A 60,948-nucleotide genomic window follows, 5' to 3' on the forward strand; every position below is an offset into this window, starting at 1 on the left:
ACAACTAAATGGTGAGTAGACTTTGAAAGCGATCCACCACCCACTGAATGAGATACTAGCTCGTGTTACTTTCCCCTACTTTTATCTGTACATTTTGAGCCCCCAGATAGATGTTGATGTTCTTTGATCAGTTGATGAGAATGGGGGCTGTATCTTTACCATCTTGACCCCCCAGTTCCTTAAAGGATGGAAGCGTCAAACACAGACTTTTGCCCCTTAAGATCCAGAGAAGATTGTCCCAAATGCCCCATTCCACACACTTTGGAAAGCCCAGAGCCTTCTCTAAGATTTCTGCAAGTTCCTGGGGGACCTAAGTTCTGAGTTACCTCTTATTCTGACCTTCTCCTTCTGTTAATTAGTTCAGTTTAGGGCTCATCTCACAGTTTCGTATAACCCAAACTCGAGACTCAGCCATTTCCCTATTTCCTACAGATTCACACTGACACATCTTTGTGTGTATGGCAGACTTTATTTTTACTAAAAATTCAGGAAGATGGAGGGATTTGTATCACAGAAAATCAGAAAAGTTAAAAGTAAACATTAGCCATCCTTTATGGCCTCCTTGGTCATATTCTTAAAAACACTCATCAGCCATTTCTGTTGCTTTGTGCCAGGTTATGTAACCTCCTCTCCATCTTCTTTCCTTCTTCTTTTCCGTCTCCCTCAGGAGAAACAATAAAACAGCAACACAAAAACCACCACCTCTCCACCCCCTGCCCCCGCCTCTCTCCCTCTCTCTGTCTCTCTCTCCCCCCACTCCCATTTTCCAGGCCTCCCTTATGTATTCAAGGACCACACCAAAGTTTTGCAATTACCACTCCTAAGGAAGGGCTCTTCTTAAATTCTAAGACAAATCAACCCCATCCCTAGTTTCTGTCTGGATATTAGTAGGGGAATGTGGTGATGGGTTCATTTTCTAGTTACCCTGATTCCCAGTTTCCCCATCTATAAAATGAGGATATGATAGCACTGGCTTCGTCCAGGTGACCTGAGAATGAGTAAGTTAATGCATAAAGTCCTCATTAGCACAGTGCTTGGCACATAATCCACAGATAAATGTTACCTGTTCTTACTTGTTCCCTCTCTTCCTGCCCATTGAGGTCCTGTTCATACATTTAGGCCCAAGTCAAGTGCCAGCACCTTGACTCTGAGCTCTCCCTTCCAATCACTCCCTCCTGGCATCCTTGTGGTGTTGGGTTTACACTTTCCTTCAGGCAAAGAGGAATATGACGAGCCCCTGAATGAGTTTACAATCTGGAGGGAAAGATAGACGTGGGAATATAGAAAGGGAATGATCCAAGGCAGCTAGGGATGAGGTTGAGGAAGGACGAGCAAAGAGGTCAATTAGCCAGCTTCAAGATCTTAAATTCAAAATCAGCAATGTAGTCACGTTGCCAGTGTTGTCAGCCCAGAATCCCATCATGCAGTTCTTCAGTCAATTTTTCATCAGTTGCAGATTTTTACCAAATGCAAATTTAGGGCTTGCCTCTGGTATGTTGTGTTGATTATTTCAACATGTGTGGCTCAGTCAGGGTTCTATCAGGGAAGCAAAATCACTATGAGCTATGGGATAAGGAATTTATTATAGGAAATGGACCTTACACAATTTTGGGAAGAGCTGGGGAAGTAAAGGTCTAGAAAGGGGAGTTGAAGAATCAGAGGAAATCACTAACCAGCCCTGGCTTACAGGGAAATCTGGAGCCCAGGCATGTCCAGCTGCTGGAGTAGGATGGGGTGGGGGGCGTGAGCTGGAGATGAAGTCTAGGGAGGATTGTTGGATCTTCATGACGACAGCTTTGTGTGTTCACAGCACAGCATCTGCCGGCAGGCCTGGGGGTGCTGCTATTGGCAGAACCTGCAGACAGGAAGGAGAGCTGGATGCAGAGCGGGGAAGAGTGAGGGCACACAGAAGCCTGTTGGCACGTCTAGGCTGGCTCTCACTACCTCTCAGCATTGATGACTTTTAGACCATAATGGTGCCTGCTTCATTCCTGCTTCCTAAATCTCTCACAACTTCACTTTTGGCTAACTCAACCCAGAATCATACAGAGAAAAGAATTCTAGGAAACACAATTCCCAGTAGAACAATCCAGCACAACATTTATTATAAATCTCAGTATTCATAGCAAATTGGAAAAATAACTGATTACTAATATCTACTTCTTGGAACAGAGAATGAAAAATATCAAGAGGGAAAAGTTATAACACCTGGGTTAATGGCAGGGTCAAAATTTTAGAACAGATAGCCCATAATTAGATTCACACATATACATATAATATATGATAGAGATGGTTCTGCAGAACAATGAGGAAAGGAAATCTTCTCAAGTAAATGATATTGGGCCAATTGGATGTCCAAATGGAATAAATATTAATCTTGACCCCCTATCTCAAAACATATGTAAATATCAACTCTAAGCATGTTATAGATCTAAATGTGAAAGACAAAACAATAAGTCTTCTAAAATATAAAATAGAAGACTATCTCCATGATTTTAAGTTAGGTGAGATTTCTTAAACAGAACATGAAAAACACTAATCCCTTTTGGAGAAAATAACAATTTTAAAGTACAGTTGTTGGATGGAGGGCAGTTGTCCCTCGTATCTGCAGGGGATTGGTTCCAGGAGCCCTGTGGATACCAAAATCTGTAGTTGTATACAGAGGGCTGACTGTATAAATTAATTCATCCACTTTGGAAAACATTTTGATGGTGTTTACTAAAACTGAATATATTCAGACCCTATATTCCAGCAATTTCACTGCTAGATATGTACCTAATATAAATGTATAGGTAGGTATTCCAAAAGATTTATATAAGAATGTTTACAGTTGCTTTATTAATAGTCAAAAGCAGGAAGCAAGCTAAATGTCCACCAGCAGTAAAACAGATAAACTGTTTGGTGCAGTCACACCGTGGAATACTATACAGCAACGAAAATGAACAAACTACTGCCACATGCAACAACACAGATGAATTTCACAAATATAATTTTGAGCAAAAGAAACCAGACACAACTGAATATATAGTGTATGCCTCTATATAAAGCTCAAAATGGGCAAAACTAATCTATGATGTTAGAAGCCAGGATAGTGGTTTCCCTTATAGTGAAGGTTAATGATGGAGAGGGGTTATGAAGGAGGCTTTGGATATGCTGGGAATATTCTGGTTTTTGATCTGGAAGGTGGTTACAATCTGTGGTAATTCATTAAGCTGCACATGTATGACCTGTGCTTTCTGCATGTATGTTTTCCTTCGATTTTTTAAAAAAGCTTATTTTTAGAAAAGCTTTTAAAATGTCCTGTTTTATCCATCCCCAACTGTCATATCTGGTGGTCTTTTTCTTACTTCTCAACATCTTTTATCCCTCCTACATTATTTCCTACCCTCTTACTCTAAAAATGTTTTCCTTTCATAGTTATTCTTGCGCCTTGGACCCCTAACTTCACTACTCAACAAATATTTCTTGAGTATCCACAATATTTCAAGCACTGAGCCAGGCCTAGAGTTCATGATAGTGAACAAGCTAGCAAAGATTCTGACCTCATAGAACTCCAGCTTCCAGTGGAAAGAGGCTTCTAAACAGGTAATTGCATCATAACTGACTCTTCTTCCCACTTCTCCAAATTTAGGTCTTCCCCAAAGTTCTAGGTTAAAGTCAGCTTCTCAAAATCTGATGTTTGTGGCCATTAATAACCCCATCACTGCCCACATCATCATTATGTAAGACCTGAGCATCAACTTTGACAATTTCCTCCATCCCAAACCCCAAGATCTACCCCATCCTGCCCATTTCTGCTTCTGAAATGTGTGCACCCACTCCCTCTTCTTTCCAGCCCTGTTGTTTCCACCCAAGCTATTGCCTTCTTATTTAGGATTTATTTGCAGACATAGAAGCCATTCAAGCTAGTCTGAGCAGAACTCAGGTTTAGGTGACTAACAACTTGTTGAAACCCTAAAGAAGACATTAGAAACAGAGCTTCCAGGAGCGACACCCAACTCTTGGAATCCTCCTATCTGTCAAGAATTAGAAAGTGAGTTCTTTCACTACAGAAGTCCTCCAATCAAGAAGCAAGTGACCCTGGCACCACGCTGACTCTGTGTCATCCATGTCAGCAAAATGGATCCTTGTCTAGAAGTCTAGCTACAAAGAAGTGCGTGAGTTGTATCTTCCAGCTTCCCAGCCTTAGTGGTGCTGGTTAGAATGGATGTGAGCATGTGAGTCCTCAACATCTCCCTCCCCTCTCAGCTCCTCTCCCAGTGTCCCTGCACTTCCCCACAATTCCATTCTCTTTATTGCTTCCGGCTCTGATCACATCACTCTGTAGCTCAAGCCTCCAGTGACTCATCCTGTCTACTGTGATCAAGTCCCAACTTGTTTTCCTGGTTTATGTCCTACTCCACTCCTCCAGTTGCCTCTATTCCAGCTGTTCCCCATTTCCCAAACGCTTTCTTCTCTTTCCCACCTCTTACGTTTGTGCATCCTCTATCCTTCCCACCATCCTTTCCCATTAACGTTTGAAACATCCTTCTAGCCCCGTTCCTATGACACTTCCTTTCTACCTTCTACTCTCTTCCCCTTCACCAAAGCGACCTCTCACTCCAGCTCCACAGAGAGCTCCTCCTACCACTTACCTTGGAGACAAAGAGTTGTGGACTGGAATCCTAGCTGTGCCTGGGCACGAGAGATCACCTTGAACTCAGAGCCTCAGTTTCCTGCCCTGTAAAAAGGAGATAATAGTAGTACCTTCTTCATAGGCCTGCTGGAAGGACTGGTTGAGATAAGAACCTAAGCTGCTAGGACATATGCCCTACGGATGACAATTACTGCTGTAGAGCGTTGTCTTGTTTATCTTTCATTGCACCAGTATTTATCAAGCACCCCTCACCCAGGTGCTTGATAAATACTGGTGCAATGAATGGACAATCCAAACCAAGCAGCAATATTGACCTTAGCTAACCTAAAGTCAAACTAATGTGATACTGGGTCCCTCTCTGGTCAGTGTCAGCCCCCTGGGTCATGTCAGTTTAGGGCACGGGTGTGAGCCGATGAAGAGTTTCCACTTGTCTTATCAAGTCAGGAGAAATAAAAGCTAAGCGTGGAAACAAACAGGGAGGGGCACAACCCCATGGTGTAGGCCACGGCAGGTTAGCAGAGCCTCATGGATAGAAACTGTTTAAGAAAGATTTCCCCCAAAAGCCTTTATTTGGAGGGCTCTCATCTCCATGCTTGGAGAAACCTGAACACAGAAAGGTGGAATGGGGCAGGAGGTCTCAGACCAGGTACATTCCCATCTGAGCCCAGTGGAAGATCATCCTGCAATCTCAGAGGCTGCTGGAGGAGTGAAATTGCTATACTGTACTTTGGAGACCCATTGGGCAGTATTTTATTAAATCAAAGATGCACATACCCTATGGTTCAGCAGTTCTGCTTCTAGGTCTCCACCCTAGAAAGACACTCTCACAAGGAGACTCGTTCAAGGAGATGCATTGCTGCCTTGTTTATGAGACCAAGAAATTAAAAACAACCTGAGTATCCATCAATGATGAATAAATAAAGTGTGGTGCATTTAAATGTTAAAGTACAAAATAGCAAATGCAAAGGCATGAACTAGATTTTCATATGTCAATATGGATAGATGTCAAAGTATAGTCTTAAGGGAATAAAATAAGTTGCAGACTGATGCATTCAGGATGGTACCATTTAAAATATAAAAGGAATGCTATGTATTGTTCAGGGCTATATTGATGTACAAATTTTGAAGAGTGGGCTAAAGGGATACATGCTAAATTCATCAATGCAGTTACTTTTAGAAAGAGGAATTTGACTGGGAACCAAATTCGACCTCTAATGTTTTTTCTCTTTTAATTAAAAAAAAACCTTTAAAGCCTTAAGGGAAAAATATTAATAACTGAATTTAGGATGGTGGTTGGGGTATAAGAATACTATTCCATATTACAAAAATTCTTTTTTTCTCAGAAAAGAAAAATATGGCTTATGAGTCTGATTTTGGCTATATGTGTATGTTGTATTGTTCTGGATGGGGAGACATTGGTGAATAACTTTGACCATCGTCCTTCAGCAATATTCACTTGCAGGCGACAGAAATTAATCATTGCCATGGCATCTAAATTTTAACAACTTGCTGAGGTTCTTAAACACCTTAAAACTCTTTGACCTTTTGATGAACGCTGTGTGCTCTCGACTCTGGTGGTGAAAATGCACAATTGGCAGGTAATTTCAGGGGTGTTACAGCCCTCGGGTTAAGAGTCTGCACAACTGCAGGATATCCAGAGGTTGACTTTTTTTTTAACCTCCACAACATCTAAATTTAAAATGCATGGCAGAGAGACCAGGGAGACTTGTTAAAATATATAAATACAATGTTCTCTTTGCAGAAAGGTTTGTGTATGTGTGGGTATGTGTGAGTGTGTGTAAAAGCTGCTGAAACCCTAAAAAAATAAGCACAGCTTCTCAAGAGCTCTCAGTTTGCCTCCTGAAATGTAATGTCAATAAGTCAGATCATGCCGGGAAACTTGAGACTTAGGAAGCCCAGCTCCTGCCATTGGAAATGCCAGCATCCCAATCCTCAGAATCAGCTTCCCTCAGCCTGGAGCAGGGAATTTAGAGAAACCGGTTTAGTGTTACAGGACTGTGAAGTCAGTTTTCCCCCCTCAGGGACCATGCGATGTCCGGCCTGCTGCGCATCCAGCCTCTGTTGCCTCTTGCGGGAAGACCTCAGGGTTTCACCCAACATCCCTGAAGGGACAGAACCTTCCCATTCAGGGCCCACACAGCCTCTTCTTGCCTCCTGACCTCAGGCTTGGACTAAAATGGCTTTTTAAACTAAACATTTCTTTTTCTTTTTTTTTTTGATGTGGACCATTTTTAAAGTCTTTATTGAATTTGTTACAATATTGCTTCTGTTTTTTATGCTTTGGTTTTTTGACCATGAGGCATGTGGGATCTTAGCTCCTTGACCAGGGATCGAACCCACACCCCCTGCATTGGAAGGCGAAGTCTTAACCACTGGACCGCCAGGAAAGTCCCCTAAACTAAACATGTCTTAAAACAATCATGTTGGTATTTAGAGTTTTTTCATTTTACTTCTAGCAAAGGAAAAAAAAATAGAGGGAATGTAATTGAAAAATAATTCTGAAAAATTTTCGCTCCACTGCACCTTTTCCAGTGGACGCAAAGGTCTGTTAAGTGGGGGGATAAGCTGCCAGCACCCCGGAGCCCAGAGCTTTCCATCAGCAGCATTCACATTAGCAACGCTGTGGCCAAAACCCTAGAGGATGCATCAGACATTTAGAGGAAACATAATCTCTTCAAAAGACCCAAAGTCAGATGGAGCCTTAAATATTTTATAGGAAAATATTTGCCAAAAAATGTGACTTGGCGATAAATTACAAGATGGTACTCATTAAGGTTACTTGCTGACAGAGACAGCTGAAATAATGATCCAGGATCCAAATTATTTTGGAGCCATGAAAAAAATCTATCAAAAGTATATATATTCTTGTTCTTTAATTTTGCCAAGACGAAGTGTTTTGGGATTGCGTAAATAAAGCCCTGTTAGCTCAACTCTGAAATTCAAAGTGAAGTGACATGGGAGTGACACGCAGAGCCCTCACCCTGCTTATATGCAGACAAGAAGAATAGCCTCCCTACCCCTACAGGAATGCAGTTCTCCTTAAAAACTCCACCTCTGCAGATAGGGGCAGATCTTTAAGAATTCCTTGCCTGTAGACAAGCCACAGTTCTGGTTCTCAGGGCTGGGAACCTCCTGCAGGAGGTTCTTGTTTAGAAACCCATCTGGGAAATGTACACGGCGCTCTGGTGCCAACTCTCTGGGGAAAACATTGATTCCCAACAAACACTCACCCGGAAGTTTTAGGGTCCAGATGGTGGTTGTAACTGTGTGTCTCTACTGCAGAGAGAATATCTGAGTGCCCCTACTGCCCTTGGTGCATTCTTTTTGCTGACAGGCTCCACTCTGCTATCTTGGATGCCATGGTAGATGGCAGTGGCTCCGACCAAGAGCAGTGGTTCTCAAACTTTAGCTTTAGAATCACCTGCAGGGCTTATTACAGTATGGACTGTTAGGCCCCATCCCCAGAGTTTCTGATTTAGTGGGTCTGGGGTGGGATCTCAGAATTTGCATTTCTAATGAGTTCCCAGGTTGTGCTGATGCTTCCGGTCCTAGGACGGTACTTTGAGAACCCTGGTCTGTACTTTCTTTTTTTTTTTTAATTTTATTTATTTATTTTATTTTATTTATTTATTAAATTTATTATTTATTATTTATTTATCAAATAAATTTTATTTATTTATTTATTTATTTTTGGCTGCGTCTTTGTTGCTGCACACGGGCTTTCTCTAGTTGCAGCGAGCGGAAGTTACTCTTCATTGTGGTGCGCGGGCTTCTCATTGTGGTGGCTTCTCTTGTTGCGGAGCACGGGCTCTAGGTGCGTGGGCTTCAGTAGTTGTGGCACGTGGGCTCCGTAATTGTGGCTCACAAGCTGTAGTGCGCAGGCTCAGTAGTTGTGGCGCACGGGCTTAGTTGCTCCGCGGCATGTGGGATCTTCCCGGACCAGGGCTCAAACCCGTGTCCCCTGCATTGGCAGGCAGATTCCACTGGTCTATACTTTAATCTAAGGTGCTCCTCATTCCTCAGCTTGGGTCAGCCCTCAACACAACCCTACACAAACATCTTGGATGGGAGGGTGTGGTGCAGATATAGTTAGCCAGACACAGGGTCCAAATTTATGTATAAAACAGCCCTTTTCATTTTACATTCAGCAGAACATTCCAATCCATTCTAGAGGCCACTAAGGGGCAGGGATTCTGGAGCTGCCCCTTCCCACCAGCTTGCCCTTCTTGGGGTTCTCTCACTAAAGAGGGGCTTCACAATGACCCTCAGGCATCCAGGTGGCAGCTCCCTCCCTGTGGAAGAAGAGCCTTTCCCCCTGGACATCCTGCCCCCCTGCCCCTTTCCCACACAGCCCTTCCTTTGGTTCCTTTCTTCTGCTGGGCTGTGCATTGTTCATTTCCACCTTGCTATTTAATGGCTTCAGGACCTGGGGAGTGGGAGATGGAAAAGGGGAGAAGCCTTCTGTCTTGTCTGCCCTCAGGATGTGTTGTGTATAAGGTAATCAGAACTTTCATACTTCTTGATTAACAATGCCGTGGCTGTGTCCAGTGATATTATGCTAGAAGAGTCTCCCACTGTCCCAGGATACAGGACAGGGTGGGGGGAGGGGCAGTCTTGCTGTTGCACAGTAATGGGTCAGTGTGCTGCTCATCTTCCTGGTAACGCTGCCTTATGCCCCAAAGGGTAGGTTTAATGCTGGGAGTCTCTGCTGTTAGTAGCTGAGATCATTTCAGACAGGGATTTTTGTTACCCTCAGACCGCACCAGGTAGGCAGCAGTTACCCTTACCTATGCCTGGAGGTGGCACACACATGGGACATATTAACCCTGATTAATAAATTCCCTAGCAGTGGTTTCCCAACCTGGCTGTCATCAGAATCACCTGGGAGACTTTTTAAAAAATGTACAGTATTCTAAAAAAATATGTACAACACAGAAAGCAAGAATGTACTTGTTTTCTTAATATATAAAGAGCTCTTACAAACCAATAAGAAAAATATTGATAACCCAATAGCAAAGAAAGGACAAAAGGTATGAATAGGCCATTTATACACATACAAAAGTTCTAAATACTTATCAACATATGAAAATACAATTGATATCACTCATAATTAAAGTCATGAACATTTAAACTTTGGATACCATTTTCACCTACCAGATTGGCAAATTTAATAGTACATTTTATTGTCAATAACGTGGAGAAAAGACATTCTCATACGTTGTTGGTGGGACTGTATGTTGCAATAACCTGTTTTGAATTGCAGTTTGTCAATATCTATCAAAATGTTACAGGCGTATACCTTTGACACATTGATTTCACTGCTATGAGTTTAGCATAGTGATGTCTTAAGACATGTATGAAAAAGTATGTACAGGAAGTTCACAGTAGCATTGCTTGTAATGGCAAAACTCAGAGACACCCTAAATGTTTATCAATAAACAGTGGGTAAATAAGTTATGTCATGGCTATCCACTGAAGCTCTCTGCCATTTCGAAAAGGATGATGTCAATCTGTGTTCATGTAACAATCTCCAAGATGTGTTATTAAGTGAAAACAGCAAGAGTCAAGAGTGTTGTAGTGTACTATCATTTCCGTAAAAATATGGGTGATATATACATATGGACATATATGCATATTAAGAAATATGTATAGATTAGTTTTGAAAGGATTTATAAGAAACTGGCAATAGGTTGCCTTTGGGCAGGAAGACTGATAGACTCACTTTTAATATATATATATATATCCCCTTTGCATTGTTTGAATTTGTTTTTACTATGAGTATGTTCTATTTCATTAAATTTTTTTTTTTTTTTTTTTTTTGGCCATGCTGCAAGGCTTGCAGGATCTCAGTTCCCCTACCAGGGATTAAACCCAGGCCACAGCAGTGAAAGTGCTGGATCCTAACCACTAGACCACTAGGGAACTCCCAGTTTCATCTAATTTAAAAAAAAACATATTCATGGGCTCCCTCTCTAGGCCAACTGGATTTACATCTCCAAGGTTGGGAGGGAGAAATTCATGTTTTAGAAAGAGAACTCTACTGGGAGAAATGCCTGGTTCTAGTCTGGGATGGGGAATACACAAGATGGGCTTGGAGCATCTTGTAGTGTCTGAAGTAAAAAAAGTGGGGCATGTCAAAGGGACCCAGGAGCCAATCTGAAAAAGCTTCCAATGGCCAAAGCTGGAAAACTCAAGCAATAAAATAAATAACATAGCATTGGATTATAACACAGAGTGTAAATATCCATGAGCCCATATTGGTATACATAAATGATTAAATAAATAAATGGGGAAAAAGAAACCCATCTCCCTTACAGAAGAATTCCAGGGATTCCAAATAATTTATGTAGATAGTCTCCACTCCAGGAAGGGAAGCTTAATTTCCACCTCTTCCTTGACTTTGGGCTGTGCTTTGGGGGACTCTCTTCCAAAGAGTATAGTGTTGGGGTAGGGGAGTAATTTACAGTGAAGGAGACTGGCAAACACTACCTCCAGGCCAACTAATCAAGATTAGCGTCAGTAGTGATAAATCTTGCCGAGGGTATGTACCTTTGATAAGGTGAGATAAGAATGGTACTTCACCTCTGTAGTATTCTCCCCTAAAACCCATAACCTTAGTCTAACCATGAGAAAACCATCAGACAAACTCAAATTGAGGAACATTCTACAGGATAACCAGGCCAGCGTTCTTCAAAGATATCAAGGTCATAAAAAAAAGGACACTCTAAGAAACTGACACAGACCAGAGAAGACTAAAGAGACACGATGATTAGATGTAATGTGGTATCCTGGATAGGATCCTGGAACAGGAAAAGGATATTAGTGGAAAAACTAGTGAAATCCAAATAAGTATAGAGTTAATAATTAAAAACAAAACCAGAATTCTACATGGTTCTTATATAGCCAGCTTGGCTCCAGGCTGCCATTATATACCCGAGAGTCACTTCAATCAGATGGAAGTTCTCAAACTTTAGAGTGCAGTAGAATTACCCAGGGAGTTTGTTAGCCCTGTAGATCCCACCAATTCTGATTCAGTAGGTCCATGGTGGGCTTGGGGATATGCATTTTTTAAAAACAAAAGCCAAGTTTTTTATTCATATTTTTGCATTTGAAGTACTCTCTGATGACGTCCTTGGGATTCTTTGCATAGTCCTTTACTAGAACTACCCATCTGCAACCAACCTTTCTACAGGGTTTCCCCCATCTGTCAGTATTCCAGAGGCCTACTCGTTCCCCTAGTTTCTTATTGTCATGAACCTCAATGACATTGAGTTTTGTCAGCACAAAGGGCCTCCACCTACTTGACATACATAGGCTCATCACAGTTGGATGTAAGCACTCAAAGATGGGCTTGGCACTAAGACATTGGCACCTTCACAAATTCCATGTGCTAGGTCATCGTGGAAGAAGGCAGCCTTCAGTACCTCTTGTAAAGCAGTGCTAACATCCATTACACCTCCAGCAGCAATACTATGGTGGTGGGTTATGGAGCCAAATCTTGAATGCCCCTGAGCCGCTGCCTCTGCCCAGGGGATGGCAGGGAAATGGAATATGCATTTTAATTATTTTTTATTTTTTTATTGAAGTATAGTTGATTTACAATATTGTGTTAGTTTCAGGTGTACAGCAAAGTGATTCAGTTTTATATATATATATATATTTTTTTCAGTTTCTTTTCCATTATAGGTTATTACAAGATATTGAATATAGTTCCCTGTGTTATACAGTAAATCCTTGTTGCTTTTCTATTTCATGTATAGTAGTTTGTTAATTTCTTACTCCTAATTTATTCCTTTTCCCCTCCCTTTCCCCTTTGGTAACCATAAGTTTGTTTTCTATGTCAGTGAGTCTATTTCTGTTTTGTATATAGATTCATTTGTATTATTTTTTAGATTCTACATATAAGTGATATCATATATCATTTGTCTTTCTCTGTCTGACTTATCTCACTTAGTATGATATTCTCTAGGTCCATCCATGCTGCTGCAAATGGCAATGTTTCATTCTTTTTTACTGCTGAGTAATATTCCATTGTATATATATACCACATCTTGTTAAACCAGTTATCTGTTGATGGGCACTTGGGTTGTTTCCATGTCTTGGTTATTGTAAATAGTGCTGCTCTGAACATTGGGGTGCATGAATCTTTTCAAATTAGAGTCTTCATCTTTTCCAGATAAATACCCCAGAGCAGGATTGCTGGATCATATGGTAGCTCTATTTTCAGTTTTTAAAGGAACCCCCATACTGTTCTCCATAGTGGCTGCACAAATTTACATTCCCACCAGCAGTGTAGGAGGGTTCCCTTTTCTCCATACCCTCTCCAGCATTTATTATTCATAGACTTTTTGATGATAGCCATTATGACCAGTATGAGGTAATACCTCATTGTGGTTTTGATGTGCATTTTTCTAATAATTAGTGATGTTGAGCATCTTTTCATGTGTTTCTTGGCCATCTGTATGTCTTCTTTGTAGAAATGTCTATTTAGGTTTTCTGCCCATTTTTTGATTGGATTGTTTGGTTTTTTGACATTGACTTGTATGAGCTGTTTGTATATTTTGGATATTAACCCCTTGTCAGTTGCATTGTTTGCAAATATTTTCTCCCAGTCTGTAGATTGCCTTTTCATTTTGTGGATGGTTTTCTTTGCTGTGCAAAAACTTTTAAGTTTGATTAGGTCCCATTTGTTTATTTTTGCTTTTATTTCTTTTGCCTTGGGAGACTGATCTAAGAAAATATTGCTAAGATTATGTCCGAGAATGTTTTGCCTTGTTTTCTTCTAGGATTTATGGTGTTATGTCTTATATTTAGGTCTTTAAACCATTTTGAGTTTATTTTTATATATGGTATGAGGAGTATGAGGGGGTGTTCTAATTTTATTGATTTACATGTAGCTGTCCAGCTTTCCCAACACCACCTGTTGAAGAGACTATCTTTTCTCCATTGTATATTCTTGCCTCCTTTGTTGTAGATTAATTGACCATAGATGTGTGGGTTTATTTCTGGGCTAAGGATATGCATTTTAATAAGTGCTGCAAGGGCTTCTCAAATGCCACATTTTGGACACACTGCACTGGAAACCAAAAATCTGATAGTCTATTCATGATTGCTATGTCTATCAAAAAGTTGTGAGTTCAGTTGGAACAAAAATCTGAAGATAGATCATGGACTTCCATTCATTATGTAACATCTCCAGTCTCTTTGGGGCACTCAATGAGTTTCCTAATAGAATTCTTACCACCATTTGACATGTGATAAGTGTTAAGTGAACAAATAATGAAAATAAGGAATTAATAGGAAACCTCCTGACACATCATCCCTTCTGGTCATCCTGACCTATTATAACCAGAAGAGTTTATTTCCTATGGCACTTAAGTCTCATTTAAGGCATATTCTTTTATTTTTTGATGCAGGCACAATGTCAACCATGAATTTGTTTGCAGAATTAGAGCCTGATGAATATCTTATACTTCTTCCAAAGGCATCCTGTGCACTCTTTCTTCAGGTTCTCCCTGCCCATAGTTTCCTCTCCTTGGGACTGTTCCTTGTTCCAAACCAATCCACAGCTCTCTCCAACCTCCCCGTCCCCGGCCAACACATTCCTAGTTAATTCCTACTCAAGTCTGAGCTTAAAGATCATTTCCTCATCCAGCCTCCCGCACTGGTAAGGACCCCTCCAACGTGCTCCCAGAACACATAGTCTTTCCAGCAGTACCACCATTACTTAAAAGGAAAATAAGCCTAGAATTCCTTTCTTAGTGCTTTGTTATTTTTTTTTAATCTGTTGCTTGTGTTTTCGCAAGTAAGTGCCAATGCTGTCCAATAGAACTTTCTACGATAGTGGAAATGTTCTTTACTTGTGCTCGTGTTTCAATCCAAGAAATCTGTGCCTCTTGACACAGAATAATTCATTGCTTCATTATAACTTACCTTTTCTGTTAGGTTGTGTATTTCCTCATATTTCCATCCATCTGGCTAAGGGAGCAGGAAAGGTTAGAGGAAACTCTCACACAGGAGGTGATATTGGAGAAGGTCGAGAGCAGTGAAGAAGGGTTTCCCTGCAGAACAACAGAGACAGGTCCTGCAGGCAGATGGAACACTATGGACAAAAGTTCAGAAGCATGAGACAGCAGGGCAAAGTATAGGAGGTCTCACAGTCAAAGACAGTTAATGTCTAAGGAGGACATAAAGGGAATGCAACACAAACATTTCATATAAGATATGGAAAAAATTGATTAGAATTTGATCTTGGAAAGTGAAAAGAAAAATTATAAAATTAATCTATATTGTTATTTATATGTAACAAAAGTTAGGTAGTAATTGTAAGTCTTCCCTAATTTTTGGAATAGAAAACAAAGTGAGTGTTGATTTAGGGTTTGGGAATCTACTTTTTAAAAAATGTGTCTGGTAGCACATTTGACAAAGAGGTTGAAGCCCTTCATTCTTCTCAGCTGCCCCCCTTAATCTATGATTTTCAAATATTCCTCTTTTGAAGATCCTATTAATGTCCATTTTTTCCTCTTTAATTGTTAACTTGTCTAATTTTGCAAGACTCTTTATCAGTGTTTGCCTGTGATTCTAACATTTCTTCAACATCATCTCCATCAGTTTCATGAAACCCTGCATTAATTAGGGTTATTCATATTATGATGATTTTTGTGTCCCAAACTAACCAGACACATTTGGATAATGATTACCAGGTTAAGAAGAACCTCCTATAGTTCAGTATGGCTGGAGTGTTGGGTATGGGCCAGGGAGGAGTGGGAAAACCCTGACATTTACCAGCTTCAACAAGTAAGTCTGACTTTCTGACCTTCAGATTTCTCATTTACCTTGAGGCAGCTGTTGCAAGAGTTCAGTAAGACTTCACAAATGGAAACACCAAACACTGTGCCAGGAACACGACTGTCCCTCAGCAAATACTCATGGTCTTCCTCTGCGATGCTTTGGATATCCCGTATTACATTTGATTGATTGATTGATTTGTGCACGGATCAGATTTCTGTCTTGTCACTGTGTCAGATAAGCACAAAACCTGATAGATGAACTTGTGTGCTGCAGAGGGACAAGGAAACATTTGTCAGTTTTTAAGACATGGCTTCCCTTAAAGCTAGTTTTCCACTGAATAGCGAGATAAAGCAGAACAGGAATGTGAGATATTACATATGCTGAGGATGATATCTCTGAGACTATACAGAGCTCACATTTGCAAGACATGCAAAGATTTTTTATTCTAGGGCCGAGGGATTCTGGAATCCAGCCCTTCCTACTTGTCATTCATTCTAGAGAAATAAATAAATTAGGCAGTGAAACAGGAGAATCAGCGTGCCTCAGTGCAATCTTAAAATTGAATTTATAAATAAAAATTAGAAGATGGAGCACATCCTGGGCTCTTCTGAGGAATTATTGACAAATGTGGGACTCTCCTGACAGCTGATCTGAAACGCAGTTTTTCTGTCTATTCTTAAAATAATTTTTGAATCCATATTTTAATGTATTTGTTTTAGAATGTTTTATTTCCCTCAAGAACAAAGGGATTCTTTGGAAAGAATGATATGCAAAAATTAGCTGAGTGATTTGCAACCATTTACAGTGGAAATTTATATGCAGTGGTGGTGGTCTAAACTGTAATCTTTACTTTATCATACAATTCCCATTACTTTGGAGATACCTCAGAGGCTAAGTCTCATGGGACAGTTAAAGAGCAAGGCTCTGGTTTTCTAATGAGAAACTGAAAACAATAATGAGGTTTGTTATCAGATTAGAATCGTAAACTCATGAACAAAGAAAGAAACAAATTTGAGATTTTAATCTTTGTGTTCCATGTTCCAACCACATTATAATAGTATCTCAAGGGAAATTTCTCCTAATTCCTTTGAGGTAATATTTGCAGCTATTTTTCTGGTGTGGGTTAATTCCATGGAAACAAATCTCAAGGATGAATGATCATGTCTAAAGGAGAAAAATGCTGATAGGCTGTGTCTTAATCATACACATCTTTCTTGGGAAATGTTTAACCAAGAATTGAACATGTAAGCATTAAAGGAAATTTAAGGGAATTATTGATTTAAGAAAATTTGTTTTGGAAGAGCGAGACTAGATACAGGGCACAGAGAAAATCTAAGCTTCCCAGCACAAATGTCAGAAAAGATCTACTTATCCTCGTTGCTAGCCATTTCTAATTTCCCACACGGAAGAGTGTTCTTTTAGGTTAATTTTTTTAATATATAAATAAACTTGAATAAATCAGTAGGAGAAAGCTCAACAACCCAACAGAGGACATGAATAGGCAGTTCATAAAGAAAGACACATAAATGGCTTTTAAACATGAAAAATGCTTTAGGCAATTATTAAGTCAAATTAAAAATAGAAAGTTATATAAAAAATGCAGTCTTAGTTCACAGCTTGGCTCAGCAACAAATAATATTTACATAGAAATAATAACCTAAATGTTGAACCTAATATACCTGTAAGTATAATTGAGCAAGAGGAACTTGGAAGGTTCCAGCTGCAAAATTCTGTTATCTCACTTTTTCAGCCCCATGGCTGAACTATCAGACAATTTCTATCATGTTTCTAAGTACTTTTAGGTTATTAATGAATAGTCTCCATTTTTTTTCAGGTTATCCAAAGCTCTTATATCAGAACACCAAGCTCTTATCCCACAGCTGTCCCACAGCTTGGGCCTGACACAGGCTTAAAGTTTGCAGTGGGCAAGAAGTATGGGCAGGGTTGCCAAATAAAATACAGAACGCCCAGCTAAATGTCAGTTCCAGAAAGCAACAAATGCTTTTCGTAGAATTACGTCTCAAATAGTGCATAGGAGATACTTATACTAAAGAAAAGCATTTTTATCTAAAATTCAAACTTAACTGGGCTTCCTGTACTTTTATCTGTTAAATCTGGCAACCCTAAGTAGAAGGTCAATGTCACTTTATTCCTTCTTGCTCAGTGTGCTGCCTCTGGCTCCTCTAGGGTCAGATGAAGACACAGAAAGGGGAGAATGAAGAGGAAGAAAAGCTCTTGGCCTGCAGAGTTGTCATCTGCCATGAGTGCCCTCTTCGTATGTATCAGTAATATGTCCAAGGTTGATTAATGAGAGACCCTTCATCACTGGGATGTTTTTGCTGTACTGTCCTTGACCTAGAAGATGCCTCATTTGGCTGGCCACTGACAGCTGTCCACTGAGCACCTGGCCCCTGCCTGTCCACTCTTTGCTGGGGTCATTTTTCATCCTTCCAGATGGTACTGTTGTGTTGGGAACTTTTGAAAGCAACCTATTGACACCTCTCTTCCACAGAATCCAGACTGGCCCATGGAAAACCAGATCTTTGCCCCACCAATCCCCGGAAATGCTGGCCAACCTTGACTCTTTGTCCTGCTACCAGGCAGGCTGCTCCAGCCAGCTTCTGGCTTCAGACTTTTTTTCCAGGTGTTAGTCAGTCACCAAGTATGTGACTGTCCCTGCAAACTATCAGTCTCTCTGAGGATCCTCTTGAAATCCCCCTCACTCAATTCAGGATGAGTGTAAGGTGTCTTCCTCCCCTCTAGCACTAGGGATGGGGTGGGAAACACAACACTCTGCTAACTCTCTCCAAAGCAATGCCCAACACAGGCTCCTTCAGCTCCCTGGCTAATTTTGGAGACCGGAGGTAGTTAGTAGCGAAGGCTGGAAGAATCACTTTGGGGCCACCTGATTCGCAAGCCCTGCATGGATTTCTAGAATCTCTATTTACAACGTGGGGTTGTTTTGTACCTATTGTTCTTAGCTTTGGAGTCTCAGTTGGATTTCAGAGACTTAAGACATCTATTTTAACAATCTATTACACAACTAAAAATGGTTATATAATTAAATTGTGAAGACGAGAGGGAAAGTCTGTGTGTGTATGTGTGTGTGTGTGTAGAGGGCAAGGGGTTGTCATAAACCAAAATCCTCATTGATTTTAACAGGAAGGCAGACGAGTGTGTCTAAAAGTGATAGACCAAGAAGTAACAGTATAAGCACACTGCTTAGAAATGTGGAGATAAATACCAGAAAGAAGATCCAAGTAATTGAAAATGCTTGCCTTTGGGGAGTGGGACTGGGGGTTTGAAAATAAGTGGAGACAAAATACTGCTATTTTTCATTATATGCCTTTTAGTACTATTTTTTTTTAATTTTTAAGAAATAATTATTTATTTATTTATTTTTTGTCTGCATTGGGTCTTCGTTGCTGTGCGTGGGCTTTCTCTAGTTGCAGCGAGCGGGGACTGCTCTTCGTTGCAGTGCGCGGTCTTCTCATTGTGGTGGCTTCTCTCGTTGTGGAGCACGGGCTCTAGGCACACGGGCTTCAGTAGTTGTGGCACATGGGCTCAGTAGTTGTGGCACATGGGTCTAGAGCGCAGGCTCAGTAGTTGTGGGTCTAGAGCGCAGGCTCAGTAGTCTAGAGCGCAGGCTCAGTAGTTGTGGCACATGGGCTTAGTTGTTCCGTGGCATGTGGGATCTTCCCGGACCAGGGTTCGAACCTGTGTCCCCTGCATTGGCAGGCGGATTCTTAACCACTGTGCCACAAGGGAAGTCCCAGTACTATTTTTTTAAACAAATGTATTACTTTGATAATAGTAAGAAATATTTAAACAATACATTTTGCATAAACCACAAAAATTATGCAGTCATTTAAAAGAATGAGGCAGATCTGCATGATAATGCTAGCTAACACTTATATAGTATTTGAGGAGTATTGGACATAGTCTAAATTCTGGGTGTATGTGTATTTGTTTGCTAGAGCTGCTGTAACAAAGTACCACAAACTAGGTAGCTTAGAACAACAGATATTTATTGTCTGCAGGCCAGAAGTCAGAAGTCAAGGAGTTGGCAGGTCCATGCTCCCACTGAAACCTGTAGAGGAGGATGCCTCCTTGCCTCTGCCAGCTTCTGGTAGTCCCAGATGTTCCTTGGCTTCTGGCAGGATAACTTCCTTCTTCACATATTCTCCCTATGTGCATGTCTGTGTCTGTGTCCAAATTTCCCCTTTTTATAAAAACACTAGTCAGATTAGGGTCCATCCTAATGACCTCAATTTAATTTGATTACCTCTGTAAATACCCTATTTCCAAGTAAGGTCACTGGATACTGAGGGGTAGGACTTCAACTATCTTTTTGGGGGAACACAATTCAACCCATAACACCATGTAAGGACCCAGTGAGGTGGGGACCATTATTAGTACCACTTTGCAGATGAGGAAACCAGAGCACAGAGAGATTAGGTAATTTGGTCAAGAATACATGGCTAATTAATGGTGGTACTGGAATTCAAACCCAGGAGATCTGGCTTCCAAATCCTGTGCCTTTAGCCCCTAGACCACACTCTCTCTCTTACACTAGGTGTACAAAGCAAGGCGAGAGTAAAGCATAGCGTATGCTGTCATTTGTGTGAAAAAAAATTGGGGATGACTATTACATACATGCTTACAAATACACAGTACATTTTTGGAACAACGCCCAAGAAACTGACAATAGTGTCACCTCTGGGGAGGAGAATTTGGGGACAGGGAAGTGAATCTTTTCTTTAATATGTGTTCTTTTAAAACTCTGAAGTTTGCTGGGACTTATTTGTTTGTTTACCATATGTAGGAATTAATTTAAAATATTTCAATTAATGCACCCAATATAGGAACACCCAAATACATAAAACAAATACTAACAGACATAAAGGGAGAAATTGATGGGAATACAGTAATAGTAGGAGACTTTAACACCCCACTCACAGTAATGGACAGATTTTCCAGACATAAAATCAATAAGGCAACAGAGATCCTATATGATACAATAGAGCAGTTAGACTTAATTGATATTTTTAGGATGTTACATCCAAAAAAACAGAATACACATCCTTTTTAAGCACACATGGAACATTCTCTAGGATTGGCCACATACTGGGACACAAAACAAGCCCCAACAAATTTAAGAGGACAGAAATTATTTCAAATATCTTTTCTGACCACAGTGGCATGAAACTAGAAATCAACCACAGAAAGAGAAATGAGAAAAAAACAATTACATGGAGACTAAACAACATGCTACTAAAAAACCAATAGGTCAATGACGAAATCAAAGAGGAAATTTAAAAATACCTTGAGAAAAATGACAAGGAAAACACAAACAAACAAAAATCTATGGGATGCAGCAAAAGCAGTCTTTAAAGGGAAGTTCGTAGTGATAAAATATTTTAATTAAAAATGAAAGCAAGAGGAATGTCCTTTCACTAATGCCCTCCCCACAGGTTACAGGGGCTACTTGGATAATATGCTATGGAAATGTGTAAGGAATCTTTTTGGGGGAAAATGATCTAAGCGTTGGTTCCCAGACAGCTTCTTTAAGAAAGACAATTGCTTTGAAAGACTTTTTTGGTGGCTATATAACTTTGGATAGAACTTTAGATAGTGGAATATTATGTAGCCATAACACTTTACCTTTTCATGTAGAATTTAATGATCATGGGAAATATAGTTATAAAATATTAAGTGAACTTGTGTAGATAGATATTTGGCTCTCTTTAAAAGCAATGCTGAATAGAAAAAGCTAGAAGGAAATAGACCTAAATATTAACCATGATTATTTTGTGTGAGAGTGAAAGAATTATGGGTGATGTTTATTTTCTTTTTTGCACTTTTTCTTATTTCATTTATGTTCTAAGATAGAATTTAAAACATTTCTTAAAATGTGCTAGAAGTGTTTCCAGTGAGCTAGATCCATTCCCGCATGGACCGAAACTGCTTCCCCTGAAGAGATTCCAGTGGCAAGATGAGTGTGTGTGCCCTAGAGATTTCTCTCCTTCACAGTCAGCTTGGGAATCCATTTTCACATGTAAGCACTCCTACCCTTAAACTACCACTTTCCTAGCTTGATTCCCCAGCAAGATTTTTTTAAAGGAGAATGAGAGGTATGGGGGTGGTCTGCAAGGTATCAGCTGTCATCCTTGGAACTCTATTAGGATTGTTCCCTTTCAACTGCCTGCAGGATGTAACTTTGTCCTGCAGGCCCAGCCTCCTGCAGGCCCAGCTGACCAACAGCAGCTGTCACTTAAGGCTACTTGCGTTGTACACTGTACAACTCAAGGGTATCGTTCACATGGATTGATGTGAGTAGTGTCTCCTAGTGAGGTGTGTGGGAACAGCCCTCATCATAAGACTTATCTGGTTTCCTGGAGAGGTTTGGACTTCTTCCCTCCTTAGCCCATCACTTATCAGCAGACTGCTATAATAACAACCCAGTGACAGCTCTCAGCTCAGCTTCCCCACTGAGGTTATGTGTCTGCACGTTGGGCTTTCCTCATGCCAGCTGGCACATGACTCAGACATCATTAAACCATCCTCAGCCCAGAGCCCGGCTAATTCTCTGGAGAGCTGGGGGTCAGGCCTTCAGGTCCGAGTCAGTGGCCAGCAGTACTTTTTGGCTTGCATTCTAGAAAGGATTTTTGTGGCATTCTCAAGAATGACTACGTTAAACATCATACGAAAATAAAACCTGCTATGAAGTAAGGCAAGAGTCCTTCAGGGACTGGAAACTCTCTGATCTCAAGTGCTTTCTTCTGATTGGGCTGGGAGGCTCCCCTCAGCCCTGATCATTCTAATAACCAGAGAGATTTACGTAACACTTAGGCGTCTACAAAGGGCTGCTGACGTCTAGGTCACATAATGGAGTGGAAAAAGTAAATTACAGAAAAGTATTGTGTGCTTGATCTCATTTATGTTATGATAATCATAAATCAATATGATCCTAAATAGATAAAGAGATATTTGGAGGAAGTTCACTTAAAAATGATCAGTGGTTATCTTTAGGTAGCAGAATTTGGTGTAGTTTTTTACTTTTTAAATTGTAATTCTCAGTCTTATAAGAACTTTTTTTTTAAACCGTAAGCATGCATCATTTTTATAGACTAAAACCAGAAAAATCATTTTTCTAAAGAGCAGTTACACACATCTCTTTCGACATGAGTATAACCTTAGGCAAATTAGCTAGCTTCTCTGTGCCACAGTTTCCTTCATTATAAAATGGAGATAATGATAGTTCCTACCTCATGAGACTGTGAGGATGGAATGTGTTAATGTATGAAAGTACTTAGAAAAGTGCTTAAAACATTGAAATGCTCAGTGTTATTGTTTTGGTGGTAGGGGTGGTTGGTATTCATTTTATTATTATTACTCCACATTATGCAGTGACATCAGCAGGATGGGAATTACCCAGAACAAAAAGCCAAATTATTTCTACAAGGCTATGAGACAGATTAGTGATAGTTGAAAAGAAAGACATCATTGTACTGACACATTTCCACTGAGAGCCGAATGGTTTGTACAACTGACAGTTAGTTTGCTAGTAAAACTAAGTGTCAGGGAGTAAAAAGGCTTCGGTCAGGTAACCTTCTAGGAGACAACTTTCCAGGAAAGAATGTAGTGATTTTTATGTTGATGAACTTCAAAGAAATGTATGAAGGTCATAATGAGACAAGAACTTCTGTATGAAATGCCTTTACAACACAGGCTACCTGCAGCTACACAATCTGTTTCATCAACACAGAACCTTCAGTAAGAATCTGGGAAGGATGGTGAAGTGATGCTGTGTATATTAACCCCTTGGGTGTTTTGTTTTGTTTTTTTTAATTTTATTTATTTATTTATTTATTTATTTATGGCTGTGTTGGGTCTTCATTTCTGTGCTAGGGCTTTCTCTAGTTGCGGCAAGTGGGGGCCACTCTTCATCGCGGTACGCGGGCCTCTCACTATCGCCGCCTCTCTTGTTGCGGAGCACAGGCTCCAGACGCGCAGGCTCAGTAGTTGTGGCTCACGGGCCTAGTTGCTCCGCGGCATGTGGGATCTTCCCAGACCAGAGCTCGAACCCATGTCCCCTGCATTAGCAGACAGATTCTCAACCCCTGCGCCACCAGGGAAGCCCAGCCCCTTGGGTTTTTATTTGCAGTGGTGGGGTCTCTGCCTGGCATGTGTATGTTATGAAAGGCCCAGGAAGTTATGGTTTGTAAATGTGCACAGGTCAGGGCACCAGGCTCTCTACGTGGTTGAATGCCTGGAGCCTAACCCTGAAATACTTGCTGTGAAGCTCTCCCTAAGTCAGTTCCTGGCTCAGATGCCTCTGGCTTTAGCCTTCTGGTGACGGGGACACCTAGACTTGAATCCCTCATCCAGGCTCTTTCATCTGATGACAGCTGATAGAGGATGTGGCAGCAAAGGTATGTCATCATTCAAGCTGATCTGAACCAGGAACCCAGGTGAAGAAACCAGTGTGTGTCCTAATCATCGCCAATAATAAACCAAACAAAGCTGCCTGCCAATTAAGGATATACCACAACAGAAATCCATTATCATTCCACTTAGAGGAATCCTGTGCTTAAAATTCCACAGTAAACGTAAGCACTTTTTACTAGCCATGTCATGGCTGAAAAGAGGAATTCTTGTGAGGAGCATAAATAGATAATGTTTATGAACCCAGCCACAAGAAGGGCGTTCATACATCTTTCTGGTAGATGAATTGCTTTGTCACCCAGTGTCACCCCATGACAAAAGTAAGACATCAGAACCACTGGTAGAACACAGACAAATACAGACTCTTCAAAAGGGGGGATACAAAATTATCTTTGTATGCATATGTTAGTTCTTATAAAACAAACTAAATACAAATATTTTGAAGTAGCACTTAGCTTAGTGACCTGCATGTGTGTTATTTTGTTTATTTACAACATACTGAGGATAGAAGTGATTACTTAGAAAATAATTTGGAGCCTGGTCTAATATAGTCCATGGCAAAAAGCCCCAAGCCTCCACCCCCATAGCAGTACAGAAATTATTTTGACCTTGAAGGGTTTTAGAGCAGTTATACCAGTGACCATCTGGGTCAATAAAAGAAAAACCTTTATTGATTTGAGCCACACAGCTTCTTGGAGTGGATTCCAAGATGAACAATTTGCAAATATTTGCTTGTCAGTATTTGTAGGCTACTGAGCTGAATCCCAAGAGTTTGGAATAAGATGGTCCTCTGAGAGCTAAACTATAATATCAAAACATAATGGGTTGAAGTAGAAATATTCAAAATCACCTTAAAGAAAGAGAATGCTACCCAGGCAGGGCTTTGCTACCATAGAAAAAGCATAGAGGGAAATGCGAACAGTGTCCAGCCAAAGGGCACTGCCTAGGGGTACAGAAATCTTAGCCAACAGGTTTTGAATCATGACTTTTTTTTTTTTTTTTTGCCTGGAAAGGACATTCCCCAGTAGGGATAGAAGCAGAAGATTATCACCAAGTGAGTATAAATGTTCAGATTCCTAGATCAAAACCTCCCTAATGTGAGCAGGATGTATTATGCTATGTGTGCCTGATAGCATGAAACATTCAATTAATCCCACTCCTCTCGTTCTTATTGCATGTTTATAATCAATCTCTTGCTTACTCTGGCTTCCGAGGTCAGTGTCTCTACGAAGAAATTTTGTATGGAGAATGTGAATGTCATGTATTCCCATCATGACAATTATTTTTGGTATTGTGAGTGAATTTACTTGCTATTCAGTTTATGATTTGGCTTCCCACACAAGTTGACTACAGGGAGAAAATGGGCTGCCCGTGCCCACTTAAGTGTTCCAGTCTACAGTCTCCACCATGTTTTGATTTTGTAGCTTAAGTCACAGTGGGCACCTTCATTTCCTGGTTCTTAGAGAATAGCTTCTTCGTAGCCTCGAAACATTGATGAAAGCACGTTTGGAACATGCTTTTTAGTCAATCAACACATTGGTGTTTTGGTTTTATATCTAATCTCATATACCTGGTTAAGGTGAGTGTAACAGACAAAACTAGGTTTCCAAGCCCGTAAGACCAAGGACCACCCAGCAGACCATGGAAAATTGCCAAAGGTAACGGGTGTCACCTGAGGCCTCCTGAGAAAGAGTCTGATTGCCTTCCCTGGAAGGGCACACCCACTTGTTTCTGGTGGGGGGAGGGGGGAGAGCAGATCATGCCCGTCATTTTTTTCCTGTGTAAATCTTGGTCCTTATATAAATGAGCTTACTGGTCTTATGGGATTACTTGAAACAAACTAGTAAAGAGTTGAGAGATATCTACTCAAAACAGTGAATTTGGCTTTGAATAATTGACCTGAAACTGTTCTTTTTGGCAGTAATTAGCCATTAGGACCAAATGCCTGTTAAGGCCACTCTTGCATCATGATAAGTCCACATGTGTAGTCTGCATATAAGAGAATGTGTGTCTTTCTTTCTGCATAACAGGAAGTTATGCATCCAGCTGACCCAAAAGGAGTAAACATATTATCTCTAAGTCTAAAGGAGGAGAGGCCAAAACAAATTTCAGTTTTATCCTATCAGAGATTATTAACTGATCTTTCAACTTAGTCTGGACACAACTGAGGTCCATAAAGTCACAGCCCAAGGAAAAGCCTATAAGAACCACCATTTATATTGTTATGGACAGATTTCTCTTCAAGGTAGTAAAGAATCTAATAGTGGCTTATAGTGGAATAGTTACACCTAAACCCATGGCTCCTCATGTTATGTACTGGCCTGAAAAACCCAGACTTACATTTTGTAAAGTAAAAACTGGTCACCTTTTGCCTGGAACATCTAACAAATTAATAGATCTGTAATCAAGCAAAGAAAAGAATTTTCCATTAAAAAAATATATATGTTTATTTATTTAATTTATTTTTTTGGCTGCATCGGGTCTTAGTTGCCGCACACAAGATCTTCGTTGCAGCATGCAGGATCTTTCATTGTGGCATGCAGGCTCTTCGTTGCGGTGTGCAGGCTTCTCTAGTTGCAGTTCGCAGGCTTCTCTAGTTGCGGTCGTTTGGGCTCTTGCTGTGAGAGAGCCAGAGAGCGCGGGATCAGTAGTTTCCGCCCACCGTCTTAGTTGCCCCGCAGCATGTGAGATCTTAGTTCCCTGACCAGGGATCGAACCCACATCCCCTGCATTGGAAGGCCGATTCTTAACCCCTGGACCACCAGGGAAGTCCTGAGTTTTCCATTTTATTTCTAAATTAAACTTTTTGTTTTGAGACAGCTGTAGATTTATATGCAGTTTTAAGAAATAATATTGAGAGATCCTGTGTCCCTTTCCCCAGTTTCTCCCAACAGTAACGTGTTGTAAAAGTATAGTGAAAGATCACAACCTGGATATTGACATTGATAAGTCAAGAAGCCTTTTCATAGCCACACCCACTTCCCTCCCACTCCCATCACCCCTTAATTCCTGGCAATCAGTAATCTATTCTTCATTTCTGTAATTTTGTTATTTCAGGAATGTTATGTAAATGGAGTCATACAGCATGTAACCTTTAGGGATTGGCTTTTTTCACGCAACATAATCCTCTGCAGAGTCATCCAAGTTGTTGCATCTATCAATTGTTGGTTCCTTTTTATTGCTGGGTAGTATTCCATGGTATGGATGTATGGATGTATCACACTTTGCTGAACTATTTACCGGTTCAAGAACAAATGGGTTGGGACTTCCCTGATGGCGCAGTGGTTAAGAATCCGCCTGCCAATGCAGGGGACGTGGGTTCGAGCCCTGGTCCGGGAAGATCCCACATGCTGCGGAGCAACTAAGCCTGTGTGCCACAACTACTGAGCCTGTGCTCTAGAGCCCTCATGCCACACAACTGAGCCCGCATACCACAATTACTGAAGTCCTCACGCCTAGAGCCTGTGCTCTGCAACAAAGAGAAGCCACCACAATGAGAAGTCCGCGCACCGCAACGAGGAGTAGCCCCCGCTCGCTGCAACTAGAGAAAGCCCACATGCAGCAACGAAGACCCAACACAGCCAAAAATAAATAAAATAAAATAAATAAATTTATTAAAAAAAAGGAAAAAGGACAAATGGGCTGTTTCCAGTTTTGGGCTGTTATGAATAAAGCTGGTAAAAATATTTGTTTGTAGGGTTTTGTATGAACATAAGTTTTCATTTCTCTTGGGTAGATGCCCAGGAGTGTAATTGCTGGGTCATATGGTAGTTGCATGTTTAGTTTTTTAATAAACTGCCAAACCGTTTTGTAGAGTGGCTGTACCATTTTGCATTCCCAACAGCAATGACCTAGTTTCTTCACATCTTTGCCAACATTTGGTATAGTCACTATTTCTTATTAGACATTTTGATAGGTATTAGTGATATGTCTTTGTGGTTTTAATTTGCATTTCTCTGATGGATAATGATGTTGAACATCTTTTCAGATAATTTTTTGCCATTTGTATATCCTCTTGAATGAAATGTCTCTTCATATCTTTAGCCCTTTTTCTAGTTGGTTTGTTTGGTTTTCTTTACTATTGTGTTTTGAGAATTCTTTATATGTTCTACATCCTGGTCCTTTGTCAGATACGTGGTTTGCAAATATTTTCCCCTAGTCTGTAGCTTATCTTTTCATCCTCTTATTATTTCACAGAGCAAAATGTTTAATTTTGATAAAATCCAATTATTAATTTTCCCTTGTATGGATCTTGGTTTCGCTGTCAAGACTGAATACTCTTATCTAGTTTTAGATTCTGAAGGTTATCTCATATTTTCATTCTAAAAGTTTTATAGTTTTACATTTTATGTTTAAGTCTGTGATCCATTTTGAGTAATTTTTTTGTATAAGGTGTGACATTTAAGTTGAGGCCTATTTTTTGGCCTATGATGTCCAATCAGTCTAGTACCATTCGCTTAAAATCTTTCTTCCATCGAATTCCTTTTCCATCTTTGTCAAAATCAGTTGGGCATGTTTGTGTGGTACTATTTGTTGGTTCTCTAGACTGTCCCATTGATCTAAATCCATTCCTCCACAGGCCACACAGATTTGATTACTGTTGTTATACAGTAAGTCTTAAAGTTGGGTTGACTGATTTTCCCACTTGATGCTTCTTATCAAAATTACTTAAGCTATTTTAGTTCCTCTGTTTTTCTACATAAGTTTTATAATAACATAATAAAATCTACAAAATCTGTCTGGGATTTTGATTGGAATTGCATTAAACCTATGTGTCAATTTGCTGAGAATTGATATCTTTAATAAATTGAGTCTTCCAATCCAAGAACACAGAATGTCTCCATTTATTAGATCTTCTTTGATTTCTTTCATTAGCATTTTTAGTTTTCAGCATTCAAGTCCTGTACATGTTTTATCTGATTTATACCTAAGAATTTCATGTTTTGAGTGATTTTAAATGGTATTATATTTTTAAATTTTGGTGTTCACAAGTTCATTGCTGGTATATAGAAATACAATTGTTTTTTTAATTTATTTATTTTATTTTTGGCTGTGTTGGGTCTTTGTTGCTGCAGATGGGCTTTTTCTAGTTGCGGCGAGCTGGGGCAACTCTTTGTCGCAGTGCACGGGCTTCTCACTGCGGAGGCTTCTCTTGTTGCGGAGCACGGGCTCTAGGCGTGCGGGCTTCAGTAGTTGTGGCGTGTGGGCTCAGTAGTTGTGGCTCACGGGCTCTAGAGCGCAGGCTCAGTAGTGTGGCACACGGGCCCAGTTGCTCTGCGGCATGTGGGATCCTCCCAGACCAGGGCTCAAGCCCGTGTCCCCTGCATTGGCAGGCAGACTCTCAACCACTGCGCCACCAGGGAAGCCCCAACACAGTTGATTTTTATATGTTTATTTTGCGTCTGGCAATCTTCATGCACTCATTTCTAGGAGTTTTTTTGGGGTGAAGGGATAAATCCCTCAGGATTTTCTATATAGATGATTATGTTATCTACAGATAGTTTTGTTTCTTCCTTTCAATCTGTATGCCTTTTATTTCCTTTACTTGCATTATCACATTGGCTAGAACTTCCAGCATTATGTTAAATAAAAGTGGTGAAATTAGGTATCTTTGCCTTCTTCCTTATCTTAAGGCGAAAGCATTCAGTCTTTTACCATTAAGTATGTTAGCTGTAGGTATTTTGTTGAAGTTTTTTGTAAGTTTGAGAAAGTTCCCCTCTATTCCTACTTCTTGTTTTTTCTGAGAGCTTTCACCATGAAGGATATTGAATTTTGTCAGATGCTTTTTTCGCATGAGTTTATATGATCATGTGATTTTTCCTCTTTAGCCCATTGACTTGGTGGATTACATTGACTGATTTTTGAATATTGAAACAGCCCTGCTTTCCTTGTATAACCCCATTTGATCATGGTATATAAATATTTTTGTACATAGCTGGATTCTCTTTGCTAATATTTTGTTAAGGGCTTTTGTGTCTATATTCATGAAGAATACTAAATTGTAGTTTTCTCCCTTTTTTGTACTGTCTTTGTCTAGTTTTGTACTGTTATATAAGTGAGTCAAAGATGGCCTCTGTGTATTGGCCCCCTAGGTTGTTTATTTCTTTACAGCAGGCTGAGACCCATTAGCTCAAAAGCCCACTGGCACCAAACTCAAATTTTTATACATCCAACATCCAGTTATCTTAAAAATAGTCCCAACAAGCAAATATTTAGCCATTTAGGGCTCCCTGCTTTGCATATCCCACGAAACCTCATCTAGCATTTGCTGGCTCTTGATAAGATATAAGACCCCAAGCTGCTGCCATTCAGACTTCTCTGACCCAGAGGCTCCCCACCATGCTGCTGAGTGACATCACATAGACATGTAAGCCCCTCTCTGATCACCCTCTCCTCTGGGAGTTCCCTTGCTCCCCTCCTCTTCTGGATGGTGGCCCTCTTGCCATAAGCCTCTGGTTGGTTGCGTACTGAGAGGAACTTTCCCTCACATGCAACCCTGTCCAAGCACAGCCCAATAAAGCTTGCATGTTACTTCCTTTGTGGTTATATCTTTTTTCTTGATCATCGCCCAAATCCCTCAAATCCCCTACAGACATCAGGGTAATACTAGCTTCGTAAACTGAATTGGGAAGTGTTCTGTATTCTGGAAGAGATCATGTAGAATTGATGCTAATTTTTCCTTCAGTGTTTGGTAGAATTCTCCAGTGAAACTCTATCTGTGCCTGGAGATTTCTTTGGGGGATCTTTTAATTAAAAATTCAATTTCATTGATGGTTATAAGGTTATTCAGATGATCTGTTTCATACTGGGTGTGGTGAGGTTGCTTTTGTTTATCAAAAAATCCAATACTTTTTCAGTGCTGTCCTCTTTTTCCTTTCCTTCTAGGAATCCGACAGTACAACTGTTAGGTCCTTTGTTATAGTCCCATAGGTCCCTGAGGCTTAGTTCCTTTTTTTTTCTCCAGCCCTGTTTTCTCCCTGTAGTTCAAATTGGATCATTCCTGTTTTTCTATCTTCAAGTTCGCAGATTTGTTCCTTTGTCCCCCATCCACTGAGTTTTTAATTTCTGTTTTTGTATTTTTCAATTCTAAAGTTTCTATTTGGTTCTTCTGTATATCTTCAGTTTTTTGATAAGACTTTTTCTTTGCTGAGTCTATTTTGTTTTGTTTTGTTTTATTTCAAGTCTGTTCTTCATTGCTTACTGAAGCCTTTTTATATGGCTGTTTTAACATCCTTGTCAGATCATTCTGACATCTCTGTCATCTGGATGTTCGTATCTATTGATTGTCCTTTTCCATTCAGTTTGTGATCTTCATGTGTTTTGGTATGACAAGTGATTTTTTTTATTTAAACCTGGTATGTTTGGGTATTATGAGACTTTGGATCTTATTAAAACCTTCTGTTTTAGCTGGCTTTCTCTGACATTGTTCTGTCAGGGGAAGTGAGGGTGCTGCCTCATTACAGCCAAGTAGGGGTAGAAATCCAGATTTCTCACTCAGCTCTGTTGACACCCGATGCGGGGAGGTGTTCCTCATTTCTGCTGGGCAGGGGTAGGAGTTCCAGCTTTCCACCAGGCCTGCACTGGTACCTCTTTTGCTTGGAGAGGTAGGGGTACCTCAGTACTGCCCCACATGTGGCCCCCACTGACACCACAGGGTGGCGAGTGGCCATGTTACAGCTGGGCAGTAATGAAAGTCCTGACTCTCCTCCAGGCCTCCCCTGACATCATTCCAGTGGGAAGGAAAGGGGTGCTGCATTACTGTGGGTAAGGGTGTTAAGTCCAGGCTCCCCACGTGGTCTCCACTGATCACATGAAGGGATCTGCCCCCTATTCTGCCCTCTCTCACATCACCTTGGCAGTGACTTTTAAATTTTACATTCACAGTTTACATTACAGCCTCATGAGGGTGGACATCTAGTCTCCCTGTTTAACCTTTGTTACCATTGGTGAGGGTGGGGACATAGTTCTTTCTATGATCTTTGGCCACAGTAGAGCAGTTTTCAACTAAAAGTTTCCTCTTCTTGCCAGGCTGCCTCTTTTCTGGTTCTTTGGCTGGAGAGAGCAGGCTTTTGTTGGGGCTTTTTTTTTTTCCTCAGCTTGTTGGCATTTCTATGTTGCTGGCTTCTTTAGCTCCAAGTCTGAGATATATGAGGCTAAGAGAAACTCAGGAAACTCACCACTGTGCTGCTCTTTGGGTCTCAGTGTCCCTAACTGGTCTGCCTTCTACTCTCCATCTCTCAGTCTTCTTATGATTGTTTTGCATATAATGTTCAGGGTTTTTCCTTGTACTTAGTGGGAAGAATAGGAAAAAGTACATCTATTTCATTTTCCCAGCAGCTGAAGTCCCTCATTCGCCATTTTGAAGAATGGACAAAACCCACACTCTGGGTCAAACCAGACAGCATCATTCCCATGGAATTCATAAAGGTGACTAGGTTGATAATCATCTGAGTCAGCTGTTCTAGGTGGTCCTCCAAGTAACTTTGGAGGCTGGGAATCTCCTCTAAGCATTTATTCAGCTTGAAAATTTTGACCAACTATTTAAAATGAGGCACAAGTACCAGGTTGCAGTCAGAGAAAGATCTGAGCAGTTGACCTTGTTTTGTAAATCGGTGGGAGTCACCCACGTCTCAAGTGGGAGCTTTGCCTTCACGACCTCAGTCACCAAGTTTATGTCTTTGCTAACTGTCCCCAGAATCTACCCTCATCACTGTCTCTGACAGCCAGATTCACAACCTCCCACTGGGATTTATAATTCCTACTTTTTTTAGGTGTTGAGAAATTTATAATAAGCTTCAAATCTGATGATATTTTAATCATGTCTATATCCTCAACCTTTGTCATTGTAACTATTTGGAGAGTGTCTGCCATCTTTACCAGAACACTCTGCCAGTAGAACTGGTTTTGGCTATCAGCAATTCCTTGGTAATTGGTAAGAAGAAATTTCACCTTCAAAGGCAGAATTTTAAGTAGATCTCAGCCATAGGTCACCAATGGTGTTGAAAGTCCTTGGGTCTACCCTCCCCATTCCAAATTCACATGCATCCAGACTCTGCGTTAGAAGGAGAGAGAAAAGATCCCTTTCCGCTTGATCTGGAATATTCATTCTAAAGATGGAGACTTTATCAGGATTAGACTCAGCTGCGAGTGACAGAAGAATCACAGTGACAGTAGTTTAAACAAGGTAGTAATTATTTCTCTCTCACATGAAAGTCTGGAAGGGCAGTCCAGCACAGGCGTGGTGGCTCTGCACTGAGCAGGGACCTGCATTCCTTTCATCTTCTTGCTTTTCCATTCTCAACGTATGGCTTTCACGTTATGGTTCGGAGAGAAGTAGGACATATCCTTTCCCTATAATGGGACTTTCTTGAAATTGTGACTACCCTTTCTCACTGGTCTGATCTAAGTCACAGGGCTACTGTTAGTTGCAAGAAAGGCTGGGTAAGGTAGTGCTTATTCTGAGTGGCCAAGTGCCCATTTGTTCTGTTAACATTACTGAGAAAGAAAGGGAAAATGAAAAAAATCTATAATCTATAGATCTAAAACTCTATAATCTGTCACAGGCCCATAATTAACATTATAGATTTTTTTCACTGTTAGTCCCAGTAACAGAAATTGTTATTTGCCCCAAATATTCAACTGTAGTACATCCAAACAATAGAATATTATTTAGTACTAAAAAGAAATCAGCTGTCAAGCCAGGAAAAGATGTGGAGAAACCTTAAACATGTATTACTAAGTGAAAGAAGCCAATCTGAAAAGACTACATACTATGTGATTCCAACTGTATGACATTCTAGGAAAGGCAAAACTATGGAGACCGGGGCTAGAGAGGAGGGAGGCATGATTAGATGGAGCACAGAGGATTTTTAGGGCAATGAAATATCCTGTATGGCATTATAATAATGGATACATGTCATTATGCCTTTCTCCAAACCCATAGGCTGTACAACACCAAGAGAAAGCCCTAATGTAAACTGTGGACTTTGATGATGATTTGTCCATGTAACTTCATCCTTGGTAACAAATGTACACACTGGTGAGTGATGTTGATAATGGGAGAGGCCATGCATGTGTATGGAAGATGGTATTTGAGGAATCTCTTTACCTTCCTCTTAACTTTGTTGTGAACCATAAACTGCTCTAAAAAATAAAGTCTTTTAAAAAAATCTACATTGTTGAGAGTGATACATCTGTGAAATGCAACATTGTTAATAGTGTTGTCTGGGACAGTTGGCTAAGGAAACTAAGAGGAGGGGGTATATGTATACATATAGCTGATTCACTTCATTGTACAGCAGAAACTAACACAACATTGTAAAACAACTATACCCCAATAAAACAATTTTTTAAAGAAAATTAAAAGAGGAGAACTAAGAAAACTAAAATCTTGTTATTGTCACAAATAGTAGTTTCAAATGTGTTGTCTCAATTGAGCAGGGCTGTGTAATTGAGACTGTGATCATAGAAGAATCTTCTTGTGGGCCAGTTGGTTTTCCTGTTCCAAGCCATAGATAAATCTTGCCTGTACAGACCATGGACTGATAGCTGTTGATTGATCAACATTAAATGGTCTGTCTTACTATTAAAATAATACCTCAAAGCACATCTACTGTTGATGGTTTGTGGTAGTGGTGCCCTCATATATAAAAGACTGTTTTACAGAATAAAATTTTTTCAGTGAACAGTAGATAAATCACAGAAGTAATTTTTTATTGAGCTTGCTTTAATAATATCTAAGTGGGAAGTTCTTGGTTATTGTATAAGAAATGTACCTTACAAATACTTCTTTGGAAGTCTTTATCTCCATCTCTCTCATTAAAATTATATCAGAAAATGAATAGAGCTGGATATCTTTTTTTTTTAAATAATTTTCTCATTTGTTTATTATCTATTCTCCCCATTAGATTATAGGCTCCATGAATATTGGGACTATATGTATATGATCACCAAAGATGAACAAAGATAGTAACATGATAGGTAGCATGATTTTTTTTTTTAAATTATTATTTATTTATTTTATTTATGGCTGTGTTGGGTCTTCGTTTCTGTGTGAGGGCTTTCTCTAGTTGTGGCAAGCGGGGCCCACTCTTCATCACAGTGCGCGGGCCTCTCACTATCGCGGCCTCTCTTGTTGCGGAGCACAGGCTCCAGACGCGCAGGCTCAGTAATTGTGGCTCACGGGCCCAGTTGCTCTGCGGCATGTGGGATCTTCCCGGACCAGGGCTCGAACCTGTGTCCCCTGCATTGGCAGGCAGATTCTCAACCACTGCACCACCGGGGAAGCCCCTCCGGGGAAGCCCCTAGAGCTGGATATCTTACATGTCTTTTGCTTTCATTTAAAAATTATCCTTAATACTACTCACTCCTTTAAATAACAGAAGATGAAAGAAACCTAAGATCATCTAAACAAAACTGGCCTACATTCCCCAACCACTGATGAAAACTAAAACCAAACATTAAAATCCAGTTGCTAGGAGGGGAAACGGAGTATGGTTTGGAGTTGGGAAAAGTAGGTGTATATGGGTGCAAATGTGTTCCCACTCAAAGAATCCAAGGAAATCAATCTTGATTCTTATTTAGATTTTGAAAACTGGGATGTGATTTTTAGTTATGTCTATGGTTTGAAACATTTTTTGAATCATGGACCACTCTGAGAATCTAATGAGAGCGATGGACTTCACTCCCAGAAAAATGCATGTAAACACATACATAAGGCTTTGCGTATAATTAACCTTATTGCCTTGAAAATGCTTTTCTTTCCCTTAGAGAATTACAAAAAAAAGTTGTTTTTCTTTTTTTTTTTTCTTTCTTTTTTAATTTTTGAACTTTATTTAATTTATTTTTTTATACAGCAGGTCCTTATTAGTCATCAATTTTATACACATCAGGGTATACATGTCAATCCCAATCGCCCAATTCATCACACCACCACCCCCCCACCCCTCCACTGCTTTCCCCCCTTGGTGTCCATACATTTGTTCTCTACATCTGTGTCTCAATTTCTGCCCTGCAAATCAGTTCACCTGTACCATTTTTCTATGTTCCACATATATGCGCTAACATAAGATATTTGTTTTTCTCTTTCTAACTTACTTCACTCTGTATGACAGTCTCTAGATCCATCCACGTCTCTACAAATGATCCAATTTCATTCCTTTTTATGGCTGAGTAATATTCCATTGTATATATGTACCACATCTTTATCCATTCGTCTGTTGATGGGCATTTAGGTTGCTTCCATGACCTGGCTATTGTAAATAGTGCTGCAGTGAACATTGGGGTGCATGTGTCTTTTTGAATTATGGTTTTCTCTGGGTATATGCCCAGTAGTGGGATTGCTGGATCAAATAGTAATTCAATTTTTTGTTTTTTAAGGAACCTCCATGCTGTTCTCCATAGTGGCTGTATCAATTTACATTCCCACCAACAGTGCAAGAGGGTTCCCTTTTCTCCACACCCTCTCCAGCATTTGTTGTTTGTAGATTTTCTGATGATGCCCATTCTAACTGCTGTGAGGTGATACCTCATTGTAGTTTTGATTTGCATGTCTCTAATAATTAGTGATGTTGAGCAGCTTTTCATGTGCTTCTTGGCCATCTCTGTGTCTTCTTTGGAGAAATGTCTATTTAGGTCTTCTGCCCATTTTTCGATTGGGTTGTTTGTTTTTTAATATTGAGCTGCATGAGCTGTTTATATATTTTGGAGATTAATCCTTTGTCTGTTGATTCGTTTGCAAATATTTTCTCCCATTCTGAGGGTTGTCTTTTCGTCTTGTTTATGGTTTCCTTTGCTGTGCAAAAGCTTTTAAGTTTCATTAGGTCCCATTTGTTTATTTTTGTTTTTATTTCCATTACTCTAGGAGGTGGATCAAAAAAGATCTTGCTGTGATTTATGTCAAAGAGTGTTCTTCCTAAGTTTTCCTCTAAGAGTTTTATAGTGTCTGGTCTTACATTTAGGTCTCTAATCCATTTTGAGTTTATTTTTGTGTATGGTGTTAGGGAGTGTTCTAATTTCATTCTTTTACATGTAGCTGTCCAGTTTTCCCAGCACCACTTATTGAAGAGACTGTCTTTTCTCCATTGCATATCCTTGCCTCCTTTGTCATAGATTAGTTGACCATAGGTGCGTGAGTTTATCTCTGGGCTTTCTATCTTGTTCCATTGATCTATGATTCTCTTTTTGTGCCAGTACCATATTGTCTTGATTACTGTAGCTTTGTAGTATAGTCTGAAGTCAGGGAATCTGATTCCTCCAGCTCCGTTTTTTTCCCTCAAGACTGCTTTGGCTATTTGGGGTCTTTTGTGTCTTCAAACAAATTTTAAGATTTTTTGTTCTAGTTCCGTAAAAAATGCCGTTGGTAATTTGATAGGGATTGCATTGAATCTGTAGATTGCTTTGGGTAGTATCGTCATTTTCACAATATTGATTCTTCCAATCCAAGAACATGGTATATCTCTCCATCTGTTGGTATTATCTTTAATTTCTTTCATCAGTGTCTTATAGTTTTCTGCATACAGGTCTTTTGTCTCCCTAGGTAGGTTTATTCCTAGGTATTTTATTCTTTTTGTTGCAATGGTAAACGGGAATGTTTCCTTAATTTCTCTTTCAGATTTTTCATCATTAGTGTATAGGAATGCAAGAGATTTCTGTGCATTAATTTTGTATCCTGCTACTTTACCAAATTCATTGATAAGCTCTAGTAGTTTTCTGGTGGCATCTTTAGGATTCTCTATGTATAGTATCATGTCATCTGCACTGGCAGTTTTACTTCTTCTTTTCCAATTTGTATTCCTTTTATTTCTTTTTCTTCTCTGATTGCTGTGGCTAGGATTTCCAAAACTATGTTGAATAATAGTGGTGAGAGTGGACATCCTTGTCTTATTCCTGATCTTAGAGGAAATTGTTTCAGTTTTTCCCCAATGAGAATGATATTTGCTGTGGGTTTGTCATATATGGCCTTTATTATGTTAAGGTAGGTTCCCTCTATGCCCACTTTCTGGAGAGTTTTTATCATAACTGGGTATTGAATTTTGTCAAAAGCTTTTTCTGCATCTATTGGGATGATCATATGGTTTTTATTCTTCAGTTTGTTAATATGGTTTATCACATTGATTGATCTACATATATTAAAGAATCCTTGCATTCCTGGGATAAATCCCACTTGATCATGGTGTATGATCTTGTTAATGTGTTGTTGGATTCTGTTTGCTAGTATTTTGTTGAGGATTTTTGCATCTATATTCATCAATGATATTGGTCTGTAATTTTCTTTTTTTGTAGTATCTTTATCTGGTTTTGGTATCAGGGTGATGGTGGCCTCATAGAATGAGTTTGGGAGTGTTCCTTCTTCTGCAATTTTTTGGAGGAGTTTGAGAAGGATGGGTGTTAGCTCTTCTCTAAATGTTTGATAGAATTCACCTGTGAAGCCATCTGGTCCTGGACTTTTGTTTGTTGGAAGATTTTTAATCACAGTTTCAATTTCATTACTTGTGATTGGTCTGTTCATATTTTCTGTTTCTTCCTGGTTCAGTCTTGGAAGGTTATACCTTTCTAAGAATTTGTCCATTTCTTCCATGTTGTCCATTTTATTGGCATTGAGTTGCTTGTAGTAGTCTCTTAAGATGCTTTGTATTTCTGCGGTGTCTGTTGTAACTTCTCCTTTTTCATTCTAATTTTATCAGTTTGAGTCCTCTCCCTCTTTTCCTTGATGAGTCTGGCTAATGGTTTATCAATTTTGTTTATCTTCTCAAAGAACCAGCTTTTAGTTTTATTGATCCTTGCTATTGTTTTCTTTGTTTCTATTTCATTTATTTCTGCTCTGATCTTTATGATTTCTTTCCTTTTGCTAACTTTGGGTTTTGTTTGTTCTTCTTTCTCTAGTTCCTTTAGGTGTAAGGTTAGATTGTTCATTTGAGATTTTTCTTGTTTCTTGAGGTAGGCTTGTATAGCTATAAACTTCCCTCTTAGAACTGCTTTTGCTGCATCCCATAGGTTTTGGATCGTCGTGTTTTCATTGTCATTTGTCTCTAGGTATTTTTTGATTTCCTCTTTGATTTCTTCAGTGATCTCTTGGTTATTTAGTAACGTATTGTTTAGCCTCCATGTGTTTGTGTTTTTTACGTTTTTTTCCCTGTAATTGATTTCTAATCTCATAGCATTGTGGTCAGAAAAGATGCTTGATATGATTCCAATTTTCTTAAATTTACTGTGCCTTGATTTGTGACCCAAGATGTGATCTATCCTGGAGAATGTTCTGTGCGCACTTGAGAAGAGAGTGTAATCTGCTGTTTCTGGATGGAATGTCCTATAAATATCAATTAAATCTATCTGGTCCATTGTGTCATTTAAAGCTTCCGTTTCCTTATTTATTTTCATTTTGGATGATCCGTCCATTGGTGTAAGTGAGGTGTTAAAGTCCCCCACTATTACTGTGTTACTGTCAATTTCCTCTTTTGTAGCTGTTAGCAGTTGCCTTAGGTATTGAGGTGCTCCTATGTTGGGTGCATATATATTTATAACTGTTATATCTTCTTCTTGGATTGATCCTTTGATCATTATGTAGTGTCCTTCCTTGTCTCTTGTAACATTCTTTATTTTAAAGTCTATTTTATCTGATATGAATATAGCTACTCCAGCTTTCTTTTGATTTCCATTTGCATGGAATATCTTTTTCCATCCCCTCACTTTCAGTCTGTATGTGTCCCTAGGTCTAAAGTGGGACTCTTGTAGACAGCATATAGATGGGTCTTGTTTTTGTATCCATTCAGCAAGCCTGTGTCTTTTGGTTGGAGCATTTAATCCATTCCTGTTTAAGGTAATTATCAATATGTATGTTCCTATGACCATTTTCTTAATTGTTTTGGGTTTGTTTTTGTAGGTCCTTTTCTTCTCTTGTGTTTCCCACTTAGAGAAGTTCCTTTAGCATTTGTTGTAAAGCTGGTTTGGTGGTGCTGAATTCTCTTAGCTTTTACTTGTCTGTAAAGCTTTTGATTTCTCCATCGAATCTGAATGAGATCCTTGCTGGGTAGAGTAATCGTGGTTGTAGGTTCTTCCCTTTCATCACTTTAAGTATATCATGCCACTCCCTTCTGGCTTGTAGAGTTTCTGCTGAGAAATCAGCTGTTAACCTTATGGGAGTTCCCTTGTATGTTATTTGTCATTTTTCCCTCGCTGCTTTCAATAATTTTTCTTTGTCTTTAATTTTTGCCAGTTTGATTACTATTTGTCTTGGCGTGTTTCTCCTTGGGTTTATTCTGTACGGGACTCTCTGCGCTTCCTGGACTTGGGTGGCTATTTCCTTTCCCATGTTAGGGAAGTTTTCGACTATAATCTCTTCAAGTATTTTCTCGGGTCCTTTCTCTCTCTCTCTTCTCCTTCTGGGACCCCTATAATGTGAATGTTGTTGCATTTAATGTTGTCCCAGTGGTCTCTTAGGCTGTCTTCATTTCTTTTCATTCTTTTTTCTTTATTCTGTTCCACAGCAGTGAATTCCACCATTCTGTCTTCCAGGTCACTTATCCGTTCTTCTGCCTCAGTTATTCTGCTATTGATTCCTTCTAGTGTAGTTTTCATTTCAATTATTGTATTGCTCATCTCTGTTTGTTCTTTAATTCTTCTAGGTCTTTGTTAAACATTTCTTGCCTCTTCTCCATCTTTGCCTCCATTCTTTTTCTGAGGTCCTGGATCATCTTCACTATCATTATTCTGAATTCTTTTTCTGGAAGGTTGCCTATCTCCACTTCATTTAGTTGTTTTTCTGCGGTTTTATCTTGTTCCTTCATCTGGTCCATAGCCCTCTGCCTTTTCATCTTGTCTATCTTTCTGTGAATGTGGTTTTTGTTCCACAGGCTGCAGGATTGTAATTCTTCTTGCTTCTGCTGTCTGCCCTCTGGTCTCTTTTTTGTTTTTATATTGCAATTGTCTGATATGTCTCTGAAGTCTTTTTTTTAATATATTAATTTAATTTAATTTATTTATTTATTATTTTTGGCTGCACCTGGTCTTAGTTGTGGCATGCAGGTTCTTCGCTGCGGCAGGCGAGCTTCTCTTTAGTTGGGGCATGCATGCTCCAGGGCCCATGGGCTCCAGAGCGCATGGGCTCTGTAGTTTGTGACACGTGGGCTTAGTTGCCCTGCAGCATGTGGGATCTTAGTTCCCCAACCAGGGATCAAACCCACATCCCCTGCCCTGGAAGGCAGATTCTTTACCACTGGACCAGTAGGGAAGTCCCAAGCTTTTCTAATTTGGGTTTTCGAGTAAACTTAATGTCCTCTTCTTGAAAAAAATTACAATAAATAAAAGTTGTGGACACATAGAATAAAAAATAAGTTTATTCTGCTTGAAAGTAATTGTAATAAGATGCTGCTCCTTTGGTTTATTTTGTTTGTTTATTTTGTTCTTTGTTTTTCCAAAAAGACAGCCCCCATTTATTATTTCAAGGTTTCTGTCGGTCAGAAGTCTGGGCACAGTAAAGCTGAGAATGCTGCAGTTGTCATCTAAGGCTTGGGGTACCCTTCAAGGCCCATTCAGATTGTTGACAGAATTCCATTATAGGATTGAGGTCCCTGTTTTCTGGATAACTGTCGTCCAGAGACCATTCTCAGCTTCTGGATGCTGCCTGCAGTTCCTTGCCACACGGCCTTTATAGGCAGTTCTTGGCACGGATGTTTACGTGCTTCCAGATTAGCAGGAGCATGTGTCTCTGACATTCTAAAGGGCTCAGTCGCTTTTAAAGACTCACCTGATAAGGTCTGACCCAGCTGGATCGTCTCCCTTTGGATTAACTCAAAAACAGCTGATTAGAAACCTAATCATGGGAGTGATATCCCATCACAGTCACTCCCCTGCACTCAAGGGGAGGAGATTATACAAACTGTGTACACACCAGGGGCTGGAATACTTGGGGGTCATCTTAGAATTCTGCCTGCCACAGCTACTTTCCCACCACTGCCTCTAGGGAGGCTTCTTTGGTTTAATAAGAAGTTGTGTGGTTTTTAAAAAGATGAGACAAACAGTATCATACAATTGACTTTAACTTTTGCTTTGATGGACAGGAAGGTTGAAACCCTGATTCACTCAAGTCTATGGTAGCAAATAGAATTGTGGCCAGTTAAGGATGAGCTGGGATCTCAAACACCAGATTTTCTACCACTCTTCAAGTTGAATTCATGTTACCTCATTTCCTTTGTTCCCAAGTCATTGAAGTCATTTTTGGCAAAGCCTACTTCCCTACTGCCATCTGTCAACAAGGAAAGGATTACAGATTTACTTTCCACTTGAAGATAATTTGAGCAGAAGTAACATTCAAAAGTATTCTGAGGGCTTTCAGGTCACTACAGTTTTCTGACTGAAGCTTTTGGAAAAGCTTCTCCTTTGTCACTCTCAATGCCAGCCTGTAGAAGCATTTGCTTCAGTTATATATTATATATATAACTGAAAGTCTGAAGCTTCATCCCTCCAAGTTATTCTCCTAAGTGTATAGGCTTGGCCAAAAGACCTTGTAGTTTTTGTTTGTTTTGTTTTTCAGAAGAATGAGGTTGGTGACTCTAGGACCTTGAACGGAAGGATCTACCTCATTCACTATATTTACTGAAACTATCTGCCTAATGAACCAAATTGTGAGCAAACTCCTCTCAGTAGAATTGCTTGGAGAACTTGCTTTCCTTTTATCTTTCTCTTAAGTGCACACACAGCTTCTGCTTTGAGTTCAATAAGCACTTCATGACCTGTCTTATTCTATATGGTCGATAATATTCTGTTATTATTTGACAAAATCTCTTGAAAAGGTGGTGATTCAAGGCACTGGTTTGGAGGAAGATGAAGATATTCAGAGCTTAGGCAAGGCTGTTCCCAGGGTCTTTGGCATTGATGCCAAACTGCTGGCCAACATGCAGAGCTGCTTTCTTCTAAAAGGCAGTGTGGGGCTTCCCTGGTGGCGCAGTGGTTGAGAGTCCACCTGCCAATGCAGGGCACACGGGTTCGAGCCCTGGTCTGGGAAGATCTCACATGCCACGGAGCAACTAGGCCCGTGAGCCACAACTGCTGAGCCTGCGCGTCTGGAGCCTGTGCTCCGCAACAAGAGAGGCCGCGATAATGAGAGGCCCGCGCACCGCGATGAAGAGTGGCCCCCGCTTGCCACAACTAGAGAAAGCCCTCGCACAGAAACGAAGACCCAACACAGCCATAAATAAATAAATAAATAAATAAAAATTTAAAAAAATAATAATAAAATAAAAAATAAAAGGCAGTGTGACCAAATGGGCAGCTGAGCTTCCCGAGGTACCTCCTAGAACCTGAGATGGGAGTCTTCTTTTCATCCAAGTTTGCTTGGCAAAGTCTTTTCACAGTTTTAAAGGAGTTAGTGGTATCTATATTTTCAAAAATGGGCTCAGAAAACATGTTTTTTTCCTCTGAAGGCACTGGTCAGTAATAATGAACAAAACCCAGAAGGTCACAGAGAAATGTTTGTAGTTCATTCTTTTCCATGCCAAAGAGAAATGTTATCACTTTCAATTCTTCAAAGATCTGCTTCAAAATACAAGCAAAGAATATTACACATTTTGGAGTGTGGTCATCAACTGACATATTCCACCTCAGCTTCAAGCCCCCTATGGACCAATTTCAGGGCATGTGGCTTTACCAAGGTCTCTCCAGTCCCATGGGGATTCTTTGGTTTGGCATGAGCAATATCTTTGGATGAGCGATCTTGCAGGATACTTCAAAATAAGGCTTCTGATTTGAGATGAATCCATTTGATAAGATTCTGGTATTTCCAAAACAGGATTCTTCTCATGAATGCACACTGTCTGAGATATATTTTAGGATGTAGAAGTGTCAGGTGCTCTGTCAGCTTCGCCGGCCTCAGGTTTACATTGGCAGAATCCTGCCTCATCCAGAGCACCAAGACTTGATATCTGATTGCATTCAGCAATAAAGTAAACCCAAAAAGCACAAATATTTGTTCGTACTGTGATTTATTTCTTTCAACATTTCCAATTTAAGCTAGACATAACAAAAGCAAAGGCAGATATTTTTATTCAAAATGATAGATTATATTTTACTTAATTCTCATTAGTGGTAAACAATTTTAGAAATCCTAAAATGGCAACAGTGACAATGGTATGTTACCCAACCACATGCTCACTTAGCATGTGATAAGACAGTTGAAGCAAGTGGCAGGAAAAATTTGGAAATTTATACCAGCAAACGGCTCCATTCACTAATTACCTGTGTAATCAAAGAGACAACTGCAAAAGCTTTTTGCATCTTCCAGAAATCTCCAGAAGTTCCTCACTACTGATAATGAACGATGATATGCATTTCTACAGGTTTAAAAAGAATCACATAGCTTCCTATGTGTTACACTTTCCGCTGCATTTATGTCTTTTTATATTGCCAATATTTTCACAGATACATGAGTAGTAAAAAACAAAGAATCAACAGGATTCAGAAAATTGTGATGTTCTTTCATTTCCCTCCAGACTCATATGACTAATCTAGAGAATGAGCATGGCACGGGCACATGGGGAAATGGCCTTGGCTTTTCTTACTTACACTTCACTGCAATTCTCTGTTAACTTTCCATTCGGTTAAACTTCCATATACAGTATCATAGGCATAATCTTGCATTCTATTCATACTGACTCTGATTTACTGCAAATAACTTGATAACCATGGAGAGCTAGTCTTGGCCATGTCTTTATCGTGAATGAAACTCTTTAAATGTAGACTTTGATGTTTCCTGTGATCACCTTGCATAAATCAATAGCTGTTTTCTCTTTCCACCATCAGTCTTCTTGTAAAATAGAATTGGAACAAGCTGAGTAAAATGATCTTTTTATCATGTCTTGCAACTATCCTGTCTTTATCATTCCAATGATTGTGAATTTATACAATTATAGAAATCAACTCATGAGTGCTAAAAAATTGCTTTTATATATAGATAAAATAAGCTCCTAAAAGTAAGTGCTATTTTCCAAGAAAAATAAAATATTTTTACTTGAGAATGTCAGGTACATTACACTCTTTTCAACCTGTCTTGAATGAGTGAAGGTAATCTATTATCAATGGTTTTACCACAAAAATCAATATTCACTCTTGAGTTACAATGTCTTCAAATTTTTTCAACTTTTTCATGCTTTCCGAAATTTTTCAGTGCTTCCTAAAATTTTTCAAAGCTGTTTTCCATCTGAAATTCTTCGTGACTGATTTTTTTAAGTGAGACCAATAACTATAAGTAACAGACTATTGCATTCTTTGTAACAGTGTATTCCAACCATTGAACAATTTTCTTAAAGCTTTGCAGTTTACCTGGGATGTTTTGTAATCTTCAGGTAAATTTGTGTTGATACTGCCAATCATGTAATTTCATGAACTTCAAACTATATGCAGGATCCCAAGTGGAAGCTGACTCATTCTCTGGCCAGTAGATGAACTCTGATTAATTACTGGTGACGATAAAGCCCTCTATTACATGTTGCTGTCTTTGGTGTTGTTCTTCAATTTACAATGGAATATTAGCATATCTTGTAAATGATTATAACAGACTTTTGTTCTGACAATGTTTTAAAATAACCACACTTCCAAAACAAACAAAACTCACACAGGCATACACACAACTGACCACAGATGAAACAATCACACTGCTAAAGAAGAATAACAACAACACAATGTATGTACCAAGCCTTGCAGACTGTACAGTGTTGACAGGAACAAATAAGTCCACATGAGGACACAGGCAAAACATCAACTGCAGAATGATGCCAGGTCTCACCATCGTTTGAGGTGAGATGCTCAATAGTGTCCCATCTGAGTCCATTCAGGCTGCTATAACAAAAATATCATAGATGGCTATAAACAACAGAAATTTATTTATCACAGTTCTGAAGGCTGAAAGTCCAAGATCATGGTACCATTCGATTCAGTGTCTGGTGAGAACACACTTCTTGGTTCATTGATGGCCAATTTCTCATGGTGTCCTCACTTGACAGAGAGCTGAGAGGGGAAGCAGGCTCTTTTGTGACTTGTATAAGGGCACTAATGCCATTCATGAGGTCTTCACCCTTATGATCCCATCTAACCTGAATTACCTCCCAAAGGCCCGACCTCCTAATACTATCACATTGGGAGGTAGAGTTTCAGTATGTTAATTTTGGGTGGACACAAACATTCAGTCCATAAGGTGTCCCTAGTTTTTCTTTGATTTTTTTTCTTTTTGTCTACATGAAAAGTTGGATATTTTTACATTTTCACAAGACAAATAGGACCATGACTTACATTTTATAATTTACATAACTGGTTTGAGAGGTATAATTATTGTTCCCTCTGGAATGTTGGGTAGGCCCATGCTCACTGCACCCCCATCTCCACCACTGCCCCATCCTTGCCCTACATTATATTTACACAGTTCTTCCAGAAACCGAATGATACCCACTTAGGCAAAAGCCTGGTTTTTAGTGTATGAGTTTTTTTATAAAAGCTTATGTATTTTATTATTCAATAGTTAGAAGGGGAGTTCGTAGTTTTCTCCTTTGAGGAGACAGTAGATTTTTTTTTTTTTTTTTAATATTTATTTATTTATTTATTTATTTATTTTTGGCTGTGTTGGGTCTTCGTTTCCGTGCGAGGGCTTTCTCTAGCTGCGGCAAGCGGGGGCCATTCTTCATCGCGGTGCGCGGGCCTCTCACTGTCGTGGCCTCTCTTGTTGCGGAGCACAGGCTCCAGACGCGCAGGCTCAGTAGTTGTGGCTCACGGGCCTAGTTGCTCCGCGGCATGTGGGATCCTCCCAGACCAGGGCTCGAACCCGTGTCCCCTGCATTGCCAGGCAGATTCTCAACCACTGCGCCACCAGGGAAGCCCCGAGACAGTAGATTTTAAAGTATGTTTTCAAATGCATTTGGCAATGATTTCAGAGAAGAAATGACAGGATTACAAAAGGAGCTAGAAAGAAAGAAAGCAAAACTTAGTAGCAAAATATCGTGTCCTTATTTGCCACAGATCCACAAATAAGTGGCAGGGACATCACAGGGGTCCAGAGAATGGTTTCACAAGCAATTATAGAGTTAAGAACTTTCAGAGATGAGCTTGAGACAACATGAACCATTTCACATGCAAATCAAAATCTCAAAGCCAATGAAATTGATAGTGTATTACCCTTACAGAAACACTGAGGAGGAATGGCAATGTAACCACCTTAAATGGCCACTGTTGTCTGCTTATGACACCTCTTAGTGAGGACTGGGAACACAGAAATGTCCACTAGGGCTTATGGTGCCAGGTTCCAAGGAAGAGCTCCCTGACAGGTGTTATTCCTTGCTTCATAAAGTCTCAATGTCCTTTTGGGCCTGGACACCCATTTCTTGCACAATGGTTGCACTCTGAGACTAACCAATAGCTGATGTACATGACCAAAGTGAAAAGCAGATATCTCAAATATAGACTGAGGATTCATGTTGGAAAACAAAGATGAATAACACAAACTTTATTTTTTTTTACACTTTATGCTAATTTTATTTTATTTATTTATTTTAATTTATTTTTTATTGAAGTATAGTTGATTTACAATGTTATGTTAATTTCTGCTGTACAACAAAGTGACTCAGTTATACACATATATACTTTTTTTAATATTCTTTTTCATTATGATTTATCCCAGGATATTGAATATAGTTCCCTGTGCTATACAGTAGGACCTTGTTGTTTATCCATTCTATATGTAATAGTTTGCATCTACTCACCCCAAATTCTCAGTCCCTCCTTTCCCCACCCCCTGCCCCCTTGGCAACCACAAGTCTGTTCTCTATGTCTGTGAGTCTGTTTATGTTTTGTAGATAGGTTCACTTGTGCCATACTTTAGATTCTAGATATAAGTGATACCGTATGGTATTTGTCTTTCTCTTTCTGACTTACTTCACTTAGTATGATCATCTCTAGTTCCATCCATGTTGCTGCAAATGGCATTAGTTCGTTCTTTTTTATGGATGAGTAATATTCCATTGTATACATGTACCACATCTTCTTTGCCCATTTATCTGTTAATGGATATTTAGGTTGCTTCCATGTCTTGGCTGTTGTGAATAGAGCTGCTATGAACATAGGGGTGCGTGTATCTTTCTGAATTATAGTTTTGTCTGGATATATGCCCAGGAGTGGGATTGCTGGATCATATGGCAACTCTATTTTTAGTTTTCTGAGGAACCTCCATACTGTTTTCCATAGTGGCTACACCAACTTACATTCCCACCAACAGTGTAGTAGGGTTCCCTTTTCTCTACACCCTCTTCCAGCATTTGCTCTTTGTAGCCTTTTTAATGATGGCCATTCTGACCAGTGTGAAGTGGTAGCTCATTTTAGTTTTGATTTGCATTTCTCTAATAATTAGCAATATTGAGCATTTCTTTACATATCTATTGGCCATCTGTATGTCTTCTTTGGAGAAATGTCTATTTAGGTCTTCTGCCCTTTTTTGATTGGGTTGTGTATAAAACAAACTTTTTAAAAAGATGCGAAATAGAAAAAGAAGCAAGGTATTCTGTGAAACATAATTAAAGGCAATAAAAAACACAATTAAAATACAATTTTAAATGGATTTTAAATGTTCATTGATTGTTATGGTTGTCTTTTGTTTGTTGCTATAGCACTTAGAAACACTGAAAAACATTCAAATCGTTTTTAGAACTTAGCCAAATAAAATTCTTTGCCTCAAAATTACACCCTGTGAAGTCAGAATAGTGGTTACCCTTAAGGGTGGCAGTGCCCAGAAAGGGCAGGAGAGGCCTTTTTGTGTATTAGTAAGGTCTTTTGCCCCTGGGACTGGTTGTGTGGGTGTGTTCCAGCCGTGTGCTGGAGTCTGTGCAAATCATCTCTGAGAGCTGAGTTCTTATTTCCAGGAATTTGTGACCTAGTTGTTAAACACAGCCATCAATAAAAATTACATTATAGAAACTTAAGATTAAATAAATTATATAAAAAGGATACTCAAAACTTCCTAATTATTTTACTATATTTAACTGTTATCCATGCTCTTGAGGTTATTTATGCACATTGTATCTGTGTGACGGAAATATATAACATATACAGATATATATTTTATATATATATATATATATATATAACTACATGTCTCTCCCCAATTCTGCATTCAGTGACATCATGTTGGTAGTCTGAAATGGGCCATGGTGGCTGATTTCATTTGCACCACAGAAGTGGACAAACGTTAGAAGTCAGGGCTTGAGTTTTATTGATTTTTCTAGACTTAGGAAAGTAATGGAGAAAATATTAATAATTCAGATTGAACTTAAAAGTACATCACGTCTGTAGCCATTACATTGTAAATAGAACAGAAAAATGAGGAAATAGTCTTTCAATATTTGAAAACTATTATCCAGTTCAGCGAAGTTGCTCACATCATTGACAAATAAGTTCAGACATACGTCTTCATTATTTCACTTTTGTCTTACTCATTAATATAAAGAAAAATATTAACCAACATTCATGTTGAAATTACAGTCATTAGTTGCAAACTTAGATTGTCCACTTGTATAAGAAATAAGGAAAAATCAATTTTTTTCTCATAATTTCTTCATTTCTACTCCTTTGTTTCTGTTCTCTTTTTCTGTAATTCTAATTAATTACATTAGTTTAATGTAAGGCCTCATTACTCTCGTATTTTCCACCTCTCTGTTTATTTGTTATGCTTTCTGGGAGATTTCTTCAACTTTATCTTCCTTCTGTTGAATTTTTAAAATTTGACAATCATTTTAAATTTCCAAGACTTCTTTCTTATTCTGTAATTCTACCATATTTACAACATCCTTTTTTTGTTTTAGAGGTGGAATTTTAATTTTTCAGATATTTCTGAATATACAAAAGGGTATTTTTTAAAATGTTTATTTATTTATTTTTGGCTGCGTTGGGTCCCTGTTGCTGCACACAGGCTTTCTCTAGTTGCAGCGGGCGGGGGCTACTCTTCGTTGCGGTGCGTGGGCTTCTCATTGTGATGACCCCTCCTGCAGTGGAGCATGGGCCCCAGGCACGCGGGCTCCAGACCGCTGGCTCAGCAGCTGCGGCGCACAGGCCTAGCTGCTCGGTGGCACGTGGGATCCTCCCAGACCAGGGCTCGAACCCCCGTCCCCTGCATTGGCAGGCGGACTCCCAACTGCTGTGCCACCAGGGAAGCCCGAAAGGGTATTTTTTTAAGTTGTCCACGATTCTCTGAATTATTTGTCTCTTGTAGGATTGATTTCTCTGTTTAATTTGGTCCTTCTTTTTTCTTGTTACAGTCTTTTCTCCAGTGTCTAGTGATTCTTGGTTGCTCATTTATATTTAAAAATGAGGCAATAGTAAAGCCTGTTCCTTGGGAGCTTGGCTATATGGATGGGCTTGTTGAATGACAGGCTTTGTTTTCAGGTGAGCAGTTGGAGATCAGCCAATTTGCTTGGGGACATTAAAATGCAGGGCTCCTGCATTGTTATCTTGTTGTCTCCTGGCAGGTTGGTCAATTTCCTTAGAGAAGTCCCTCCCTATTTACTTTAACCTTGGGAGTAAACAGTAGGCAGCCTGTGACCAAGGGCAGGTAAGGTGACTCTTCCAAAGACAGACTCCTGTTTTCTGCCACACTTCATTTCTGCCCTCTGTACTACCTGCCTTTGTTGAGTCTTTGAGTCCTGAACCTCTCTGAGTTTCTGTAGGCAAATCAGCTCCCTCCTCATTGCAGGCCACTTCTTAGGAATGTCAAGAAACAGTTTCCTACACTCTGCTTCATCAGTTACCACCCCATTTCCTGGTTTTTGTCTCGAAAAATTTTTAGAAATTCTCATCATTGTTCACTATTTTGAAACAGAAACCTCAACTCATTTTTAACTGTTTGGGACTTCATATATAGGGCTGTTTCCTTTGGGCGGGGTAAGAAGAGTTATGGGTATGGGGGTGTTGTCATAATTTTTTAAAGACCTGAGCTAATATTTCTGTCACTATTGGTTCATGTAAACCCTCTGTCTTGTTTTCTTAAATGTATTTATCCCCATTCCTCACTTCTCTCCCTCTCCTTCCACCGGGCAACCATTTTACTGTATGGGATGATGTATATCCTTCTATTTGTATGTATCCCAGTAAAATAATGTATCATTATTCTCTGTGAACTTATTTAACTTTATTTTAATTTATACAAATGATATTGTGCTAAATATCTCATTCTCCTACTTTTTTCGGTCAGCTCAAGCTTATTAATTATATTTTCAGAAATTCCCACATCTCTATTATTTTTTATCTGCTTGATCTGTCAGTTAAAATCTCCAACTATAATTAATGTATCTATTTCTGTCAGTTGTGATTTAATATATATTTGAGACTGTTTTATTAAGTGCTTATGTGTACATGGTTATATCATTTTGTATTTATTAGTATGTATTATCCCTCACTAACTTTAATTCTACTTTTTACTTGAATTTTAGTTTTTCAGGTATTAAGATTGCTACCTCAGCTTTCTTTTAATTTTTAATTTTTGCCTGGTATATCTTTTTCTATCCCTCTATTTCTAACTTTTCTATGCCTTTCTGTTTTATTTATTTATTTATTTTTATTATTTTTGGCTGTGTTGGGTCTTCGCTGCTGCTCGCGGGCTTTCTCTAGTTGCGGCTCTCCTGGGTCTCTAGATGGCTGGCTGCAGATCTAGGGACTTGTCAGCCTCCATAATCATGTGAGCCAAGTCCTTACAATCAATCTATCTAACATCTCTCTCTAGTCTCTATACAGAGATAGTTTATCTATCTATCCTTTTTGTTCTGTTTCCCTGTCGAACTCTAATACAGTAACTTTACCATTTACATGTATTTTACTTAATATTATATTAGGATTTGTTTCTTACATGGCATTTCTACTTTCGTCTTTTCTTCTTTCTTTTTTCCTGCTTTCCTTTGAGTGGAAGAAATTTTCTTCTCATGAAGCAAGTATGTCCTACAAAATGCCTCTCTAGTCAATGTTTTATCAATAAAATGCTTCTTGATTTTTAATATCCAAGTGTCATAATACATAAGTACATAACGATGAAAGACTTTTGGGGGCTGATGTTTATGTAGGAAAAAAATTTGTATTTACAGTCCCCAAACTAAGTACGATATATATTTTTTTAATATTATTTATTTATTTTTGGCTGTGTTGGGTCTTCAATGCTGCGCACGGGCTCTCTCTAGTTGTGGCGAGCGAGGGCTACTCTTCGTTGTGGTGCTCGGGCTTCTCATTGCAGTGGCTTCTCTTGTTGCAGAGCACAGGCTCTAGGGTGTGCGGGCTTCCGTAGTTGTGACACGCAGGCTCAGTAGTTGTAGCTCGCAGGCTCTAGAGCACAGGCTCAGTAGTTGTGGCTCACAGGCTTAGTTGCTCCACAGCATGTGGGATCTTCCTGGACCAGGGCTTGAACCCATGTCCTCTGCATTGGCAGGCGGATTCTTAATCACTGCACCACCAGGGAAGTCCCCAGTACAATAGTTTTAATAATATGATGTGAAGGAAGTGTCAAGTTACATTCCTGATAAAATTGGTAAAATGTCCAAATCATGTGTAGACATTTTGAAAAGTGCACTAAGTGTCAAGTAAGGGGACATATGTTCCAGATGTTGCAGAAACAGAGAGAAGAGAAAAGAAAAATTTCAAAGCTGTAAAGCATATGGTGGAGTGTAAGACCCAGCAGAGAGGAGAGAGGTACTTTCAGGCAGGACACACAATATGAACCATCAGAACTCAAGAAACTGGCATGAGGACACAGGATGAAGTACAGGCTGCAAACAGTGGCAGAAAAAATGTAAAAGTCTACATTCTGAACCACTGGCCCCATTCCCAAGCTTGGCTCTCATAGCACTGGATGTTGGGCTTTTTCCTATTACCAGCTCCACCTCAGACAGTTCTGGAAGATTACCCTCCAGAGAAAGTGATCAGCCACAAAGAAGAAATTTCAGGCACTTTAATCTGAGAGGGTTGCCAAAAAGCGGCTGGGACCCCATCCAATTACTCTTCAGAAAATGCCATCAGAACACTCCCCAACCATTCAGAGCTTCCAATCAGTGTCTATCAAAATGATCACATGGCTTTTCTCTTTTCATTTATTACAGTAGAACTCTTCTAACCAACTTACATTTAACTGACCAATACTCACCATCTCTCAGGAAAACTTACTGACAAATGTTTATGGTATACTGCACGCTTATGGCTAGTAGGCTACTCTCTGGTATAATCACATACTTCCATTCCCACAAATTGAGTTATTTCATTGTTTTTTTGTCCCCAAATTGCTTTTTGCCATTTGTGCTTGTTATTTTAAATATTTAATCAAATATTTCTTAATTTGGCGAAATATGAGTGTGAAGCAGAAGAACTGTTGATTCTGTTTAGAATAGGCAGAATTCTAAAGATTTCCCCCAAGATTCTCATCCCCTGGTTATTCAAACACTAATCTAGGTACTGTTTTATAGGGACTTCAGAGATGGAATTAAAATGATTAATCAGCTGACCTTAAAATAGGGAGATTATCCTGGATTTTCCAGATAGGTTCAAAATAATCACATGAACCCTTAAAAGCAGAAGAGTCAGGTATAAGGGGAGAGCAGAAAGATCAGAAGTGTGAGAACTCCCCCGCCATTGCTGGCATTGAAGACTGAGGAAAGACGTCAAGAGCTGAGGAATGTGGGCAGCCTTTAGAAGATGAGAATGATCCTGGCCAAAGGACCACCAGGAAACAGGGACGTCAGTCCTACAACCTCACAGGAATAAATTCTGCCAATAACCCAAATGATTCTGGAAGTGATTCTCCCGTAAAAGCCTCCAGTCAGGAACGAAGCTCTTGCCAACACCTCGATTTCAGCCTTGTGGGACCCTACGCAGAGCTTACTGAACTCTGACCAAAGACATCTGAGATAGTTAATGGGTCTTGTGTTAAGCAACTCAGGTGGTGATAATTTGTTACAGCCGCACTAGGAAATGAATACACTATTGAAAACTAAATTTATTACTTTGAAAAAAATGGGTAAGATGAGTTGCTGAAAAAAAGCTGTTTTTGAATGTGATGTGACCACGACAATTGTAAAAGATTGGAAAGAAGATTGTAAAAATCTGCAGAAAAATACATGCCATCTGCTTCACAAATGCCCTAGAGGCTTCACTCCACTTTAACAGCGCCCAAACTAGAAATTGAGGGCAATACATGATGGGCATGGCTTACGTAGGAAAGACAACTCAGAAATCCATTGATCTATACTAAACGAAAAGAACTTAGCTCTACATTTAAGGAGTGATGTTAAGTATATGGAGTTTTAAGTTAGCCGTATAAATTTGCCCCTGCATTTGAAAGACTGGTGTTTATATGTTTTAAGTTAAAACAAAATGGATAAGGTATCTATGTCATTTTTTTTTTTAAAATGTTTATTTATTTATTTATTTATGGCTGTGTTGGGTCTTCGTTTTTTCTGTGCGAGGGCTTTCTCTAGTTGCGGCAAGTGGGGACCACTCTTCATCGCGGTGCGCGTGCCTCTCACTGTCGCGGCCTCTCTTGCTGCAGAGCACAGGCTCCAGACGCGCAGGCTCAGCAATTGTGGCTCACGGGCTTAGTCGCTCCGTGGCATGTGGGATCTTCCCAGACCAGGGCTCGAACCCGTGTCCCCTGCATTGGCAGGCAGACGCTCAACCACTGCGCCACCAGGGAAGCCCACTGCGCCACCAGGGAAGCCCTGTCATTTTTTAAAGATTCCATGCTCTAAGCAAATTTTTTATTAACAGACAAATTATCAATCCTGATTGCCTCTGATAAGAGAGTTTCTCCTGTAAACCAGTGAATCATCAACTGCTTTCCTAAAGTTCTAGGCTCCTGTTGTTACTGGTTATACTAGGTGTGTGCAGTGCTGTCTTTCACTATAAGCTCTCTGCAGAATAATGCCTGTTATCCTGGGGCGGGGGGTTTGGGGGGTGCTTTCCTTTCCTGTGCTTCTCCATCTTCAGCTCCCTATGTTGTACATGTGAGATAGTTTCATTGGATGCTATGCATTTTCACCAGAATTTTCAGTTTCCAAGTTGGATAGGACCTGAAGTAATTTCCCCACTGCACAGTCCTTGAATTACATTCCTGCCTTCAGCATTTCAGGTTTTTAGTGTTTCTGAGGCTGCAAACTGAAATGCTTTTGGGGTGAGGCAGGTAACCTAAATAAGAAAATCATGAGAAAGGGAGTGACATGGGCTGGTGTAAGTAACAGGGAGTGGTAAGTCCAGTGATAAACCAGAGTTAGTGCCAAAAAAAATAAAGTGCCTGTTAGTGATTGCTGATGCTAATTTCATGCCCACTACCAGCTGCCTTTTAGATCTCCTTTCTAATTTTCATTTTAACTGCCACTTTACAAACTGACAAAAATATATACAATTTTATGAATGACAAAAAGATGTATTAATTATAAGTAGTTTCCTAAAGTAAAGTTGTGTTTTGTAATATAGCAGAACATTTCCCCCAACATTTTGGTGAATAACCGATATGCTATTTTGTCATTGTATTGTCCTCTCGTACAATGAGAAGGAACCGGATGGTCTGAGAGGACCTACACATTTTTTAGAGAGAAAGTTGAGAAAAGAAAAGATAAGGGGAAGTTGAAGAAGGTAGAAATAAAAATTGAGAGAGAAGAGCAAAGTAAGAATTTTGAGGCAATAGGAAAAGGCCTTTGAAATTTGTCATCACTAACTTGGAAATACAGTTTTCTAGATTGTAGGTAACAGCCTGCTCAAAAGTAAATTCCAGTTATACTCAATGACTTTTTAAATACTGTTTTATACCCTGCAGAGGGTCATGAAAAATTTCCATGTGCTTTTGAGGAATTCTTCTTGAGAGATTCTTTTCTAATCATTGATGAGAGATTAATTTTAAATCACTTCTGAATCCCTTTGAGAAAAAGTTGCGTATATTCTTTCCCACAGCTCAATTGCATTAGTACATTAGCACGGAGATTTTTGGCAGAGCAAAAATCTAGTGTATTTTGACTATTTAGGTGTTAAAAGTTTTAGGGTGAGGTTTCATTTTGTTCTACAAAGTCTGCCAAACTCTGACTAAAACAAATAGGCCAGCAGTATAAAACTAGATACTGGTTACATGTCTTTTTGCATGAAACCTGTTGTAAGTAGATAATTGTATAAGAAAATTACAGAGTTGTAGTGTTAAGAATTTTAAAACTAACTATGTGACTAACTAACTTTCTGAAATACATCAGAACCAAAAGCCCAGAAAGAGCTCTCCTTCGTGGTTCAAAGCAAACTGACCAAAAGATATAAAAGTTAATTCCCTTATTACATTATATTTTGGAGAGTTATTGAAGTTGCTGAAGATTAAGGATATTGAAACAATTATAATTTCAGATGCTGTCTTGTGACATTATGTGGTTTGAGGCAGGACGTGGTTAGGAGGGATTTTTTTCACTAATAGGAAACAGAGGCAGGAATATCTAGAAAGAGATGTTAGGATAATTGCAAACTGACAACTTGTATAATTCCTGGATTGATTGTTAATATTGAGGATAAAAATATTTGATAGTGTAACCTTGGTAACTAGGTGAAAATGAAATGTTACCCATAGTAGAGGATTTTAGATTTTTGACATTTTATGACTTGTGTGGATTTAAATAAGACTTTTACCATAAGTATTGGGTTGTTGAGGAGTTATTTTAGGCAGTTTAAGTCAGGACAGGAAATAAAAGATTAGAGTCGTGTCAATGTCAGAGGCCTACAGGGGCCAGGCAGAGGACACAGTAAATGAGGGTGGCCTGGTATAAGAAGAAGGGGAAATGTGGAGAGGGACCACCTGGGAGTGTGTGTTCCATCTGCAGGCGGCAGCTGTTGACATCTGGGGATGTGGGGTATGGGATCTTCAAACATTTTTAAGCGATTTTGGATATCTGGGTTTTATGTAATATGTCTTGATGTTTAATTCAGCAAATAATGTCATTGCTAATCACTCCCATGGGTAGCAAAATGTCCAATAGGAAAAATGAACAAATCAAGGGATAAATGGACCACAAATGACCTAGCATATAACTGTTGTTCAACAGTAATAAGGGGGGAAAATCAAGCATGATACTGGTATATTTAACAAAACACACACTTATAAAAGACTGTGTGAATAAGGTCATGTTTTTACTTAGCCTTCCTTGGGCAATTTGAACATGGAAAGGGCTCTCTGCATTTGTGAATTTGATTTCTTGTTCCAAATACTTGGGTTTTAGGAGATGGCTCCAGCCTCTTTTGCTGAGTAAATACCCTGTTTTTTTCTGCATTTCCACTCACAGTGGAAGAGAGAGGAATGGATCTTCAGAGATACTGTGACTTTCGGCAGGAATCTCCTCTCACAGCACCTCTGAATACAAAGTTCCAAAAGGGGGAGGTTTTCAAGGACCTCTAGCTGAGTTGGTATTTATAGCACCTGAAATGTAGTAGGGATGCACTAACCATATAATTGCATTAAGAAATTGAATTCTTGGCACTTTCTGAAATTTGAACATATATTGTTTTAAAATCAGAAATAAGGGGCTTCCCTGGTGGTGCAGTGATTGAGAATCTGCCTGCCAATGCAGGGGACACGGGTTCGAGCCCTGGTCTGGGAAGATCCCACATGCCGCGGAGCAACTGGGCCCGTGAGCCACAATTACTGAGCCTGCGCGTCTGGAGCCCGTGCTCCGCAACAAGAGAGGCCGCGATAGTGAGAGGCCCGCGCACCGCGTTGAAGAGGGGCCCCCGCTTGCCACAACTAGAGAAAGCCCTCGCACAGAAACGAAGACCCAACACAGACATAAAAAAAAAAAAAAATCAGAAATAAATGCTATTTTTTAAAGTTTAATCGATAGAAAACAGTATAGAACACATAAAATTCAAGCGTTAAGTATGTAAACAGCTTAGAGAAACAACTTTCCTGGACAACCTGCTCACTAAATATCCATTTACCCCACCCTTAACCCCTGAGCTTCTCAGATTCCCTGAATTCCACTGACCTTGGTCTCTTTGTAGACCCACTCTGGATACATTCTCATCAAAGAACAGGTTTTCTCTTGTCTTGGGCCTGGATTTCTCCATGAGCACTGGCCAATGTGGGTGGGAAATTCCTTCCATATCTGCTCTGGTGGAATTGCCTGTCTCCTCTCTGAGACCACCATCCATTTTCTTCTCTTCTGATTTAAGAATCATTTGTTCAATTTCTATTATTTTCCTGGTTACTCTTAAATTTTTAATTAAGCATATGGAATTTGGCAAAGTCTAAGTCCATAAACACTGCCACATCTTTCTCCCTCTCCTAAAGCAGATAAGGACGGTAGAGTGACTTCACCCTGATCGTTCTGCCCTCGGCTTACATATTGCCCAATGTTTTAGTCTCACTTTTTTATACTCCCCAAATAGTTGCTATTATTGTTCTTATTTTATACGCTCTTATTTTATATATAAGATATAAATATATCTTATTTTATATTTTTATACTCCCCAAATAGTTGCTATTATTGTTCTTATTTTATATACTTGTTTGGATTTTCCCCTATGTTTACTGATTTCTCCGTTCACCATTGCTTTTTTTTTTTTTTAATGTATTTATTTATTTACTTTTGGCTGCGTTGGGTCTTCATTGCTGCCTGTGGGCATTCTCTAGTTGCGGCGAGCGGGGGCTACTCTTCATTGCAGTGCGCGGGCTTTTCATTGTCGTGGCTTCTCTTGTTGCAGAGCACAGGCTCTAGGCACGCGGGCTTCAGTGGTTGTGGCACGTGGGTGCAGTAGTTGTGGCTTGCAGGCTCTAGAGCTCAGGCTCAGTAGTTGTGGCGCACGGGCTTAGTTGCTCCGCGGCATGTGGGATCTTCCCGGACCAGGGCTCAAACCCGTGTCCCCTGCATTGGCAGGCTGATTCTTAACCACGGCACCACCAGGGAAGCCCCACCATTGCTTTTTGAGTGCTACTCTCTCTTTCTGAGTTGTGTCCTTCTAACCATACTTTTTACTAGTCCCTTCAGTAAAGCTCCTTGGTGGGGGGCTCTCTCTTATGCCTGGAAATGTCTGTATTTCACTGTTTCTCTACCATGATAGGTAAACCAGGTTGGCAGTTATTTTTCTCTCTGCACTTTGAAGATATGATTCCATTAGTTTCTAGTTTCTATTGTTGCTTTTGCTACCAGCCTAAGTGTTGTTCTTTTGTAGGTAAGCTGTTCTCTCTCTCTCAGACTCTTTGGTGTTTTGAAATTTCCTACAACATGTCAAGGTGTGGATTTAATTTTTATTTATTCCGCTTGGGACTTAGTGTGAATCTTGAATTTTCTATTGTAATTTCATCTTCAGCAGGCTTTTACCAAGAGAGCCCCTGTGCAACCTGAGTTGAAAGTATATTTTTCAGAGATGTGTTTTGGGGAAGTGTGTGTGTGTGTGTGTGTGTGTGTGTGTGTGTGTGTGTGTGTTTGCATGCACTTCTACGGGAGTCTTAGGTGTATCACTGGCCTAGAACCACATTCTATGTTAATGTCTTAGCTTAAAGATTTGCAAATCACAGAAGTAGAATACACACACTGGAGCTCCAGACTCCCTGGTGAGATAAGCCTTGGTGAGAAATGATCAGTTCTGACTCTTTTTATCCCCACCCAGAGTCTGGACTGAAACCTACATGCTTCCTGTCATCTCCCTGTGCTGGTGGGTGGGTATTTTCTAGTTCTTTCCTTCCCCAAGGACATAACCCTTCAAGGTTGTAGCTACTGGCAGGGCTGTCAGTTCCAACTCTCTGCCTACTCTACTGTCCCCTTGTGGCCATAAGATCCCAAGTGCCCCGATTACCTACGTGGGGGCAGATACCCCCATCCAAGCTACTGCAGCAGCAGCCTTGGCCCTTTCTCTCTCATTTTCAGTTCCATCTTTCCTCTGGGCCTTTGGAGATTTCTCTTGCTTTCTCAGGAGCTCCGCTACACATTTAAAAGGATGTTTGTTGCATTTTATCTAGCACTTAAAGGAGTTTGTAGCAGGAAGGTTTCTATGTTATCTAACCTCCTCAATAGTTCTGGAAATGGAGTTTCTCTATTCTTCCTTCTTTTTCTCTTTCTCCATTGGATCTATCAGACCAGACAAAGACTCCCATGTCTAGAATATGGACAGGAGTTCCAAACTTGGTTTGGCATCTTTCTTACTCAATAAATCCACTGCAGATCTCCTGGATTTAATATTTTATGCTAGCTACAGTTAATTATAGAGCACCAAAAGCCACCCCAGGGAGTAGATTCCAGAGAAAATATCCCAAGACTTCTTTTATTCTAATTTTTACAGGTTCATTTAGAATTTATTTTTAAAAATCTTTAAAAAAATTCATACGACCCTTATTAAGGTTAAATCTCATCCATATTTTAGAGATTCCCAGGAGGTGGGAAGGCATATTAAAATGAGTGGAAGGGCCTAGTTCACAAAGCTGCCCTTTGACACACTGCTTTGATTTGCTTACATTTACCTAGGGTGAAATTCACTTTAAAAGAGAGCCTGAAAATCCTGTTTGTTTGAGGGGATTTTGTTGTAGTTGTAGTTGTTAAGGTCAAGAAACATTGCCTTAGGGTGTGTTACTTTCACCTACGTTAATTGGAATGACCCAGATGAACACTGAAGACAGGGGAAAAGATTGGGAGCTTTGAATCTGTAGAGTGAGGAACAGAGGAAAGAAGGAGGGAAATGAGTTAGGATTTCAGGGGCTGGCAGGTGGATGGACGGGCTGAAACCTTAGGAGCAGCAGGCTTTGGGGTGTACAGTGGTTAGGGGCCTGCCTGCAATCGCATGGCACTCCCGGAAGAGCAATTGAATAACATTTAATGGCGGAGCTATTTAGAAAAACCCACAAGACTCGGTGAAGCACTGGGGGTGAGCAAGAGCTAAAAGCTGTATCACCTGCAGCCTGGAGAGGAGAGGGGAGGAGAGGGGACAGTGGCTGGAATCTGGGGAGAGCTGGAGCTATAGGAGACGGGCTTCTGCCAGGAATGCAAGCCCTGGGAGGGAGCTGGGGGCATACATGCCTGAACTGTCTCTCCTGCAACCCTTTG

General features: G+C 39.7%; 1 pseudogene; it reads right to left on the reverse strand.

Annotated features, from left to right (window-relative positions):
* Positions 1-9,757: 9,757 nt before the first annotated feature.
* LOC118883330 lies at positions 9,758-58,090 on the reverse strand (annotated as a pseudogene).
* Between the last annotated feature and the right edge of the window lie 2,858 nt (positions 58,091-60,948).

This window comes from Balaenoptera musculus, chromosome 17 (genome assembly GCF_009873245.2).
Source record: "Balaenoptera musculus isolate JJ_BM4_2016_0621 chromosome 17, mBalMus1.pri.v3, whole genome shotgun sequence".
Taxonomy (NCBI): domain Eukaryota; kingdom Metazoa; phylum Chordata; class Mammalia; order Artiodactyla; family Balaenopteridae; genus Balaenoptera; species Balaenoptera musculus.